This window comes from Physeter macrocephalus, chromosome 8, assembly GCF_002837175.3.
Source record: "Physeter macrocephalus isolate SW-GA chromosome 8, ASM283717v5, whole genome shotgun sequence".
NCBI classification, from domain to species: domain Eukaryota; kingdom Metazoa; phylum Chordata; class Mammalia; order Artiodactyla; family Physeteridae; genus Physeter; species Physeter macrocephalus.
In genome coordinates this window covers 15,889,433-15,957,151 of record NC_041221.1, presented here as the reverse complement: position 1 = coordinate 15,957,151, position 67,719 = coordinate 15,889,433, and the positions used below count along the sequence as shown (strand labels likewise).

The 67,719-nt window shown below is 62.0% G+C and overlaps 2 protein-coding genes across 7 annotated transcripts in view; one reads left to right on the top strand and one right to left on the bottom strand.

The window, feature by feature from the left end:
* Positions 1–18,645: 18,645 nt before the first annotated feature.
* On the top strand, positions 18,646–56,497 carry SLC9A3 (solute carrier family 9 member A3). 3 transcript variants are annotated; one of them, XM_055086499.1, is made up of 17 exons: positions 18,646–19,036; positions 43,873–44,175; positions 45,959–46,119; positions 47,492–47,570; positions 48,219–48,396; positions 49,044–49,264; positions 50,183–50,385; positions 50,837–50,926; positions 51,027–51,097; positions 52,033–52,162; positions 53,337–53,452; positions 53,952–54,081; positions 54,321–54,497; positions 54,629–54,701; positions 55,203–55,316; positions 55,622–55,862; positions 56,393–56,497. In XM_055086499.1, exons 1-17 carry the CDS (start codon positions 18,823–18,825, stop codon positions 56,394–56,396), a joined length of 2,505 nt encoding a protein of 834 aa, XP_054942474.1. In that variant the 5' UTR covers positions 18,646–18,822; the 3' UTR covers positions 56,397–56,497. The 3 variants fall into 3 exon arrangements, with proteins under 3 accessions (XP_054942474.1, XP_023979830.1, XP_023979833.1); XM_024124062.2 differs by lacking the exon at positions 56,393–56,497 and having other exon boundaries at positions 55,622–55,893; XM_024124065.2 differs by lacking the exon at positions 56,393–56,497 and having other exon boundaries at positions 18,823–19,036; positions 50,864–50,926; positions 55,622–55,893.
* A 3,831-nt stretch (positions 56,498–60,328) lies between these two features.
* The window catches only part of EXOC3 (exocyst complex component 3), a 25,585-nt gene continuing 18,194 nt past the window's right edge, over positions 60,329–67,719 (bottom strand). For 3 of the 4 annotated variants that reach the window (XM_024121078.1, XM_024121087.3, XM_007111369.4), the window contains exons 8-13: positions 66,235–66,345; positions 65,964–66,114; positions 64,501–64,623; positions 62,340–62,501; positions 61,916–62,043; positions 61,132–61,431 (exon numbers count right to left, since the gene is read on the bottom strand). In XM_024121078.1, the coding sequence (XP_023976846.1) occupies positions 61,260–61,431; positions 61,916–62,043; positions 62,340–62,501; positions 64,501–64,623; positions 65,964–66,114; positions 66,235–66,345 (847 nt within the window). In that variant the 3' untranslated portion in view covers positions 61,132–61,259. Of the gene's footprint in view, positions 60,937–61,131; positions 61,432–61,915; positions 62,044–62,339; positions 62,502–64,500; positions 64,624–65,963; positions 66,115–66,234; positions 66,346–67,719 lie in introns of those variants that run through there. The other variant, XM_055086498.1, reaches the window with a different exon arrangement.

The following is a 67,719-nucleotide window of genomic DNA, read 5'->3' as shown; positions in this document are numbered from 1 at the left end:
GCACCAGGGCACCAGCACTGACTCAGGCAGAGAAACCCTGGCGCCCAGCTCCGCGCCAGGGGAGACAGACGCTACAGAAGCAGAAGGGGTGCGCTGGGGATCGCTGTCTTCAAGGCTGGAGGTCGGGGGTGGGGGTGCCGCTCAGCACGGCGTGAGGACGGGCCTGCAGGGCGGCGGGCAGCACAGGCTTTGTGGGGAGGGCAGCTCTCACAGAGGCCGGAGGCGGGGGAGAGGTCAAGAAGAGGTGTGGGCGCAGGGGCCAGGTCTCAGGTGGGCTTTGATTTCTCCAGGGGGCATCTGCAGGAGGCTGACGGCCCACCCACCTTTTCAAAGGATGGCCTCACCTCCTACAGGTCAAGGGCCTGGACCAGACCAGGGAGCTGTCACCAGCCAGGTGTCACGACCCCGCACTGCCTGTGACCATCGCCACGTCCTGCTCATCCTTGGGAACTGACCAAACACACTGTCCTGTCCAGACACACTCTCTGTTATCTTTTCCTATTTTTCAAGACTTAATTTTTCTAGAGCAGTTTTAGGTTCCGAGCAAAACGGAATGGAAGGTACAGAGAGTTCCCACATACCCCCCCTCCCTGCCCCCTCCACAGCCTCCCCCACTATCGACGTCCCCACCAGAAGGTACATTCGTTACGACTGATGAACCTATATTGGCTCAGCCTCATCACCCAAAGTCCAGCTTACACTGGCGCTCGCTCTTGGTGCCGTACAGTCTCTGGGTCTGGACAAATGTATAATAGCGTGTGTCTACCATTACGGTGTCACACAGAGTAGTCTCCCTGCCCTAAAATCTCCCTGTGTGCCACCGTTCATGCCTCCCAGCAAACCCTGGCAACCACTGGTCCTTTTAACGCCTCCACAGTCTTGCCTTTTCCAGAATGTCCTAGAGTTGGAAACCTACAGGATACAGCCTTTTCAGATCAGCTTCTCTCACTCAGTCACATGCATCTAAGGTTCCTCCACGGCTTTTCATGATTTGATACCTCGTTTATTTTAAGAGCTGAAAAATATTCCAGGGTCTGGATGAACCACAGTGTATCCATTCACCTGCTGAAGGACACCTTGGCTGCTTCCAAGTTTTGGCAATGATGAATACAGCTGCTATAAACATCTGTGTGCAGGGTTTTGGGTGGACATAAGTTTTCTCCTCCTTTGGATAAATACCGAGTAGTGGCGTGATTATGGATCAGATGCTGAGAGAATGTTTAGTTTTGTAAGAAACCACCAAACCGTCTTCCAAAGTGGCTGCACCAGTTTGCATCCCACCAGCAACGAGTGGGAATTCCCGTCGCTCATGGCCCGTGTCCCAGATTGTGGCTATTCTGATTGGTGTGTAGTGGTCTCTCGTTGCTCTAATTTAGAGTTCCCTGATGACGTATGAGCCGGAGCGTCTTTACATAGGCTTACGTGCGGTGTGTTTATCTTCTTTAGTGAGAGGCCTAGTAGGGTCTTTGGTCCATTTTCTAATTGGGTTGTTTGTTTTCTAAATGTTGAGTTTTTAAGAACTCTTTGGATAATAGTCATAATAGTCCTTCCTTTATCAGATGTGGCTTTTTTTTTTTTTTTTTTTTTTTGGCTGCGTTGGGTCTTCGTCGCCGCGCGCGGGCTTTTCTCTAGTTGCGGCGGAGCGGGGGCTGCTCCTCGTTGTGGTCCCGGGCTTCTCGTTGCAGTGGTTTCTCTTGTTGCGAAGCACGGGCTCTAGGCTCTCAGGCTTCATAGTTGGGGTGCAAGGACTTAGTGGCTCCGCGGCATGTGGGAGCATCCGGGACCAGGGCTCGAACCCGTGTCCCCTGCATTGGCAGGTGGATCCTTAACCACTGTGCCACCAGAGAAGCCCTATCAGATGTGTCTTTTGCAAGCATTTTCTCCAGTCTGTGCCTTATCTTCTCATTTTCTTGAAACTACCTTTTGCACAGCAGAAGTTTTTAATTTTAATGAAGGCCAGCTTATCAATTATTTCTTTCATGGGTCATATCTCGTTGTTGCGTCTAAAAACTCATCTCCAAACCTGAGGTCATCTAGGTCTCTCCCGTCTTGTTTTCTGGGAGTTTCATAGTTTTGAGTTTTCCATTTAGATCCCTGATCCATTTTGAGTTGATTTTTGTGACGGGTGTGAGATCTGTGTCTCAATTCATCTCCTCTGTGGACATCTGTTTTCCGGCACCATCTGGCTGATGTAATGCCCCTGAGGCTGCCACCTCCCGGAGCCACTCTTCCTCAGAGTAGGAGCTGGAAAAATCGAATCTATCTGAATATTTCCTTGAGCAAAGCAGTGATTGGCAGGGATTTCTTAGGGAATGAATACAAATTTTGCTTTGAAGCCAAATATGACTGTTGGATTGTCTGCTGCCCCCAGGCCCCTTTTCCCTAGGGGGTTGCTGGCGAGCGTAGAAGCAGGTCTCAGGACTGGAGCCCAGGGCCACAGGGCACAGGTCCCGCTCCGAGGGGGTCTCTGCCTGGAACAAGCACCTGCCGCCACAGAGGCACCTCTGCGGCAGCATCGCAGGCCGTGCTTTGGGCTTAGCTGCTTCCTCCTCCTGCGCTGGGTCCTGGAGCGCCAGGCTGAGGAGCTGAATGTGGCTTCAGGGGTCTAGGCGCTGTTCCAACCTTAGGCCTGAGGGTCCGACAAAGTTTCTCATTTCCTTGTTGAAATTCTCCCCAGGGAAGACGAACCGGGTGACCTGGTGCAGCTCAAAACTCCAGCAGGACCCCGGTCAGGAACCCACAATGGCCTCGGTCCACCCGCAGGGCATTCCACGCCCCCCAGGAGCACCTGCGGCAGGTGGGCTCCCCGAGCAAGTGGGCGGGGGCTCCAGGAGGCAGGGCCCAAACTGTCCTTGGTGAGACTCGCGCTGGGCATTTCAGGAAGAGCTTCCGTGCTCGCGGTGAGAAAGCCACAGGGTTGCGGGTGCCGGCCTTACCTGCTGCACCGCCAGGTGGGACCTCCCTGGAGACACGGCCTGAGCACCCGGCCTGGCCACAGCGGGTGTGCACATCTGGAGCTCCCAGGCGCCACCTGAGCTAACAACTGCCTCCTCTTAGAAGGGGGCTCGGCCAGCTGGCACCCCCTGCAACCCAAAAGTGGGGAACGGGGCTAGCGCCCGGTCCTCTCCTGGGGCGTGGGGAGCCAGGGCGGTGTGATGGGCCCGGCACACTGCTTTTTCGCTTGAACCCCAAATAAGGCGTGGCGGCGACTCCACCAATGCAGTCAGATGGTAACGGCGCACCATGACCCCCCACAACTCGCCCACAGTTTCAGTCTGCCTACAGGCCGGAGGGATGGCCTTCGGGGAGACCGGCATCAGCTCGGCTCCGCCCCGTCCCGGTCCGCGCCCCAAAGCCCCGCCCCCTCCCGCGGCTCTAAGGGGGAGGGGCGCGGGGGGCGCGGGGGAGGGGGCTGAGAGCAGCCAGACCCGAGGACGAGGGGACAGAGGGTCAAACGGCCTGCACGCCTGCGCGGGGGGGCAGATTGCGGGCGCGGTGCAGCCCCGTGCCTGGCCTTGGCACTCAGGACGGCCTGCTTGTGACGGGGCTGGTCCGGATGCCGCCGCTGCCCCTGCTGCGGCCCCAGGCCCCGGGCTCTCGCTGAGCAGCTGACTCTGGGGCAGGGACGCGCCACCTCCGCGCCTCCGCTCGCCCAGCCCGCACGCCCCCAGCCCAGCCGGCCCTCCCTCCACTGCCGGGCGGCCGGGGCCCCGGGCAGACCCCCGGGCGGGGCGGGCCCACGCTGTCTGCCGCGGTGGCCACATTCAGGCTCGGGCCCAGAGCCCTCCTCGGGGCAGACCGTCTCCGGGCCTAAGGCCCGCGCGGGAGCCGCGCTCGTGGACCGTCGTTGTCGTCCCCGTGGATGAACCGCGTCTGGACTGGCTTCCGGACAGGCCGTGGGCCGGGCAGGGGGGACGTAACCCGAGCTGAGCCAGCTCTGGCCGAGGAGGAAACGGCCGGTGCGGAGGCCAAGGCTGGCCTCTGGAGGTCCCCGTGCGGAGGCCAAGGCTGGCCTCTGGAGGTCCCCGTGCGGAGGCCAAGGCTGGCCTCTGGAGGTCCCCGTGAGGAGGCCAAGGCTGGCCTCTGGAGGTCCCCGTGCGGAGGCCAAGGCTGGCCTCTGGAGGTCCCCGTGCGGAGGCCAAGGCTGGCCTCTGGAGGTCCCCGTGCGGAGGCCAAGGCTGGCGGCCTCTGGAGGTCCCCGTGCGGGGGCCAAGGCTGGCCTCTGGAGGTCCCCGTGAGGAGGCCAAGGCTGGCCTCTGGAGGTCCCTGTGCGGAGACACGAGGGAGGGGGCTGCGGCTGGCCTGGGCACCAGAGGGGAGGCCCCGAGGCAGGAAAGAAGGCTGCGGCGCGAGCGAGGACCCAGAGCCCAGGGGGAGCCTCAGAGACGGGCAGGGGCTGCTTCTCCAGCCACAGGGCAGAAGAGACAGGCCTGGGGGCTCCTGTTACTGTAGAGGCCCAGGGGTGGCCAGGACAGCTCCCTGCCTAGGGAGGGGGCTCTGATGGGGACTGGGGGGAGGGTCTGTGGCCTGAGGCTGGACCAGGGGCCACCTCTCCTTGGAAGCCGCTGTCCTGAGGCACCCTCTGCCGTCAATGTGAATTAGCACGAGTTAATATGTAATTCTGCAGCCCGTGGGTATCTTTCCAGAACCAGGCTATTGTCTGATAAGGATTGAATGAGAAGGAGGGAAAACACCTGATAAGAGCCTTCTCCCATTGTGAGCCGCACCAAGGTCAGGAGGGGGTCCCAGGGGAGGGCACAGACCTGCCCCTGCGCCACCCACGTGGGGCCGGACCATCCGGGACCCCTGATGCTGCACCAATGTCTGCACCGCCCTCGGAGGACTTTGGGGTGATCCCTCAGCACTGCTCTATGTTGAAAGTTCCGAGTTATTCTGTTCTCACTACTCTGTGCTAACGGCTACCCCGGGCCGCAGCGTTGATGAGGGGCTGGTCACTCAGGTCACCCTGGGAGCCCCAGCCTTTCCAGCTCCATGGGCTTTTCCCTCCCGGCTCACAGACAGCAGCCCTGAGAGGCAGGGTCAGGGCGAGTGGCTGTAAGGTCACTCATCCCGCGTACAGGCAGCTCCCTTCCTGCTGGCGGGTTCCAGTGGCAGGTCGGGCAGAGCACAAGCTCTTGGGGTTAAAGTAAGAACGTGGTGTGCCATAAACTGGGCTCACCTCCCGCCCGGCCCGAGCCCAGGGCCCTCGCACTGCCTGTTTATGGGCCCGGCTGCCCACGGAAGTAGGGCTGGTGACTAAGAGCCCGTGCCTGCTGCTTCCCAGAATGATTCTGCCAGGGTGGGGTGCCCGCCTCCGGGGCCCCTCCGACCCTGCTCCACGCCCCGTGCGCATGCCACCCCTCCACCCTCCTTCCTGGGCCGATGGCACCCTTGGGCGCGGCCCCCTCTCAGATGAGCAAACGTGGGAAGGAAAGCGGGGCACCCATGCGTGTCAGAGAAGAGCTCCCGCGGACTGTTAGTGGGAGGGCACCCCCTGCGCCCCCACAAGCTGCTCGGAGGTGTGGGTTCACAGGGCTCACCGTCCAGAGTCGCAGGACACACGCGCTCACACACGGCTTTGCCGTCGACGTCTGGGCCTGGTCCAGGACAGCCTTCCTGCCCTTGGTCTCCCGTGCTGCAAGCAGGTGGAGGGTGTCTGCCTGGGAGACACCATGGGGCCGGGCGCGGGATGCCGCTGCGGTGCTGGCCGCCTCGCGTCTGCCAGCTGATGGGGCCAGGCCCGTGGCTGGCAGAGCTGGGCCCCCCCGAGAAAGCCTGTGGGTGCGTGCAGCCTCCTCCAGCCACCTGCACCGTGACCGCCACACAGGCGACACAAGGTCCACGCTCTGCGGCTTTGTGGTGTTAATGAAAACACTGCTGTGTTGGTCAGCAAATGTCTGGTGGCCACCTGGCCAGCCCGCCGGAGACGCCATCTCCCCCAGCGAAGCCGTCCTCCTGCCCGAGCACACGTGTGCAGACACACTCTGGGGCGGCCGGCGGCCCCACTGTCCACAGGTGGACAAGGCTGAGCCGTGTTCCAGCCGAGGTTCTCGGCATGTCTCCCGAAACCTGCTGGTCAGGGACTCAGCAGGGATCCCGGTCGCCCCGGGCCAGCTGACCCCCACCGCCAGGCCCCCCCCTCGGCCCTCATGCTTCTCCCACCGCGGGCTCTGGGGCGACGGTGCTGTGAGGTGAGTGGAGAGGGGCTTCGGGCCGAGGTGTGTGGGCGCGCACCACGGAGGGGCGACCGCCACGGTCGGCGGCAGGCAGCCGCGGGCAGAGCGCCTGGACCCGGCGCCGTCCGGGCAAGTTCGTAAACCAGGCGCTGTGATCACCATCACCCTCCTTCAGGCGGGCCAGCCCGGCTCAGTGGGGCACGTTCACCGTGGCTAAGCTCTGTGCCGGCCCCATGCCCGGGCAGTGGCTTCCCTGGGACCATCACAAGGGGCCCGGGGCGCCTGCAGAGAGCACCTTCCTCCTGCACGGGTGGACAGTCGCCCACACCTCTCACTCACTGAGCCCAGACGCTGGACCCTGACGTGGAGCCCTCGGGCTGGGCGCTATTGCCATCGCCCCATCTGACAGAGGCGGGATGCGGGCACAGAGAGATTAAGTCACTCCCCACTCCCCAAAGGCAGCACAGCCAGCCAGAGCGGGGGCTGGATTCCCCCAGGCCCTGGGGCCGGCGCAGGCCCCCCCCTCCACACTGCTGCCCCTCGGGGAGAACGTCCACGGCCAGGGCAGCCGTGGGGGCTCCGGGGCCACGTGGCGCGCGTGGCGTTACGATGGGATTAGGAGGCGTGGACGGAGCTCGTGGGGCCCGCTGTGCGTGGGGTTCCCGTGGGTATCGAGTGAGATCAGGGCCGTAGTGGGGGTTAGCGGCTGCTTTTATTTCTCTGTGTATGTAACTCCCGGTCTCTAAACAGGGAAGTCCGAGGCAGAACAATGAGCATATTCATTTGCAGGCAAGCGCGAAGGCCCATCCGTGTCCTGAGCCAGGGGCCCAGGGAGCAGACAGCGGTGTGGCCGGGGAGCCGTGCGGCCGGCTCACGGACACGCACACGTGGGAGCGGGCCACGGATTCTTCCTGGTACGTTTTCTTAAACGCCCAAGGCGTGTTACATATAGGACACCAGGGCCCCAACCCAAAGGGAAACTCCGCACACTCAGGAATTCCCCGCGACGGTCCACGCCGTGAGCTGGTCGTGGGCAGACGATGTACATTCGATGAGGTGTCAGAGTCGCAGAATTACTGAGGAAATACTTTCACGTGAGGGAAGTGGTGAGCAAGCGTCCGCTTGCCTCTTTTGCTCTTAGGTCGGTTCCGGCCGACGGCGGCCAGGTGAGCCAGCCAGGAGGGGGCCCGGCCTGGCCGTTCTGCGGGAGGACCCCGAGCAAAGCATCCAAGAAAAACACCCTTGTTTCCACACGCTGAGATGCAGGAGCAGGAGAGATTGAGCTTTGCAAATATTATTCCTGAAATCTAAACCTGCCGCTGGTATTTCCCGGCAGCCCGGCTGTTTGGGCATCTCCGATTCGGGATGCCAGCGTTCACCCTGGGCTCGGCTGGAGCCGGCCGAGGAAGCACATCTGAACTGGGGAGGAAAAACCTGAATTTCCATATCGTCTCCCCTGCCTCGCCCCACATCTCTGCAGTGACCTTTGCACCCGGCTGGCCTGGCCGGGGGCGGCGGGAGGGGGGGGCTGCTGCAGGAGGGGTGGGGAGTGGCCCTTCCACGCCCTTTCTGGGGCCACTAAACGGTGACTCAGATGGTGCTGTTTTCCCAATTCTTCCTCAGAATTACACTCAATAAACCTGGCGACTCTATTTCTGGAAAGGAGTCCGGTTTATGTCCCACACGGCCGTGTCTCCTTTACAGCCCCCAATTGACCTCGGCCCGGCCAGGGCCAGCCCAGGACGGCCTGTCCCCACCAGTGCCTTCGCTGCCTGGCCCGGGCGGTGCTCGGGCCAGGCTCCGGCTCGGGAGTGGCGAGTGGGGATGGGGCACATCCAGGACGGGGCAGGACCCCCCGGCGGCGGGGCGGGAGTGGAGGCCAGAGGGGACGCGGCCGGACTCGGGAGGGGTCCCCTGGGCTGAGTCCGAGCCACCGGAAGCTGGTGGGGGCCAGAAGCTCCACGGCCCAACAGCCGCGCTGCGGATGGGAGGCCCGCTCGGGCCGCTCCTCAGGGTGACGGGCTCAGCGTCCCTTCCCTCCCCGGACTGGACCTTGGCCCGTGAGACTCAGCCCAGGGGTGTTGGCTCCTGCCCACGGGGTCCCCGCGGGCGGGCCACCCTCGCGCGCAGCCTGGGGCTGTCTCTCTGTGCGCGTTTCCCAGTCTCTCATCCTCCCTCGGTCTGCTTTCACCCTCATTTCACAGATGGGGAAACCAAGGCACAGAAAGGCCACGTACCCCATGGTGCTCCACTTTCCCCGTGAAAGCGCCAGTGTCCTGGGAGCCTGGTGTGCAGTGGCGCCTGGCAAACCTCGTGGCACGAGCGGGCTGCCGGCCACAGGCAGGGTGCACCGGGGACAGGGCAGCGACCTGCGGAACGCTTCCAACAGGCCTGTGACGACGTCCACTGGGGGACCGGGAGACCGACTCGCCCCCCTTGGGGACGAGAGCTGGTCTCGACAAAGCGTGGCTCAAGGCCCAGTGCTGGAGTCCCCGGCCGTGGGGCCGGCACGAGGCGTCCCTGGAGAGGCCCTGGCGGGGGTGCGGGAGTGGCAAGGGTCAGCGGGTCTCAGCCGTCTCAGGCCCCAACGCGTGGAGCAGGGAGGGCTCGGCCGACGCGGAGCGTCCCCGCGCGGCCCTCCCTCAGGACAGCCCTGTGGGAGGCGCGCTGAGGACAAAGGCAGGTTCGCTGAGCCTGGCTGGCCGCGGGGCCCGGCGGACTCCCATCGTGGCTTCTGCATCCCCTGGAATCCAGCACACACCCTGAGAGGGCAGGTCCCCGCTGGGGCCAAGGCCGGGGCATCTGGGAGCCTGCGGGCAAGCCTGTGGGGTCGCCCCGCCCTCTGGCTCCACCCCTTCACCAGGGAGGCCAGCCACTGCCGCTGCTGGCCCCGCGGCCCCTGTGCCCTACAGGGGAATGCCAGGGTATTCAGGGACCAGGCGGCCCTACCCTGGGTCCTCTTCCTCCAGTGCGGACGGGTTCCTCCAGAGCCCTTACTTCTGTTCGGGGGTGTTTCTCAGGGGAGTCTGAACAAACAGCTGTGCTCAGGCAAGCCTGGGTCAACAGGGGTGGCCCCCTCAACGGCATGCTGCACATGTCAGCAGGGCAGGCGGAAGGGACCCCCAGACCCTGGGACAGGTGACACGCTCGTGCCCTGCAGCACCCAGGCAGATGGCCTCGCACGGCTGGGAGGCCCGGGGAGCAACAGTGGAATGGCCCGGGTGCACAGCGGGTGCCTGGGCTGGGGTCGGCCTCCTGCCCGGACACAGATGGGCGCCCGGCGCCGAGCCGGCCCCACCTGCAGCCAGGGCCGAGGTCTCCGCGAGGGTCACTCGGGACGGTGCGGGGACAGTGTGTCTGGGACCCTCGCTGGCAGGGAGCCGGTGCCGCTTTCACAAAAGCACCAGCAGAGGCGTCAGGCCGGAGGGAGCAGGGCCTCCCTCTGCCCGGCCTCGCAGACAGAGCCCTCTGTCCTCCCGTGGTCCTTCTGACGAAGGCGGGCAGCTCTCGCCTGGGGGCCTCGAGGGAAGAGGCTGTTTGGGGCGGGCGGACCTTGGCTGTGCCCTGGACGCCGAGTCCCCCAGAAGGCGCCCTGTGCCAGGCCGTCTTGCATGAGTGGCGTTGCCATCTGAAAGGCTAATGTGTGCAAATGAGCGTCCTGCTCTCCGCAGCCCCGCCTAGGAACGTGCTTCCGCGCCGCACGTCGAGCACGCTCCTCCCGTGAAAACTTTCCATCGTCGGCGGCCCCCGCCGCGCTGTCCTCGGGGGAGCCTTCGGGTTCAGGCAACACCGGAGCTGGCCAGGGAGCCTGAAGGGAGGCTGGGGGCAGCTGCTCCCAGGCTCGGGGGGACGGGGGTCGGCGGCTGCACGCTCACCGTCGGTTGCTTTCAGGACTCAGACTCTGGTCATCGATTCCGCCTGTGAGTGCCCATGGGGACCCCGGCCCGAGCCAGTGTGAAGCCCCCCAGACAGGAGCCTGTGGCATTCGTGGTGCTTCCTAAATGGGGACAGTCCCGCTGGTGACAATGACAGGCCCCCAGAGCCAGCCAGAGCGCCAGCCCGAGTCACGACAGAGGCAGCCGGGGGTCCAGCCCTGCTCCCAGCCCCGCGGCCTCCCGCCACCCCAGGACCCCGCCTCTCCAGGTTCTGCAGCCCCCCAGGCCTCCCGGCCCCTCTAGGGTGTGTGAGCCCGGGGCCCACAGAAGGCTCCTGGCTCTCTGTGAGTCCGCAGCCAGCCAACCAGACACCGCTCACACTTAAGAATGAGGGTGAAAGGACAGATGCATGAATCTGCTCACGGCCAATTTTCATAGCATGTTAGTAGGAGTTCTAAAGTCACTCCTGGAGAAATCTCTCTGGATTCTTTGTGTTTTCTTTGTGGGGGGGGGGGGTGTGGTCGAGGGGAGCCGTGCTGCACGGCTTGCGGGATCTTAGTTCCCCGACCAGGGACTGAAGCCAGGCTGCCGCAGTGAAAGCGCCAAGTCCTAACCACTGGACCGCCAGGGAAGTCCCACTCTGGATTCTTTTTAAATAACTGCTATCAGGGGCGAATGTGTTAAAAAAGCTGGCGCGTCCCCGGCGAATGGGGCTCATCCCGGCGGACGGCGGTCCGTGCGGAAGCAGAGTGCTCGCTGGACGGCGCCCAGCTCCGGGGTCCAGAGCCTCCCAAGCCCTCCGCGCACACCGCGCCGGCCCCAGACAAAGCCCAGCTGCCCTGCTCTCCCTGCCTGGCTGTTGTCACCTGGCCTCCTAGGCGAGTGTTTGCTCTGGGCCTGGCCTGATACCATCGATCGCCAGGTGAGGTGGGGCTGCGGGCGAGGCGGGAGAGGTTTTCAGTCCCAAGGGGACCCGCCGTGGTGCACGTCGCGGGGTGCAGAAGAGGCCACCGGGCCGTCCACACCTGTGCTCCGCTGCGGGCGGCCACCCGGGGGACCACGGGCTCGTCAACGTAAAGGAGACCTTGCCCGAAGCAGGTGGGCGTCTGGGTGCAGGTGTGGGCCCCGCGGCTTCCCGTGTCAGCGGCTCCAGGCCCTTCTGGTTTCGGGGGAAGCGCGGAAAGTAAAGGCGTCAGGAGAGTCTGAACGCCCCCCTGGAGGGAGAGTGCGCGTGGGGAGAGCGTTAGGGCTGGGACACGGCTGCCCGACGAGGCAATTCCTTTCTTCTTCAGCGACGTCCAGGAGCCGGAGCGACGCGGCGCTGGAGGGCAGACCCGACGGCGACCGGGCCCCCAAGCCCGTTCTGAATGCCCCTTCACTCATGTGGGCCCAGCCCTGCGGCCCCAGGACTCAGCGCCCATCCTTCCCGGGCGGGCACTGGAGTCCCCAGCCAGCACGCAGCCTGGGCGTCTGGCTGCAAGGGCCGCAGCCTTGACTTTGGGGCTGAACGGGCCCTCCCAGAGGGTGGGCCTGGTAGGACTGGGCCGGGGCCAGGACAAATCCAGCGATGAGGCTGACCCAAAGGCTCAGCCCAGCAAGCCCACTGCATCTGGCCGAGTCCGCGGGGGCCACTGGGCCTGGGCGGAGGCCAGAGGACGCGGCCCGCGTGACCACTCACCTGTGAGAAGCCCCGGGAACTCCGACAACAGCCAAATTCTGTGTGAACGGTGACTGGGAACGCCGCAGGGCAGAGGCGAGTGACACGGGGCCACGGGAACTTGGGGTGTGGTGAAGGGATCCCCATGTGGCCGCTGCCACCCGGACCGGCCCTGCTCTGTGTCTCCAGGGCTCATTCGTGCTGTTCTGACATTTATGCACGAGGGTCCACTTCCCATGGGGTGGCTGGGCAGCCGGGGCGTCGCTGCTACATGCAGAGCCTAGTGGGTCAAGCAAATCTCTGCTGAAGGGAAGTCAATATAAAAGGACCTCCTGGGGAAATTAACGGGGCCCCAAAAGCAGAAGAAAACATTCGAGCACATGAAGACGTTTGAGCTAAGTCTGAGCAAGTGATAGAGCAGAGGGGAGCTGTGTCCCTGGCGGGGCGCCGTAGGTGACAGGAAAGGCAGACACGGCAAGAAGCCCACGGCAATGCCCAGGCCCTGAACCCGACGATCGCCCCGCGCACGTTACTAGTCACGAGCAGACGCGTGAACGTAAACCTTGTCAGACTTGATGGGAAAACAAAAAGTGCACTTTAAATATAAAGACGGATGGAAAGCAAAACAATGGACAATGATTCTCCATACACACATTAACCAAAAGAAAACTGGTGTGGCTACACGAGTATCAGAGGAGGCTTCAGGCAAGAAGTATTAGGTGAGAGAAAGAAGGACAGTCCATAATGACACAGAGCCAATTCAACCTGAAGACACAGCAATCCTCAAACACGACTTAAACCACGGAGAGCAAAAGCTAATAGAACTAAAACGACAGACAAAGCCACTGCCAGAGAGGAAAGTTTTAACGTATCTCTCTCAGTTTCTGAAATTAGTAACGATATAGATTTGAACAACACAATTAACCGATGTGACTAAACAGACTAATATCAATAATAGAACCCTACATCCTTCAACTGCAGAATGTACACTCTTATCAAGGGTGCATGGAATATTTACCAAAGTAGCCCAGATTCTAAATCACAAAGCAAGTTTTGACAAATGTAGAAGGATTGAAATCACACAGTGTACGTTCTCTGGTCATGGTGGAATTCTATTAGATCCCAGCTACAGAAAGATAACAGGAAACACACCCAAATATTTGGAAATTAAGCAACTGCCATAAGCGACACACTTCTAAGTAACTTATGTCAAAGAAGAAATTACAGCGGAAATCGGAAAATATTTTGAACTGATAAGAAAATGCAGCATATTAAATCCACCGGAATATGTCAAGGGAGCTTTATGGTTTTATTTTTATTGAAAAAGTCACACATTAGAAAAGGAGAGACACTGACAATCAAAGACCTAAGCTTCCAGTTCAAAAAGCTAGAAAAAGACTATCAAGTAAAAGCAAAGAAAGAAGGAAAGAGACAACGATGACTGTGAAACAGAAGACGGAACTACAACAAAGTCGGCAGGAACAGAATCCAGTTCCGTGAGAAGATTCATGATGTCCATAGACCTCCAGCAGGACTGATCCCTAACAAGAAAGAAAACACAAATGACCAACATGAGGAACGGAAAGCGAAACATCGCAGCAGAGTCTTACAGACACAAAACGGATCTTAAAACACCGTGATGAACTTTGTGTCAATAAACATGATATTTTTGATGAAAAGGGCAAAATCCTTGAAAATTCAATTTACCAAAATGGACACAAACAGAAGCCAAAAGTCTGAATAGTCTGAGATTTATTAAGGAAATTAAATCTATAACTTAAAGCTTTTCCACCTAGAAAAGTCCAGGCCCGGATGCTTCCCTGGAGAATTCTCCAACAGCATCTTGCACATCTCGTGATAGATTTTTTTCCCTAGGTATTTCGTATTTTTGATGCTGTGTAAATAATACTTTTAAATTAACTTTTGGACTTCCCTGGTGGTGCAGTGGTTAAGAATCTGCCTGCTAACCCAGGGGACAAGGGTTCGAGCCCTGGTCCGGGAGGATCCCACATGCCGTGGGGCAGCTAAGCCCGTGCGCCACAACTACTGAGCCTGCGCTCTAGAGCCTGAGAGCCACAGCTACTGAGCTTGTGCTCTAGAGTCCGTGATCCACAACAAGTGAAGCCACCGCAATGAGAAACCCGCGCACCGCAACGAAGAGCAGCCCCCGCTCGCCGCAACTAGAGAAAAGCCCACGCGCAGCAACAAAGACCCAATGCAGCCATAAATAAATAAATTTTTAAAAAAATAATAATAAAGCAACTTTCATTCTCTAAAGAGTTTGTTGGTGCGTGTAGAACCGGAGCTGGTTCTGCAGCCAGCAGCCTTGCTTGCACACTTCTCCTTAATGCTAATAATTTGCCCAAGTCCTTTTGGGCATTGCTACGAGTTCTCCTTCTTGTCTGTCTTGTCCTGAGTGGATTTTCAATTTCACCAAAGGCCCTTTCTGCCTCTGTCGATGGTCACCCAGTTTCTCCCCAGTCTGTCAAATGATGGTCACAGGCTGGTTCTGGGGGCCGAGGGCTTAGGAGGGTCCAGCTGCGTCCTGCGGGCAGGGTTTCCCAGCCGCTGGGCTGGCCTGGAGGCCGGGAGGGCAAGTCACCAGGCACGGGGTCCAAGCATGCCCCCACCCGAGGGGCTTTTGTGGGGTCTCGGCGCCAGGAGCGCGGTCTGCCGTTTGGGGTCCCGGGGTCATTTTCAGGGAGCGGGTGCCCGGTCCCTGAGGAGTCCCAGCCGGGGGAGGGCATGGGATGTCAGGGGCATCTGTGGTAGGGGTCCCTCCCACAATGGGGGTCTTGCTTCCAGAAAAGGGGGCGCTGAGACCCTGCAGGGAGGGGTCAGGCCCGGAGAGTGGGGGTCCCACCAAGAGTCCCCAGCGTCAGGGCTGCGAGGAGCAGCTGGGAGGGGAGTGGCCTCAGTGAGAGAGGGGGGTGGGGGTCTTTCAGGTCACTGGAGTCAGGGAGGGTCTCCGGTGTCCTCGAGGCTGGGGAGGGGAGGACGGGCGTGGCCCCTGGTCAGGGTCGGGGTCTGCAGCCGGCCCAGCCCCCAAAGTCCAGACTGTGCATCGCCCTGGGGGGCCCAAGGGGGCCGAGACCCCGTGGCGCAGCCCACAGTTCCCAGGACCTCGACCCCACCTTGGACCCTGGCCTGGCCATCCCGGCGGTGGGACAGTGCTGGGGGTGGGAGTCCAACGCCAAGGGGGGCGTCCTGGGGGCACTGGGGACAGGATAGCGCCTGCTTGAATGTCCAAAGACTCCTTCCCTGCAAGCTCGGCCTTGGGCCAAAGGCTCCAGGCTCACCCGAGGCCTCAAAGCCTGACAGGCAGACTACAGAGAAGCTGGACTCACAGTTTGTTCGAGAAATGAAATTTTATTCCAGCAATCAAACAAGAGAACATAAATATTCAATTACGGTGATTTTGGACAGCTCCCAGAGGGGCTGTCGCCTGGACAGTCCCTGGCACACAGTAGGTGCTTCAGCAGAGGGAATAAGGCAGCGCAGGAGTTCCTGGGCGATGAAACCTTCAGAGGAGCCGGAGTGACCACTGGGTATAGCGGTGATGAAGCCCTGTGTGCAGCCTCCCACGTAAAACATAAAAACGTGACCCTCATCCCTGTGTGTTGTCAGCAAAAGCAATAAGCCTCTGCCTCTTTACTCACAAGATGTTTTTCACCAACCACGTGAATGAAATTCATAACCAAAATTACCATGATGGACTAGATGCGACGTTTCTCGTTTCTATTTTCTTAATTTTGCAGTTCAGGGTTTGGACTGGTTACTTGCATTATCTTAACTTTTTAGGTTATGTTGTATGTTTGTGGCTTTTCCATGGGTGTTATGGACTGAACTGTGTCCCCCCTGAAATTCCTATGCTGAAGCCCTGACCGTCCACTGTGATGGTATTTGGAGACAACTAGGGTGAAATGAGGTCATAAGGGTGAGGCCATAATCCAATAGGATCAGAGGCCTTTTATAAGAAGAGAAGGAGAGAGAGCTCCCTCCCCGCCACCCGCCTGCACTCCGAGAAAAGGCCACAGAGGACACAGCAGCTGACAGCCAGGAAGGGGCTCTCACCAGAACCAGGACTCTGTCAAGCCTTGATCTTGGGCTTGCAGCCTGCAGTTCTGTGACAAAATAGATCTCTGTCGTTTAAGCTCCCCCGTCTGTGGTGCTTGTTCTGGCAGCACAAGCATCTGTGTGCAGGCAAACGCACAGTTGATCCAGGCCAAGGCGGAGGGGAGGGGAGTGGGGGCAGGGGGCAGAGAGGGGAGGCTCGTGGCTGCCTGATGGCCACTGTGAGTAGCGCAGTTATCAGGGTCCTGAGGACATTTCCCAACACGCACTGCCAACCCCCCTCCCCAGACGCACACTGCTCTCTGGGCACATTTCGCCTTGCAGGTGTGTCCTGGTGTGGATGGCAGCCTTGGAGTAGAGTCACTGCAGCCCTGCCTAAAAATCACACCCCAGTTAGCAGCAAGGAGGTCATGGAGGCTGCACACCCACCCACAGCCCCAGTCCACGGGGGTGACACTGTGGAGAAGTGGTCGAGGGGAGGTGCCAGCAGCTGGGCGTGGGTGTCAGAAGGGAAGGAACAGTGCACACTCTACGCCCCTATGCTGACTAGGCTCACAGGGCAGGCTGGCCTCCGCACCGTTCTTGACCATCGGCCCCGGAGATGCTTTCATCCTCCCACAGATCCAGCCAAACAGCCGCGCTTCTCACCCGAGCTCTGCTTCCCGCGTGAGGTGCTCCAGCAGCCCCACCTGTGCCTCTGCAGGGGCTTTGGGCTTCCCGTCCCCTTGTCCCTGGGCATCCTGTGGTCACCTCTGCAGCACCCCGTCCAACGGCCGACGACGGCATCACATTCCTTCTGAATCCGTGAGTCCACAGGGTAACGCTCTGCTCTGCTGCCCTTTGAACGGCTTCTTGGGTCTCAGAAGCCTTCCCACTCAGGAGAAATGCCATGAGTTCTCAGGACAGCCTCTTGGTGAAAACCCCAGAGGGTGACATGAGCGGAGGGTCACCGGGCAGGCAGCACAGCGCACACCGTTCTGGTGGGGATGTGGCTGTCCTGTGCGATGTGAGGGCGCTGTCTCCACAGAGGCCACTTTTCCGAAAGGCTTTGCTCAGGAGCCCTGACAAAGGGACAGGGGCGTGTGCTGGGCCAGAGGTACCCCAAGCTTGTCTGACGGCTCTGTCTCCGGGACAGGGGGCTGAGGATGGAGCTGCAGACAGAAACGTGGACACGGCTGAGCCCACCACAGCCCACTGCACCGGGCCACACCCCTGGTGCTGGGCGCCGTGTGCGCGACCCTGTGCCCAGCTCAGTCTAGCCCCCGACTGCAACCCTTGAGGCTGACCTTCCTCCCCCTCTTGAGGACCCCTGGGCTACCTCACGGCAGAAAGTCCTCGAAGGACACCCAGTGAGGACCGGACCCCTCGGCAGCCCCTGCCCCCCCACACTCAGAGCTCGGCCACCCAGCCAAGCCGCCCAGTGGAGCGGGACCTGAACCCGCCCTCTCTCCTCTACACCACTGGTGTGGGGGCCACTTCCCATCAGCAAGAAACCGGGGAGAAAACCCGAGGGACGCTATGCTGCTCAGGTCTCCTGGGACTGCGACACAGACTCAGGTACTAGAAGATGCACCCGCCCACGTCCCCACCCACCTGCCCACCCACCCATCTGCCGTCTGTCCATCCAACCAGTGTCTCCGGGGTGCTCTGTGGGTCAGGCAGTGGGTCAGGAACTGGGGAGGCAGCCAGGAGCCTCAGGGGCTTTGTGGAGCCCCTCATTCATGGAACGATCTTCCCACGGGGACCCCGCGTGTCACAACTGTGAGATGCGATCTGCTGCGGTGGGAGGAGAAGGCGACGCCTCCGGGAAGGAGACCCAGGAAGGGTCTCCAAGGAGCTCAGGGAGGGAGCCGAGAGCCCTTTCCTCTAAGTAGGAGGGCCCCCAGGCGGGCGACAGGGCAGGTGAGGGGGGCGGGAGGGAGGCCCTGAGCAGCTGCGCGGTGGGCACAGGTGCTGAGCAGAGGCCAGGTTTCGTGTGGGCTCTGAAGGTGCAGCGGACAGGTACGCCGGGGGATCGGAGCAGGGCGCCTGCCTCCTAGGTCTGGGGCAGAAACACTGGAAGCGGGTATGCCCGGTCGGTACTGAGGCTGCAGGGCGGCCTGGGAGGGAATGAGGGCTGGGCTGGCCTCCATCTAGCTGGCAGCACAAGCAAAAGGGCAGGTCGGGGCCTGGACGTGCAGCCGGGGCCAAGCCCTGGGGAGAAGGGGCCGGGAGTCCCCTTGCTGGAGGTCTTGGGGGGCGGGGGGCCGGTGCTGGGCTCCCAGGTCGGCGGGGAGGGGCCCCTCATGAAAGGACTTGGCTTCTCCCCCGCCAAGGCGCGGTGGGGAGGCCCTGGCTTCTGACAAGTTGTCGACCCTGTCGGGAGATGCAGGCTCCAGGCGGAGACACAGCAGGGGCCTCAAGGCCTGGCCCCTTCGGACCCGCAGGCGTCTAGTGGGTGCGGCGCAGCCCCAGGCCCCCGCCTTTCGGGACAAGGAGCGCCTCCGGCTGAGTGCGCCCACAGCGGCCCCCGGCAACTCAGGAGTGGAGCCAAGGGGCGCCCGAGGCACCGACGCCCACACCGGCAGTTGAGACCGCAGGGACCCCGGCGCTGCCCTCCGCCCCCACGGGAGGCGGTCGCCCGGGCCTGCGCCCTCCAGCCCGGGGCGCCAGAGAGGGCGGGCCGCAGAGCGCGCGGGGCGGGGAGGGGGCAGGCCGGCGTGGGTGCAAGATGAGGCTCCCGGGGCGCGGGGGTGGAGGCCAGGTCTGGCGGCCTGGCGGGCGTGCGCCGCACGCCAGCGGGCGGGCCGGGAGCAGGCGACTCGGCTGCGCTCTCGTGTGCGCGGCGCGGGCGGGAAGGCTCCGCCCCGGGGAGGGAGGGGGGCGCCGGATTAAAGGCCACCCTGGCGGGCGGGGACCGGGACAGCAGCCCTCACCCAGAGCGCACTCGGCTCCGCGCCGCCCAGCGCGAGTCCCGCCGGCCCCGGCGCGGCACGTCCCGCAGAGCGCAGCAGGGCTCTCGCGACCTGGCCATCCGGAAGGGCGCTGAGCGGTGGCGGCGATGTCAGGGCGCGGGGCCCCGGGCCCCGGCTGGGGGCTGCTGCTGGTGCTGCTGGCGCTGGGCGCGCTGCCGCGGGCGCAGGGCGTCGAGGAGGAGCCTGGCGGCGCGCACGGGGAGAGCCAGGGCTTCCAGGTGGTCACCTTCAAATGGCACCACGTCCAGGACCCGTACATCATCGCGCTCTGGATCCTCGTGGCCAGCTTGGCCAAGATCGGTAAGCCGGCCCGGGCTCCGTGGGCGCGGGTTCCCGGCCCCTCCGCGACTTCCCCTCCGCCCACCCGCTGCGTCTGCGGGTCCCTTCCTGCGCCCCCGGCGGACAGAGCCGGCTGCCTGCGCCGCCTTCTTCGCGGGCTCCGCCGGGTCCGCGGTCTTCCCTGTGGAAGGGGCGCGTCCAAGGTCGGTCGCGCGGAGGTCCCGTCGGGGAGCGCCGCGGCCGGCCCCGGGGATTCGGCCCTTGGGTCGCTCAGGGCGAGGCTCGGGGACTGCGAGCCCGGCCGGGCCCGGAGTGGCAGTGCTCGTGGCCGAGGGTTACCCGGTCCCGGCCGGGCGGGCGCAGCCTCCTGAGTCCCCGGGTCCCGGGTCTCCGCGTCTCCACGGTCGGGACCCCCTCTGCCCCATCCAGGCCGGCAGGCCTCGCGGACCGCTCCGCGCTGGGGCTCCCGCAGCCAGGTTTTCTGTCCGTCGGGCTTGTCGGGGCTGTTAGTGCAGGAGAGAGGGATGTCCTTGCCTTCAAGCGCTGGAGCACTCCGTCCCCAGTGCAGAAAGAAAAATGGTGTCACCAAGATGAAACCCAGTACAGTCCTATTTATAGGAGCAAGTTTTCCATTGACAGTGTTTCTCTTTTAAAAATCCTGGTCTGTCAGATTTCTCTTCTCCTGACTTGCTCCACTGAGCCAGCAAAGTGGGAATTGCAGGTAACTCCCGGGCAAGGTGACAGGAAGGTCAGCTTTCTTAAGAGCCTCTGAGGACCAAAGTTTGAACGTGTTGATCAACACCAGGGAGGGTCTTCCTTGAGGTGGCGGAGATGTGAGGGCAGGTGTAATTAGTAGGTGGAGCCGGGGAAACCCTGTGAGGGGGGTCTGAGGCCTCCCCCCTCACCACAGAACAGCCGAACAGGGATGGGTCAGCAGAGGTTTTGGAATGGGGAGGGGCCGGGGGGTGCTGAGCTCCTCAGCAGGACCAGGAGGGGCAGGCCCTGGGGAGAGTCGGCCAGAGGACTTTGGACCTGGCTTTGGGGGTTCCTGGTGTTCCTTGGCGGCTGGTTACAGCTTGTTTCTCCTTTGGCCCTGCCTGCCACGTGTCCTGCTGTGCCAGCGACCTCCCTTTAAGTCTCCCGTTTTGTTCTGTTTCTTTAAAAGCCCTCCGGCCCCTCTGCCTCCCCCTTTTCCCTCCGGTGTCTGTTTAGTTCCTTGGCCCTGCCTGCCCGGTCCCTGTGCACTGGCTGCCCTCCACTGCTTGGCTTTTTTGTGGGGGTTGTGATGTCAGGAGTGAAATGTCGGCACCGAGATGGGGTCCCGTGTGCTGTGTCTCCTCTGGACGTCTCTGCCGCAGCGGAGTTCCCGACCCTGGCCACTTTCTACTGGTCACTTACGGGGCAGGTCCAGCCTCACCCTGGGGCTCTAGGAGCAGCTCCCCGTCCTGAGGCTCCCCCGGGAGCTGACCAGTTTCTGGGGCAGAGCGGGGGGTCTCCTCCTCAGCCCCCTTCTCTCTTCTGTGAAACCACGGTAAGGATATGTGCAGGGTGGACCCGTGACACTCCGGGGGTCCCCACCTGGGACCTGGAGCCCCCCTGTCGTGTACGGCGAACGTGTCCTTTCTGGGCAAGCCCAGCCCCAGGTCCTGCACCTGGAGGTCCAGTGTCTGTTATTCACCCAGGAAGGGCCTGCCTCGAGGTCTCCTGAGCGCTCAGCTCCTCCAGAGGGGACCTTCTACGGGGGTGGGGGGGGGCTGCTTCCACCAGCTCCGCCTCTCGAGGGCAGGGCGGGCCCAGGATGTGTGTGCCTGCGGCCACTTCCGTAGCTCCGCCTCCCCTGGGGCTGCTGGCCCCCTCCGAGGGGGAAGGGGGGGCCAGCTTGGGTAGAGGCTCGGTGGGGGGCTGTAAGGGACCATGAAGAGGACCCCGGAGAGAAGACCCATGGGGCCGGCCTAGCTGGCCTGGGAGCGCCCTCCTACCCTGGGCCAGGCCTGGCCCCGACGCCGCCCACGCTGTCCTACATTTGGAGGCTCCTGCTGTGACGGCAGAGGGTCTCGCCCGTGAACAGGCTGCACGGCAGAGGGACCCCGTTCTCCCATCGTAGAAAGTAAGCTGGGACCCTCCCCAGGCCCAGCCCCTCCCAGGCAGGCCCCTGTCCTCTGGAACCCACTGCACTGACCCTGCCCAGGTCCCCAAGGCTCCCCGAGTGGCTCAGCACGGGCTTCACGTGAGCCCGCCTCTTTGCCCTTCCCTCCGGCGTCCGCGCATCCCCTTCTGCCCTGTCCTGTCCCTGTTGCCCCCGGATGCCCCGTCACCATCCACCTCGGGGCCCCACCCTAGGCCTCCCCACCGCAGCCCAGCACCTCCAAGTATCAGTCTGGGGCTGAGCCCCGCCTCTAGCCCACCAGGTGTCTCTGCATAGACATCTCCCCGCACCTCAGACAGAGATGAGGAGAAGGGGTGGCTGCTGAGCCCGCAGACCCCCGAGACCCCAGGTCCCTATTCGTGGATGCATTGGGGCCTGGCCGGGTCCCTGCCTGCTGTTGCATCTTTAAGAAATGCAGAAGGGGATGAAGCCAGGGAGGGAGCTGGTCCTGCAGGGCCGAGGCTGAGGGCTCTCCTGCACCGGGCCGGCGTCTGCCCCTGGGGGCGGGGGAAGCCCGGGGCCGCGGGTGGGGCGTGCGCTCCCCAGCGGGCCTCGAGCCCGCAGCCACTCACACCACGATCGGCCTGGGCCTTGGACCACGTTGGACTCCCTCTCCCTCATCGTGTCCCATCTCCCGTGGCCTCCTCTGGGGCCAGTGCCTAGTGGGCGCAGTGGGCGCACTTCGGCCGCCGGGCGGGATCCGAAGCCGTGGGAGCACTGGGTGGGGCCCACCTGAGGGTGGAGATCCAGGCGGCTTCTGGAGACAGAGCCTGGAGGTGGCGGGTGACCGGGGTAGGCGCTCCTGGAGGCCGCGAGGGAGACGCCGTTTGTCGTGCTCTGGCGCCGAGCCGGTGGGTCGAGGGCACGGCTGACTTCTGGCCGGAGCTGCTGGGAGTGGTGACTCGGCTTCTGGGCTGCGGAGCCAGAGGGGCTGGCGGACCTCGCCGCCGTCTCTGCTGTCTCTCCTCTCCCTCTCTGTCTCCCCTCTCTCTGAGGGCGGCCCCCCAGATGCCACCCCCAAGGAGGCAGGGGGCTGCCCCCACAGCCCGGCAGGAGCACTTCGGGAAGAACCCGGAGCCCGTGGGTCCCCCCGGATCCAGAGAAGGCAGCGGCTGGGGTGGGTGGCGCTGGCCAGGGCGCCCAGCAGCCGTGGTCCTCTGAGACCCTCGGGCCCGCCCCCATGGCCCCTGGGGTTTTGCCAGCGCTCCTGCGCAGTGCTTGGCCACCCCCTCCCTCTTCAGCCAGTCTGGGAGGAAGGGACGCCGGCGGGGGGCGGGGGGTCTTTCCTAAGCAGCAGAAGCCGGACGCGGTCCCCCGGGCACCCTGGGGAGCAGCCAGGGCCTTGAGGGTCACGCGCGCGACCCTACCTGCACGCCTGGCCCTGCCCCGGGGACTGCGGCACCTCGGCTCCTGGAGGCGCACTGTCCCTTTTCCCACCCGTGCTCCAGCTGGAGCTCAGCCTCGGGCTCACGCTCCGTTCTGCCGGCGTGTCGGCAGCTGCCTTATCGGGTCAGACTCTGCTCTCCAGGCCCCTAGACCCCGATTCCTGTCACTTGCAAAGCGCTTTCACTGGGGCTTCTCCTCTGGTCCGGCCCCAGCCCTTGCCGGGTTTGGGGGGGCCACAGCCCCTGGGGGCTGGGACACCCATGGCTTCTGTCCAGAGCGCCTGCCACGTCGGTGGATTTCTCTGAAGTTCAGCCTTCGGGCGCTGGGTGTCTGCCCTGGGTTGTGCTCCCAGGCTGTCGGGGCGGGGCGGGCAATATTTACCTCCTTGGGCTGACACCAGAAGCTTGTGGTTTTCGCTCCGTGTGCTCTGGTCCTAAGACCAGCACCCGCATCGCTGCACCCAACCCCGTTCCTCTTTCCTGTGGGCTCCCCGGCCCCTCCACCGCGCTCTTCGCCCCGTTCCCACCACATTTCCCTCACACCGCTCGAAGGAATGCAGGAGAGGATCTGGAGAACAAGGATGACCTAAAAGGCAGGGTGAGTAGCCGGAGTCCTCAGTGGACCCCATCGTCCCAGGAGTAGACGAATCAGTGGGCCCTAGTGGACCCCAAGCCTGGCAGGACAGATGGAGTCAAGGCCCGTCATCCAAGGTCTTGGAACCAAGGCCTCTCCCAAGAGTCTCTATGGGAGGGACATTCTGTGCTGAAAGTGTAAAGTCTCATTTGTCGGGAACTGCCCGTGGGAGAATTGGCCACGGGCTGTAAAACAATCCACTGCATCTGGAGCTGAGGTGTCTCTCTGGAGTGTCCTGAGGAAGAAGGGCAAAGGTTGGGGGGTGCTGACAGCCCCAGTCCTGCCTGCTTGGCAGAAGGAACCCTGCAGGGGGTTTTCCGTCCAGCCGACCCCGCGAGAGGGTCCAAGAGAGTCACAGTCGTGTTCCGCAGACCGCAGGCCCCAGAGGTCCCTGACACCTGCCGCTGGGCTCTCCCAGCCCAGTGCCTGGTCGGCCTCACGTTTCTTTCTTCCCAGCGTCTGAGTCCCTTTGGACAGCAGGTTTTACCAGGAGCGCGGGGCAGAGTCGGGCAGGGGGCTCAGTGAGCAGTGGACCCGGGCAGGGGGCTCAGTGAGCAGTGGACCCGGGCAGGGGGCTCAGTGAGCAGTGGACCGGGTCAGGGCCGGTGGTCCTGGGCTCCCTCCAGTCCTCCTGCCTTCCCTCTGAGAAGGGACTCCTCCAGCCCTCTCTGCGCTGGAGCCCAGAGTGGGTGGTGACCTCCCTGGGCTGAGGTGGGCACAGCCGGGGCCCCGTCCCCTGCACCAGGAAACCTTGGAGGCGCCTGGGTGCTTTCCTGGCGTGAGGTCTGCTTCACTGGGGTGGCTTTCCGCCCACCCCACGCCTGCACCTTTGCTCCCAGCCACCCCACGCCTGCACCTTTGCTCCCAGCCAGCCCCCGCCCTCCTTCCTGACCTTGCTCAGTGTCTCCTGCCCCTTCTCCATCCCTTCTTCATCCTGTGAAGTCTGTCTCCTCTGTCTGCCCAGGGCACGGGAAGAGGGGTGCTGGCGGAACCCAGGTGCCTGCAGAGGCCCTCCCCACCCAGCCCTGCCCACAGAGCCCATCAGACTGGGGGAGTTGAGCTCCAGGGGCCTGTGGGCCGGGTGGGGATGGCGGAGGCACACTGTTAGTGGGGGGCATGGGCTGGGGGGGTGGCAGAGGCCCAAGGAGCGCCGGGCACGGGCGCGGCAAGTCCCCGTGGCTGCGAGGCTGTGGCCCTGCCGGCTTCCCTGGGCTCTAGCTGCAGCCCAGCGCTACCCCCGGTCCTCCTGCGGCCAGGCTAGGAGCCCCATCCACCAGCATCTCTCCCCGCTCCTCTTCTGAGCTCAGAACCCTCCAGCCCTCTGGGGTCTTGAGGTCACCCCCTCAACACTGGGGTCTGGGTTCAGCCAGGTCAGCTCTGCAGAGGCGGGGGCTGCGTCTGTTCGTTCCTGCGTGTCCCCAGCGCCTGGAGGCCGGCCTGCCCCAGCAGCGCTCCCGCAGGTGTGTGTGCAGACGTGTGTGCTCGGCCAGACGCGCCGCTGGACGGGTGGCTGGACAGGCGCGTGAGTGGGTGAAGGAATGAACGCTCCACGACGGTGTGAGCTTCGTCCAGACCCTCGAGATGCTAAGCTCCTCAGCCAGTTCTCCAGCGGAATTGCCACACAAGCATACCCGGTGACCGCCCCAGGCCGAGGGCAAGGCCGCATCAGCTTGGAGCACCATGGGCTGTAGGTCTGAGGTGGGGAGAGCTCGCCCGCGCGATGCCTGGCCTGAAGCAGCTCCCTGACGAGCTGATTCGGTCAGTTCACGCCCAGTCCTGCCTTCTGGAGCAAAGACAGGGCAGAACAGGTCCGCGGGTCCTCACTCGCAGGCCGCAGACAGGAGCCCGCGCGCCCTCTGGGCGGGGCCTGGACGCGGGCCCCAGCCGCGCAGTGTCCCCGGCACAGTAGGACATCTGGGCTCGAACGTTTGATTTATTCTATCAGTGCAGCCAAAATGCTTGAATTTCAGCAGCCACAGCTCTGAGCGCTAGTTTAACATTCATCTTGCAAACATTACTGCTGCCACGCGCCTGGCACTGCTGCAGGCCACGAGGACACGGCTTCCAATGAAACAGACCCAGACCTCCCTCGGGGTGTGTCACGCCCCCGGAGCAGGCGAGTTCAGCCGCTGGCGGAACAGGGAAAGGAGGAATAGCACAGGTGGGAGGGGTGAGCTCTGAGGGTTGGGGGCCATTGCCAGGCTCCAGACGGCCCTGCAGAGGCCCTGAGGTGGCCGTGTGGGGGCATGTCTCCGGGGCAGCTGAGGAGGCCACCCAGGAGAGGGGTGGCAGGTGAGGGCCCAGCGGGTCCACCAGCCACACGCGTCCCAGCGACGTGGGGCCTCGGAGGCTTCTGGGCCGAGCACCCTTGACCCCTCCGGGAGGGACAGGAGCCCAAGCGAGAGATGAGGGTGGGTGACCCGTCACCCCCTGAGCTGAGCTGCCCCGTGGCGGTGTGTAAGGTTTGCAAAATCCCTCTGATTTTGTAAGATTCTTCCCATAAGCGTGTTCAGAACAGACAAGCGGGAAAAATGGCGCGTACCTGCCCGAGGATCGGAAGGGAGACCCAGGTCTGCCTTCCGGAGACTCTGAACGAGGTGTCTGCGCGCTGAGGGCCCAGCCAGGCAGGGCTGCACCGGCCCCTGCGCCTCCAGCGTCCCAGGACGGGGTGGGGCCTGGTGCTGCCCGCCTCTGCCGGGACCCCGGCTCTGCCAGGCCTGACCCGCCTGTAGGGCCAGGCCTGAGGTCCCACTGCAAGGCCCCGGGCGGCACCTTGAGGTCGTGGGGTCTTTCCTTGGAGCTGGCTGCATCTCAGGTCCACACCTGTGAGCTGAGCGTTCACTCATCGGTGCTAGAATGAATGGAGAGGCCCCAGGGTTTGCTGGACACCGGGGTTCAGAGTCCAGGCTGAGGGCTCAGGTGGTGGCCAGGGTGCGGGCTTCCCCTCTGGGGGGCAGTCGAGATGGGCCGCAAAGGGAGGGGCCGGCAGAGCAAGAGGGGCTGGGAGCCTGGACCTCCAGCCTCCAGGGCCAGGGGCAGACCAGGGTCCTCTAGGGCCCACCCGGTGCTCGCGGAGGAGGCCGCGGGCTGGAGGGGGAGGGCCAGGCTCCGTTTCCTCCTGGGTATATCAGGAAGCCTCCGATGAGTTCACCACCTGCGGAGCTCTCTTGCCAAAGTCCAACTGGTTTTGAGTTCTCAGCTGGGAAAGGCCGAACGTGAAAGCTGGGAACGGCTGCTTCTCACAGCTCTTGGAACCACACAGAGGGTGGAAACCGCCAGCTCAGGGGGCTCTGTTTCTGCTCAGGTTTAGCGGGCCCTAGACGTTGGGGCACAGAGAACACGGGCCTGCAGCCTCCCAGCCTGCTTTGCTTGGAACGTGGCCCTCACGTGCTGGGTGCTTGTGCGGTGCATCCCTGCCAGCTGCTCGGTGTGGACCCATCGAGGCAGGGCCGCCCGGGAGGCCCTCGCGCCTGCATGTGTGTGCCGGCGCCCGTGGGTTGAGGGTTTCACCTGTGGCACTAAGACCTAGTCCCCAAGTGGCCGTGGATGCTGGGGACCTGAGGCCCCCTCATGTGCCTCTGGGCCACACCCTCCCTAGCAGGGTCTGCGAGGAGTGGGTGAGACAGGCCTGCGGCTCTGGTCGTGCTCACGTTGTCCTCACCCCGCAGAGTCAGCGGGGGCACACGGGGCCGAGGAGGCCGGGGCCCCACTCCGGCAGGAGAAGCCGGGCTCCCGGGGGCACGGCTGGGAAGAGCCTGCAGGTGGGGGAGGAGGCTTGGCCCCCGAGAGCTGCACCCTGGGGTCACAGAGGCCTTTCTGCTGGAGAAGCCGCCAGGCGCCCCCAGGGCAGGGCCCCAGAGCAAGCCTGGGAACAGGCTTGCTCCTCAGCACTGCCTGGGGGCGGGGGTGGGAGGGCACCAGCCTCCCTCCTGCTACTTTGCACAGGTCAGTTCGGAGGCCAGGCTCTCCGGAAGGCAGTGTCACCCCCATGCAGCCCCAGCAGTAACTCAGTAACCGAGCAGCACGTGCCAGAGCACCTCCACGTGTGGCTGCTAAGCCTAAACCCAACCCTTCCACATCCTGAGGCAGCAAAACCTTCATTCTCCTCCTTCAGCTGACAATCCGGACGGAGACCGGCTGCCTTGTAGCCTGGGGTGGGCGTGTCGCCGGCCTCAGACTCTCATCAGCTTCTGGGAAGCCTGGCGAGACCCCCGGTTCTCAGTCCGGTTCAGTCCCCTGGGGGTCGTCGGCCCCAACATCTCGAATCAGAGCTGCTGGGGTGAGGCAGGGGCCAGGCCCAAGCTTGTGGGTCTCCAGGGCGGGCAGCAGGCGGAAGCAGACGGTCGCTGTCCTGAGCAGGCACCACCCGGCTGGGCTCCTTGAGGCTGCCTGCAACCTCACAGAATTTGAGGACTCCCCAGGGCCCCCCCCCAACCCTGGCACCTGCCTGGTCTGCCACTGCATCTGAGAGGACTTGTGATGGCCTTGCTGTGGGCAAGCTGCTGTCCCCTCTGACACCTCAGCCTCCTCAGCGGGGACACGGCCAGGTTCAGCATCTCCCTCAGGTACAGACTTAAACAGGTGCTTAGAAGGTGCCTGGTGGACATTCTGTGAACACTGTAGTTACCCTGCACAGCACCCGGCCTTAATAAGAGGTCAACGAACGATAGTTAAATGAAAACGAAAATGCCAAGACAGTCACACAATAACTACAGACACTGAGCCTGAGGTGGACGGTGGGAGCCAGGACCTCGTGGCCCCAGCAAGGGCGGGGGCCAGTGACCTTTAATGCTGGGTAAGGAGGGGACTGGGCAGTTCTGCACCCCCCCCCCACCTGCTGCCTGCAGCCTCCCAGTTCCCACGTGTCCTGGGGTGGGAATGATTTTGTGGACTCAGCAAGGTGCTGGCTTTTAGCCAGTGAGTTCCCAGCTGGAGAGGGTGTCGCATGGAGCCGGCCAGGAGAGTGAGGAGTGACCTCTCTGTGACCTGGTGTTGGCCCCAGGCAGGTGCACCTCAAACCCCGGCTGTTAGGTGACCCTTTCGGTGCTGGCGTCTCCAGTACAGTGTCGCTAGGATTTGGGAGGGGGATCATGTGACCGCCATTTAGCAATATCATCAGCGAACACAGCAGGGCTCGGGTGAGTGTGTGAGGTGGGGCCTGGGCGCACACACCCACGTGCAGGCTGTGAGGGTCCAGCCCTCTCCCCCTCACTCTCCCCAACCCATACAGCCTACCTTCCGGGGGACAGACTACAAAAGGAGGGCAGTTTTAAGCTTCTGAGAAGGCCCTGGATGGAGAACGCGGCGTCTGTTGTCAAAATCCTTTACTCATTAACTTGCTCGAACCAAGAACGTTCCGATGGCAAGGGCACCCTCAGCCCCAAGCCCTGCGCACAGCCTGCCCCGGGGGTCTGAGGGGAGCACATCCTGGCCCGGCATCCCCTCTGCCTTCCGCCGGGGCACCCCAGGGAGGCACTGGCAGATGCAGGGTGGGCACGCGGGGCCGGCCGCCCATGGGCAAGGACAGGCTCCTTTCGCCAGACCAGGGGAGACTGCAGCCTCCAGGGCCGGGGGACTTAGCTGTTCTCAGTGCAACCCGACTGCCCCCCGGGCCCAGTGCTCTGGGACCCTCTTCCCAACACGCCCGTCCCCCGGCCTCTTCCAGCTGGTACCGGGCGCAGAGACCAGGGGAATTTGTCTCTGCAGCCCCCACAGACCCCCACCTGGCCCTCAAGGGCACCCAGGGAACTGGCACGCGAGCAGCAGCTCCGGCGGGCTTTCCATTTACAATCCTGGTTTTCTCACGATCTGGAGATTCCTTTCAGTGTTAATGAGCTGAACCCGTGCGGAAGGCAGATGGAGCGAGCGCCCTCCCGAGCCGCAGGCTGCAGTCCTTGCCGTCCTGAGCCGTGCTCCTGGCCCGTGGCCAGGGACGTCGGGGGAGGGGGCCCGAGGCGGCCAGGAGAGGAGCGGGAAGGAGGCCGGCTGCCCGGACGGCCTGTCCTCAGAGGGGGCCTGGCCCCGACCCCGTGCCCGCGGTGGCCGCCTCTGAGGACAGGCCGCCCGGAGCGCGTGGGACCACCGCACCCGCGCCCACCCCCCGCCTGCAGGAGCGCCGGGGCCGCGCTTCGCCGCTCTCAGCCTAATCCACGCAGGCCCCACGGCCTGACCGTGGGAAGTTAAAGTTAAACGAGACAAATCGGCCGCTGTCCGGGAGCAAGGTCCTCCGCTCCGCAGCCGCGCACGCGTCTGCACCTCTTCCCCGCAGCCTGGCCCGGGCCCGCCCATCGGGGGCCCACGGGGCGGGTCGCAGGGCTCGCCTCCCGGGGAGCCCCCGGGCTCCGAGGACCCTGCGTCGGGTGGTCGTCGGGGCCCCTCCTTCGGAGCAGGGAGAGGCCCGCAGGGGTGAGGAGCGGACGCTGGTCGGTCCGGGCCGCGAGGCCGCTGCGCCCCGGGCGGGACTTTCTCCCCGGGGAGGCCCTCTCGCCCCGAGGCCCGCGTGAACGGAGCTCCCGGTCCCGGCGAGGCGCCTCGTGCCGCAGACTCGGAGGTCTGAGACTGCCGCGCGCCCGGGCCTGAGCGGCGCTGGACCGCGGGGCCGGCACGTCGCCGGCCTGGCGTCGTCGCCGGGGCGCCCGAGCTGGTGTCTGAAGATGGGGCCGCCCCTGCTCGCGCCCCCCGCGCCCGCGCCCCCCCACGCTCGCCCACCCCCAGCAGGCGGGCCCCCTCCCGGGCCGGCGTCCTGGGTCCCGGACCTCACCCTGCTGGCCCGTGGGACCCCTCCCTGGGGGTGGCAACAACACCCTTTGCCGTAAAAAGTGGGGCTTTTGTTTGTAAAAATTCTGGGGGAACCTCCCCGCGGTGTTGGCGCAGTAGAATCAGGACGGATGGTTGACTCTGGCGGGAAGTTGCAGGCGGACGGCACCGGGTTCTCCCTCTGGGTGACAAGCAGGCGTGTTTCCCAGCCCGGCCTCTCGTACTCAGTGTGTCACCTCCGTCCCCGGCCTGGCCTCCTGAGGCCACATCCCAGCGCGAGGCCCACCCTGCAGAGGGGCACTCACCATGGCTGCGGAGATGCTGGCTTTTAAAAATTAGTAGACTGAATATTTTTAGTTGTAAATTTACAGGAGCGTTGAGCAGAGTGCTGAGAGTTCCCTGTACTCCCCTACCCGCCCCCCCCACAGTGTTTCCCTATTGTCAACATTTTGCACTGGCACGGATCATTGGTTACAATAGACGAACCAGTATCCATACGTTATTATTAACTGAAGTCCAAGGTTTACGTTAAATTTCCATCAGTGTCATACAATCTATGAGTGCGGACAAATGTCTAATGACATGTATCTACTTTTTAAATTTATTTATTTATTGTGGAATCTTAGTTCCCCAGCCAGGGATCAAACCCGTGCCCCTTGCATTGGAAGCACGGAGTCTTAACCACCTGACTGCCAGGGAAGTCCCGACCACTGATGCTTTTACTGTCTCCACGGTCTTGCCTCTTCCAGAATATCGTAGAGTTGGAATCCTACGGGATGCAGCCTTTCAGATCGGCTTCCTTCACTTAGTCACACGCATCTGAAGTTCCTGCACGTCTTTTCATGGCTTGATGGCTCACTTCTTTTTAGTGCAGAATATTCCACTGTCTGGATGGACCACAGTTTATCCATTTACCTGCTGAAGGACACCTTAGCTGCTTCCAAGTTTTGACAATGATGAATGCAGTTGCTATAATCATCTGTGTGCAGGGTTTTGTGTGGACATAAGGTTTTAACTCAATTGTGTACATACCAAGGAGCATGATTGCTGGATCACATGCTAAGAGTGTGTTGAGTTTGTCAGAAACTATTAGACTGTCCTCCAGAGCAGCGACGCCCTTCTGCATTCCCACTGGGGTTCCTGGAGCTCCACGTCCTCACCAGCAACTCGTGTGGTCAGTGCCTGGACTTAATGATTCTGGAGGATGAGCAGTGGTGCTGTTTCCATTTGTGTTTCCAACAGCGCACGGTGTGAGTGTCTCTTCGTGTCCTAACTTCCATCTGCACTTCTTCTTTAGTGAGGTATCTGTTTAGATTTGGGGCCCATTTTTCCGTTGGGTTGTTTGTTTTCTGATTGAGTTTTAAGAGTTGTTTGTATATTTTGGATACAAATCCTTTATCAGATGTGTGTTTTGCAAATATTTTATGCCTGTCTATGACTTTTTTCATTCTCTTAGCTTTCACAGACACTTCATTAATTTTAAGGAACCCCAACTTATCAATTCTTTCTTTCATAGATCATACTTCTGGTGCTGTGTCTAAAAACTCATCTCCAAACCTGAGGTCATCTAGATTTCTCCTGTTTTATCCTCTGGGAGTTTCATAGTTTTTCAGGTCCCTGATCCATTTTGAGTTGATTTTTGTGAAGGGTGTGAGGTCTCGATTCATCTTCTGTGAGGACGTCAGTTGTTCCAGCACCATTTGTCAAAGAGACTGTCTCTGCTCCGTTGCGTTGTCTTTGCTCCTTTGTCAAAGATCAGTGACCACATTTATAGGGTCTGTTTCTGGGCTATGTTCTGTCTGTTGACCTATATGTCTCTTCTGTCCCCGACACCGCACTGTCTCGGTTACTATAGCTTCACAGTAAGTCCTGGAGTCGGGTGGTGTCCGTCCTCCAACTCGGTCCTTCTCCTTCAGTGTTGCCTTGGCTGTTCTGGGTCTTTTACCTCCTCTCCATGTAAATTTGAGAATCAATTTCTTGATATTCATTTAAACTAACTTGCTGGGATTTTTTTTATTGGGGTTGCATTGTATCTGTGGATTATGTTGGGAACTGACATCTTGACCATATTGAGTCTTCTTCTCCATGAATGTAGACTCTCTCTCCATTTATTTAAACCTTCTTCAGTTTCTTTCATCCAAGTTTAGAAGTTCTCCTCATACAGGCCCAGCACATATTTTGTTAGATTTATGCCTAAGCGTGGGTTCTTTTGGTGCTGATGTAAATGGTAATGTGTATTGAATTTCAGATTCCCTACATTCATTGCTAGTTTATAGGAAGCAATTGACAACCTCTATCCTTCAGCCTTGCTATCATCACTTACTAGTTCCAGGAGTTTTCTGTTGGTCCTTTGGGGTTTTCTACTCAGATGATCGTGTCACCTGGGAACACAGCATCTGCGCCGTGGCCCCGGCCCCAGCAAGGCCAGCGCGCTCGCCCCGTGCCTCCCGGCTTTGCTGCCATGTGTTGGGCGTTTCAAGCTATCTTGGCCGGGACCCGACATGAGGTGGGGGAGGCGGGAAGGAGCTGTGATGTGAGCTTCCCAGATGTGGGGCACCTGCCCCCACCCACGTGCTCGCTCCCTGAATTCTGACGTTCCCACCAAGGTTTCAGTGCCATACACTGTTATGACGACACGAAACGTAGCCTGGAATGGCACAGATCACTGTTCCATTTCCTGCACAACCGTTCGTTTTACCTAAAGTTAATGATTGTCTGGGGTCGGTGGTGCCATTTTCTATGTACTGAAATGACTCCCTGCCCCACACCCCTGCAGGCCGCTGTGCTGCGCAGCACTCCCGCCCCCGAGTTGGCGGCTTTTGTCCCGAGACGCCAGGCCCCTGAGCTTCCTTCTGCCAAGCACAGCACCGGCCCTCCCGGCCCTCTGCCCTCCACGGGGCACCCCGCCTGGCACCCCATGCCTGCTGTCTGGGGGGGCCCCGCTTTGGTGGACTCATTCTCCATCAAATGTGACTTCCCCCCCTTCCTCTGGGGACCCCCTCCCCCTCCCCTCCCTCTCCCCCGCCCCCGTCCTCTCCCCAGTAATGACGTGCTTTGAGGCAGATCTCTTTTCATCTGTTGAGCTTGGTCCCTGGAAGCACAAGCCTTTCATCCGGAGACGTTTGTGTCTGCTTCGTCCGTGTCTCTCTCTGTCCCTCTTCTAGCTCCTTCTGAGAGAACCTGTGTCGTCCTTTCTACTCTTGAATTTCCTCTCCTGCATTGGTGTCTCTGTCTTTTTCCTCTGTCTTCTGAGAGAGCCTTTAACTTCATCTTCCAACACCTCCGTTGAGTTTTGTTGGGTTTTTTTAATTTTTTTTTTTTCTTGGCTGCGTCAGGTCTGAGTTGCGGCTCGCGGGATCTTCGTTGCGCCATGCAGGCTCTTTGTTGCAGCCCGCAGGCTTCTCTCTAGTTGTGACGCGCGGGCTCCAGAGTGCGTGGGCTCCGTAGTTGGCAGCACGTGGGCTCTCTAGTTGAGGCGCGCAGGCTCGGTAGTTGTGGCTCACGGGCTTACTTGCCCCGCGGCATGTGGGATCTCAGTTCCTCGACCAGGGATAGAACTCGCGTCCCCTGCCTTGGAAGGCGGATTCTTTACCACTGGTCCACCAGGGAGGTCCCTCCATCGAGTTTTTAGTTTCTGCTCCCGTATTTTCTCATATAAACAAGAGTTTGTAAATCGCTGAATGCACTCTTTTGTCTAGGATGCAGCTCCTTTTCCCAGTGTGGACCTGCCTCTCCCTGCAGTGTTTCCTCACTTGCTCTGCTTGTGCTTTACGTGACTCGGCCACGGGTTTTCAAGCCCAAGACGTCCCACGCCGCACCCCCAGGGTGGCTGATCAGGCTGGGTCCGCGCATATGGGGGCCGCCCTCACGGTGCCCAGCAGGGAGTGCGGGGGCTGCAGGGAGGCCAGGATGCCAGCGTCTTCAGACGCCCCCTTCCCGCTGGCCTGGCCAGAAATCTAAAAATAAAGAAAATGAACGACACCATTGCCCTTTTGTTTTCACCGGGCTTGGGAAGGAAACACTTAATCCACCTTCCTTGCAGGAATCTGATTTTCATCTTTACGACAGCCCAGAAAGGTCTAGACTGTCATCTTACGATAAGGAAACCAAGTCTAAAAGGAATAAAATAATAACTTGCTAGTGACCGCCAACACAGGTCCCTCGGAACAGAAAGCCCTCGAATGTGCAGAAAGCCTGTCTCTTGACCCCTCTGACAGGTGCCGTCCCTCTGGGTGGCCCCAGCATGGGGTGGGGGGCAGCTTCTGCCCTTGGTCCTGGGCCCCCTGCACGCATTTGGGCCAAACGATGGGAACCTGGGGGTGTAAAGCAGTCCCAGTGAGGGTGTTGGCTGTGCCGTTCGCCCCCAGGGACAGTTTACATAGCTCGGTCCAGCTTTTCTCAAGACCCGGTGCCCGTGCAGGGCCCTCTGATGGTCTCCCCGCCTTGGGAGCCCTTTGCCCCCTGCAGCACGGTGTCCGTATCAGGAATCAATAGTCCCATCGCTTCCTGCTGCCCTGGGTCTGGGCAGTGGCCTGTGACAAAGTCCTGGCTTCGGGGCCAGTGCGGGGAGCGCCCTGATAGCAGGGGCTGCGGTGACCCGGCAGCCACGTGAATGGCAGACGTGGTTTATGACACCTTGGGACATTGCCCACGCACCTTATCTGCACAAAAGACATCCTCAGAGAAAATGGCCTTGCTGAAATTTTTCACATGAAGGTATAAAGGTCAGCGAGATGTAACGTTGCTCCTCTACAGGAGATCTGTTTCCAGATTCCCCGAAGCCACGCCAGAGTGGAGCATCCTGCCTCCTGGCTCTGGTGGACTTCACAGTGAATTTGATCATTGCAGTCAGTCTCCAAACCTCCAGCCAACCAGCAGCTCCACTGAGGTCAAGACTTTTCTCCCCCCACGAGGGCTCCCTGGGACGTAACTAACTTTATGTTCTTAAATCTTAGAACTTTGAAGAATGCCTTTTCTGGTTTGTTTAGCCTCCAGGGCCACCAGCCTCCAGCTTCCTCACCCTGTAAAAGCAGAGGCACCGAGAGCACATGCCATTCTGGGGCCCTTTTTACACCTCACGCAGAGAAAGGGAGTTTGTGTGGTGCCGGCGCTGGGATCTGTGTGATTCTGATTTGGAAACCTTACCTCCACCTGCCTTTGCTGTTTTTGCTGCTGTGCCTGTCACAGCTCAAGTTCAATGAATTCTTTTGTGAAGTAAGGTCTCAGTGACCTGATTACCAGCTACCTTCAGCAGTCACGCCCCGTGTGTCATTAAACTGACACCGTCAGCGTGAACCATCTGTGCCTTGGCTCTGCCGTGGTGCTCTGCTTGGGCCCAGGCCGCGGAGCAGCCCCTCCGCCCTCCTCTTCCGAGGGCCTGGCCCCAGACCCCGCCCAGCTCACCCCGAAGTCCAGGCGCCCACTTCACCTCTGACCTGCAGCTTTTAGGCCCTTCCCGCACCCAAACTTACCTGCCCTGGACCTTCAGCTTCACTTGAAGACAGAGCAATAGAAATCGTCTAATCTGAAGTAGGTCTCAAGTCTATAAATTGATACCTTTCATCAAATTGGGGACATTTTTGGTCATTACTTCTTCAGATTGTTTTCTACTCCATTGCCCTCTCCTCTCCTTCTAGGACTCCAATTTCTCCTGATATTGTCCCACAGGCCACCGAGGCTCTGTTTACTTTTTATCTTTCTTTTTTCTTTGTTCTTCAGATTGGATCATTTCTACTGTCATCTCTATCTGCTGTTAAGCCTATCCACTGACTTTTTTATTTTGGTTATTGAATTCTTCAGTTCTAGAATTCCAACTTGGTTCTTTTAGATGTCTTCTATTTCAAGGGCCAGCAGACTATGCCCATGGGCTGGCTGCCAGTTTTTGTAAATAAACTTTTACTGGAACACAGGGGTGTTCATCTGTTTATGTATGTTATGACTGTTTTGTGCTATAGTGGCAGAGCTGAGTAACTGAAAAACAGAATGTGTAGCCCACAAGCCTAAACAATTTACTAGCTGGCTCTTTTAGAAAAAAATTGCCAAATCCTGTTGTATTCCACTGCTGAGATTTACTATTGTTAATTCATTACAAGCATATTTTCCTTTACATTCGTGAGCATGGTTATAACAGCGGTTTTCAAGTCCTTGTCTGCTAATTCCAACATCTGGGTCATCTTGAGGTCTCCACTGATTTATGGATCCCATTTTCCTGTTTCTTCATACGTCTAGTAATTTTGGTTTGTTTCCAGGACACTATGACTGATACATTGTAGAGACTCTGTATTCTGTTATGTTCCTCTGGAGAGCATTGATTTTTGTGGTGGGTGTGGTTGCTGCATTGTGGTTTTGCCAGGACTGGACCGAAACTCCAGATGTGTCTCCCTGTGGTGACAGCAGCTGAAACCTCTGAATTTTTAGCTTCTGCTGGCAGCTCAGGACCTGCCTCTCTTGTGTGTAATTCAAGGATCAGCCAGAGATTTCAAGAGTTCATGCACAGAATTTGGGGTTTGGCCTCTCAGGCTCTTTCCTTTCTGGGATTTTCCCCCTCTCTTTTCAGCTCCTGTGGTTGCCCTGATCTCTAGCCTCTGATTTTTCAATCCAGTCAGACTGTAGGTTTCTATCTGAGTTTTAGCTGCTCTGCATGGCCCCACCTGGGACCTGCCCTCTGAAAAAAAGCCATAAGAAAACAAGGACATCGGCTGGCGCTGGTCCCTTCCTCAAAGTGTAGAGCCCATCTGGTGTCTGCCTTCGTTTACTCTCTCTTCAGTGTTGTGTTTGTTGTGGGTATTTTTTCCAGAGCTCATGGTCATTACCCAGAGGACGGTTGGCTGGACATCTATTGACAGAGGGTCCACTGCCGGGACAGTGGGAGCTACTCCGCTGGTGCCCATCTATGAGGTGTGACTGTCATGAATTCTTCTCCCAAGTCTTTAAGTCAGAGCCAATCATGAAATCATAAGAAAGCAAAGCTTAAAATGTGTGCTTCTTTGTATGTGGAGCACTTAGGAGCAGGCTGACACGGAAGAAGGATGGAGAAGCCTCTTGGGGAGAAGGGCACTGCGTGTGGAGTGGGGCTGGCGGCTGCAGACCCAGCTGGCGCTGGGGCCAGGCCACTCACTCATGGCTTCACTTGACAACACTTGTTAATTATCATTAATGTATATAATTATATGTGACATCACCAGTCACACCTGCTGTGTGGTTGCTGCCTGCCCTGCAGGGGACGGCATCTGGGTGGACGCCTCTGAGCACAGGACGAGGGTCCTCGGGCCCGTGCCTGTCCTGGGAGGGGCTGCGGGGACCCCACGGCGTGACTGTAGAGAGTGCTGGAGAGTCAGCGCTGGGAACTGCGTGTGTGTCTGTGTGTCTGTGTCTGTGTGTCTCTATGTGTCTGTGTGTCCCTGTGTGTGTCTGTGTGTCACTGTATGTGTGTCTGTGTGTGTGTCTGTGTGTGTCTCTATGTGTCTGTGTGTCCCTGTGTGTCACTGTATGTGTCCCTGTGTGTGTCTGTGTGTGACCGTGTGCGTCCGTGTGTGTCTGTGTGTGTCTCTGTGTCCCTGTGTGTCACTGTATGTGTCTGTGTGTCTGTGTGTCCCTGTGTGTGTCACTGTGTGTCTGTGTGTGTCTGTGTGTGTCACTGTATGTGTGTCTATGTGTCCCTGTGTGTGTCTGTGTGTGTCACTGTATGTGTATCTGTGTCTCTCTATGTGTCTGTGTGTCCCTGTGTGCGTCTGTGTGTCCCTGCGTGTGTGTCCCTGTGTGTCTGTGTCCCCGTGTGTGTCACCGCGTGGGTGTGTCTGTGTGTCTTTGCCCCTGAGTGTGGGACGTTTCAGGCCCCACCCGGCCCGCTCGTCCTCCCGAGCAGGGGGGTCCCCTGTGCGCCCCGTGACTCCCCACGCTTCTGCTGGAAGGGTTTCGCCGCTCACCTGGTTACTTGGAGGCAGAGCTGGATTTACCAAGGCTCGTATGTGTTAAAGTAAAACCAAGGGATTTAGTGTACCGCCGCATCGCGTGGACCCGGCTGAACCCCGCTGAGAGGTCCCTGGGGGCGGCGGCCACAGAGGGCCTGACCCCGGGCCCCGGCCGTGCTCGGAGCGGGCGCGAGGACCGTCGGCAGTGACCTTCCGGAAGCCCGCCCTGCCCGGGCCCCTCCAGGGCGGCCGGTCGCGGGCGCCTCCCGACCTTCAACGTCAGTCCGAGGGTTTGTAATTAGAAGGAAACACACGTGTCTCTGCTGTGACCGTCCTGCAGCCGGGCTTCATTAGCTGTGACTCCCCAGGCCTTGGCGATCAGAGACCCGTGGGCTCGCAAGTCCCTGTGGGGAGGCCCTGCCGACGCGGCGCCCCTGGATCTGTGCTCCACAGGGACGGTGTCCTGTCTCCTGCGGCCGTTAGCGCTCTGCCGGGTCCCTGGTGTGTGTCACGTGCTCTCCCTGCATCAGCACCTGTAACACTTGTGGGGTCCCAGTCGCCCGCGAAGCTGCTGCCTGTGGGTCTCGGCCTGGCTCTGGCCCCGCGGCGGACGTGCACCTGGGCCCCGCGTGCGCCCTTTACGCATAGGGCGCGGGAGTCCCTCGGGGCCTCAGGCGGCCTCCACCCCCCCAGCCCAAGGGTTGGCTTCCCAGCAAATGCGGGCCCGATGGGGAGGCCTGCCCCCCCACTCGCTTCCCAGGGGCGCGGCCCCGGGACACAGGCCCTCGATGTCCGTGGCCCAGACTCCGGGTTGGCCGGACGTGGAGGCCCCGGAGCTGCAGGGCCCAAGGTACCGAGGTGGCTGCTCCGAATTGCTTGGCGGCCCTTCTGTCTTTGGAGGTAAAGGAGGCGAAGGTTGGAGGGGGATCAGGGCCCGCACGCTGCTGCTGGGGTCTCGGCGAGCAGGCCCCCGGCAGGTGCCCCCAGCAAGGACCGGGGTGCCGAGGGGTGGCGGCGACGGGCCCCTCCACTGTCCTCGCAGCTTCCCCAGAAGACCCGGCCGTCCGGGGCCGCGGATGCTGGAAGGAGGGGCCCAGCACGTGCTCTGGCCGCCGTCCCCACCCCGTCATCCCCGCCGTCTCGCAGAAGCCGCGACGTGAGTGACTGTCTGTCCTCACAACGCACGGTCCGCGGCCGAAGGAGGGGTCCGGCCTGCAGGGACCTGCCCCACCGGCTGGTGGACAGCGTCCTCGGGCAGACGCGGACGCCCGGGCACCTGGAGCTTGGCCCACCAACTCCTAAAACGCCCATTATGGGCTTAATGGCTGAGCCACTAACAAATTGCCATTTACAACCAATCCAGTCTTCAGTTTAATTAGCTCATTACGATGCGGACTGCTGTCTGATGGTGGTCACAGGAGAGCCGCCCGCGGGCCTGACCGGGCCCAGCTGGCGGGACGGCTCGTGAAGAATTCCCATCAGGCAGAGACCCCGGAGCTCGGGGCGAAGGCGGAGAATGGGGCCCCCTGCAGACTGCTCTTCCCCCTCCCCCCAGACCAGAAAGACAAACCAGGAGCCGGGGGCCAACCTGATGCCAGAGATCTCGGACCGCAGGGGAGGGACAGCGCCGTCTGCCCGGATCGCTCGCTCCAGGGAAGGCACGTGGACCCCACAGGCAGCAAGTGCGTGTCAGGCCGTTCCCCCCGCACCTGAGAGGCAGAGGATGCGGACAGAGCTGCGTGACACGGGGCGGCGGGGACTGCCGCTGAAGCAGGAGGGGACGGAGCAAGGGAGGGAGGAGCCCCCGGAATAAACCGTCACCCAGGAAACAGAAGGAAAGGCTCCGTGGAGCTTTACATCACAGACAAGGGTCAGAGTACAAATTCAGTAAGACAGGAGCTCCAACTGAGACAATAAAGTGGTGCTGAAAATATCAAGAGGATTTTCCTAGCTAAGAAAACTGGAAAAGAACTAACACAGTGAGATCTGAGAAATAAGCTCGGAACAGCAGGAGCCAGACGGAAGTCTCGGAGGCAAACCACCGGCCGGACAAAAGGCCGGAGAGCCTGTGGGTGGCCGGCGGGCGGGCGGGAGGCAGCCCGGCGGCCCCTCCTCCCCGCGCACTTGCCGGACTCGGCGGGACCCCGCGGCGCGCCCGGAGCCGCCCGAGAGCCGTGAGCGTGCGGCACACGCGTGGCTAGCGCGACGCCCTCGAGGAGCCGGCCTGGCCGCCGCGGGGGGGGCGGGGATGCCTCCTTGAGATGCAGGCCGAGCCGCCGTCCCCAGAGTCAGAGGAAGAAGGAGAATCAGCGCGAAGATACACCTTGCTCCAAGGACGCTCTCAAAGACAAAACATCTTCTGACAGCCAGACAGAAAAAGCAAGCGAACGGGCGACCACGCGGGAGAAGTGAAGTAAAAACCGGGCCGGGCCGGCCCGTCCCCCGGGTCTGCGGGAGGCCAGGGGCCCAGCCGGGCAGACACCCGCGGACGCGAGAAGGTGGTGCCGACCTCTGGCCCCCAAGGGAGACGGCTGCCGAGACCGTCCGGGCGAGGGCCTTGCGGCGGAGGGAACGGTGGGGTCCTGACACCCGCAGGGGCTGCAGGGGCCACGCTCGCTCGCGGGGTTTGGGGAGCCTTTCTCTCCGGAGTTGGGCAGGTCCTTCCGTTGCAGGACTATTTTTAAATATTTTCTTTGTGAAATTCAAGTAAAGTTAAATTGAACATCAAACCTTCAGTAGAAAACATAGGAGGAAGGATGGCTTTTCAAAGCATAACACAAAACTCAGAAGCCCTGGGGCAGCAGACCAACAGGCTGACCTCAACAGGAGACGTCTGCACATAGCGAGACACGAACAAGAGGCTAAGCGACCGTACCTCTGAAAGTGAAAATACACCGGCGCCGGCGCGTGAAGAGCTGCCCGTCGGTGAGAAAAGGCTGATAACCCAGCGACGCGGCAGCAAAGGCCACGAATACATGGTTCACCGAAAAGGAAGAAATGTCTCCCAAATGGGACGAGACGCTCAAAGCTCACTCAGGATGAGAAAGGTTAAGTCTCCCAGGAGATGCCGTCTCCCGCCTGCCTGGGATGAGGGACAGGTGACCACCGCCCCCGGGCCCCCCGTGGGCAGGTGAGACGGGCGTCTGTGCAGGACACAGGTGAGCGCTCAGTAGGCCCCGCCGTGCACAGAGGTGTGTGTCCAACACCGCCAGACACAGAGGTTGCGACGGCACGCCCGTCCGTCCACACTGTGTATGTATTTCTTTCTCAATGGGTAAAAAGTTCAAGTCACTTTTTCTCTGGGTTTTCAGGGCTTCCTTCCGAGCAAGAGCATCTGGTGTGAAGCCAGCCTGTGTCTCATCCGCCCGTTTTCCAAATTAATAAGACTTTCTGGTAACCGGCCGCTGTACAGGCATGTGGCACAGGGTTAGGGCTCCGAGTCCCCAGGGGCCGAGTTTTGCTGCTGTTGTTAAGGACCACCTGGTTCCCCGGCACCTTCCTGCCCCGCTGGCCCCGCAGTTGTCAGAGGAGATGGAGATCCGAGGTCCACTCGGAATGTCTAATCTGGGGAGGCGATCGGCTAAAGACTGAACATGAGCCCCAGGACCTGAAGCCAGCCCTGGGCCGCCCCTCTCTGCCGCCTTGGCAGGGGGGTCGCTAGGGGTCAGCGCTCACTCGTGCTGCACACCTGGCCGTGGGCCCAACGACCCGCTGTGCTGGCCTCAGCTTCGGGGGGCGCCCAGACCAGCGGACACCGCGGGGGTGAAGGAGGGGCCGTCCCAGGTGTGACCTCCGCTGGAGCCTGGCCAGGACGGGAGGACAGCAGGAGACGCACATTTCGTGGGGAACGGCAGCTCCGGTGAATGGGGTGGGGTCCGGGGGGCGGCCCTCCGTGCAGTTCGCTCGGGGCTCGCTGGGAGTTTGGGGGGCAGGAGCGGACGCCGCCCGCGCCCCAGAGAAAGGCGCAGCCTCGCAACTGCCCAGTAGGTAGGGGACTCGGGACGCGCCTGCGGCTCTGGGTGGCTTTTCTAAACTCGGCTCCTGGACGCCGAGCCCATCGGGCAGGAGACGAGAGGACGAGCCCGCCGTCTGTGGACTTCAGGGAATCCCTGGGAGGTGCAGAGGAGGGGCGAGAGCCGCAGGCCTCTCTATCACGGCACAACTCCTGAGCGGCCGCCAGAGCCCAGGGCCGACTCCTGGGCCCAGGGCCTGCTGATCCTGGTGTCCGGGGAGGGGGGCCTGGGACCTGCAGGGTTTCTTGCGCTGCCCTGTGCACTTGGCCGTCGGGGGCCAGGAGCCACGGGGCGGAGGGGGCGTGGGCACGGCCTCCCAGGTCTCCTCCCAAAGCCTAGGGCGGCCCGACCGACCGTCACTCAGCCCAGGGTGCGGAAGTGTGCCGTCAAGGGAAGACGCATCTCTCCGTGTCCTCGCCGGACGGCCGGGGGCGGGGGAGCAGGTGCCGCCAGAGTGGGGCTCTGGGGCGCCGGCCCGTCTTCCCCACGTCAGGGCCCCTCCGACGACGCTGGGCTCAGAGAGCCCCTCCTGGGGGACGTGAGCCTGCCAACCCCCGATGCCCCGCGCTCACGGGCAGGGCAGGGCTGGAGGACTTCCAGGGAGCTGGGGCTCGTGCTGAGACACGGCCTCCCTTGCAGTACCTGCGGCCACCGAGGCCTGGTAACTGCGTCACGTGGAAAAGTTGAGGCATCAGCCTCCCGGCATTTGAGTCTCCCCACGAAGGCGGGACCGCTCTGCTGGCTCCTGGGCGCCTCTACTTGGGGAAGCAGCTGCCCTCACCCCCCCACCTGCCACATGTGAGAATTTTCAGAGGAAGAAGCTGGCTCCCAAATCAAAATGTGCAGCTGGTGCCGGGGCGCCAGCGGGTCCTCGGGTCCCGGAAGCAGTGCCCGTTCTAACTCCACCGGCTGAAACCTGACCCTCCCTGGGCCGCAGAGCAGGGCCCGCGCCTGTCATGCTGCATCTGAACCAGACTCAGAGAGGTCCGTCCTGGGGGACGAGGCACAGTGACACGGGCTCTCCTTCCTCGGGGAGCCCCCTTGAGAGCCAGCATCTAACCCCCAGATGTCCTCTGGCTACCAGCGAGGACACAGGCCAGGGACAGGGTGCAGGGCTCCTGGATCGGAACCCGTGGGACCCAGCCCAAGAAGTCTTCCCTGAGACAGCTGGGACGGGTCAGCCTCTGCCACTGGATGCCCCGCCCCCTGCTGCTCTGGGGTCCTTGCATCTCAGGAGACAACTCTCCTTAGAATACAAAAGAAGACCTCTCAATAAACAGAACCTGCGTGAGTGAAGAGAGAACTATCGCAAACTCTGCTGAAGCTGAAGAGTCCACCTCTCCTGCCAACATTCCAACTATTTTGAAATCAGACTTAACACAGGATCCTTATCGCTTTTTTCCCTGAGTCTTAAAAGAGAACAAAGGAGAAACGGCCCCAACTGTTGGAGTGCACGCCTCCCTCGAGGTCCTGGCGGGGCTGACAGGTGAGGGGCCGTCGCTGGGGAGACCTCTGCGGCCCCGCTGTCCCCCGAGCGCGTGACTGGCGGTGGGGCTGACTGCTGCTGGGGAGCCCCGGCGCCCTGGCCTTACAAGGCTCTCGTCCTGGGCGCTCTGAGCCCAGGAGAGCCAGGCAGAGGGGAGGCCGGCATGGCGTTCCTCCACGGAAGCTCAAAACACAGCTGGGCGTCAGGCAGGGTGGGGGCCCGGTCACCAGGTACGGCACGAGGGATGATGCCCGAGGGGGCCTGCGGGCCTGCACTCTGCCAGCAGCCTGGGCCTCCGTCCCCGAGCCACCGTGCAGCCCCTCTGGCCTATCACGGGGGGCTCCCTGTGGAGGGGGCCGTTCTCTGAGCAGGAGGCAGGGGGACATCTGAGGAGGGTGCCCTTGGGGCCAGGGGGACTGGCAGGGCCTCCTCTGTGGCCACAGGCCCGGACGTTGGGCCTTGTTTCCCGAGTTCATACCTGTCCTGTGGTGCCAGGCCGGCCCCCTGACCCCTCCCCTCCCCCGCAGGCTTCCACCTGTCCCACAGGGTCACCAGCGTCGTCCCCGAGAGCGCGCTGCTCATCGTGCTGGGCCTGGCGCTGGGCGGCATCGTCTTGGCGGCCGACCACATCGCCTCCTTCTCGCTCACACCCACGGTCTTCTTCTTCTACCTGCTCCCTCCCATCGTGCTGGACGCCGGCTACTTCATGCCCAACCGGCTCTTCTTCGGCAACCTGGGCACCATCCTGCTGTACGCCGTCGTCGGCACCGTGTGGAACGCGGCCACCACCGGCCTGTCCCTCTACGGTGTCTTCTGCAGCGGCCTGATGGGTGAGTGGGCACTGCGCCCCACCCGGGGGCTCACGGAGGGTCCCGGGGGGGTCCTCGGCGCGGGCTCCGGGCAGCCTCATTTGGGAAAGCTCAGGACGAAGAACACAGGCCTTAGAGGGGGGAGGGGGGTGAGCTTAGGGGTCATCAAGAGATGGCACCAGTGGCCACTTAGCCCTGCTGGCTGGTAAGTCATCACTAGGCAGCCCACGCCCGGCCCCAGGCCGACGCGCGTGTCCCGCTTGGGAATAAAGTCTGGTCCGACCAGGCCAGGCAGTGGGTGAGGCGGTAGGAACGACCCAGCCGCTGTCCCTCCCCCTTGGCAGGGAGGTGGGGTCCAGCCTCAGTCCCCCACCTCCAAGAGGCCAGGCAAAGAGGAGGAGGCCCCCCGGGCAGAGGCCGGCACCCAAGTCCCACGATCGTGGAGCCCAGGTCAACCCGCACCTGAGCAGGAGGTGTGGGTGTCATTTCTACGCAAACCGGCAGGGAAAGGCCACGCCAGCTTCTCCTCTGTCACCGTGGCATCTGCGTCTGCTGCCCCCTCCCCTGCCGGTGTTTCCTGCCGTTCTGGTTACTAACCTCGGCCCTGGCATACCTCCCAGGTGCACCCCACCCACCTGGGAGCTGGCCATTATCCACCGGGGAAACCGGAGCAGGTGGGGCCTGGGCTCACCTGAGGCCTCGCACAACGTGCCCGATTGCACAGCCCTAAACGCAGCCCGTCCCGGGGTGGCTACAGCTGCCCCTGTTTGCCTCCGGGGTCTGCGGGTGGAGCTCCTGGCATCGGGGACCACTGGGGGTGGGTGTCGGCACCCCGGGCACCAGTCCACGCTCAGCCTTGGCCTCAGACGCTTCCGCCAGCTGAACCAGACCCAGGGCCAGGCCCTCTGACTGAAGGAAGAGCATGGCACCCCCCGAGCCCCACGGTGGGGCTCACGACCTACCTTGAAATCGCAGCGACAAGACTATTAAGAAACGGGCCAAAGGTCCCCTGTCTGGAGGAGTCACCTTGGGACTTGGTCCTCACCCCGTGGGGAGTGTGCACTTCCGCGAGCCCCCGCTGCCGGCCGGCACCACCCCCAGGCCCGGCCGGGAAGCCCACGAAGGCTGGCGTGAGGCCACACGCGCCTGGCCAGGCCTCCCGGACGCCTGAGCCGCAGGGGCCGTGTGGGTGCGATTAGACTCCTTTCATCGGCGGTGCCTTTAGGTAGTTGGGACGATCTAAGGCCCTCGGGCCACCTCCAGCTACGGGGCCCAAGGGTAGGTCTCGGGGTTCGGGGCGGGCACTCCTGCTCCTCGAGGGGCCACAGCTGTCTGAGGCCTGTGCTCAGCCCTTGGGACGTAGCTGGTCAAGGCTGGGTGTCAGCCGAGGCCATGGAGCAGAGCAGCGGCCAGGGGACATCCAGAGCTGGGGCCCTGCAGCCCGGAGGACAGCGATGGGTCTCTGCTGGCCGGCGGCCGGGCTGCAGGCTCTGAGGTGCGGCCCAAGGCCAGGGTGCGCCTCCGAGGGAGGGGCACCTGGGGCGGCGTCTGGGCACAGCGGCCCAGCACCCGGGAGCTCTGGGCCATAGAGAGGCCCTGCAGGTGGGCAAGGCCGTGGCAGAAACGGGGTACTGGAACACACAGCCTGGCGGCCGTGAGCCCACAGTGCGGTCCCGGGACCTTCCTGGCAGGGCTGGCGGGTGGAGGCCTGACCCGCCAGCGAGGAGGGCAGGCTGCCCGCCCCCGGCTCTCCTGCCTGGGCGGCCGGCCCCAGGGCTCTCCCCGTGGCGCGCTCCTCTTGCAGGAGACCTGAACGTCGGGCTGCTGGACTTCCTCCTGTTCGGCAGCCTGATCGCCGCCGTGGACCCCGTGGCTGTCCTGGCGGTGTTTGAGGAGGTGCACGTCAACGAGGTGCTGTTCATCATCGTCTTCGGGGAGTCGCTGCTCAACGACGCCGTCACCGTGGTGCGTGCGAGGGGAAGGCGGCGCCTCCGCCGGGCTGTCCTGCTCCGGGGCCTCCTAGCTCAGAACGACCGGCGGCGTTAGTCGGAGTGTCACGGTTCTTAGAGCCCACTTCACACCTTCGCGGTTAGCGGCCCCACTGCTGAACTCCCACGAGCGCTGGTCCCAGCTTTGGGTCCCGGCTGGGGCCCCCATTCCTGACTGTGGACTCGGTGGACGATCACAGTCTCACGGGAACCACGGAGGGGAATCAGCTGCGCTGCCGGGTGCCCGCGACCCTGGCGGCCGGCAGGGGCCCGCGTCAGCTCCGTGCGGGGTGGGCAGAAGGTGCAGGCAACGGGAGGTGGCCGTGACTGGACGTCGGCGTCCTCCGCGACACCGGGCCGCGGGCCCCGGGGCAGTGAGGTCCCGGGCGGGGGCAGCGCGGAGCCGCCTTCCTGCCCCGCATCAGCCGGCGGCGCGTCTGAGCCTGCCCACCGGCACCCGGCCGGGCCCGCGCGTTCGCAGGCCCAGCAGACGTGCAGTCTCCTCTTTGCTCTAAAAGCCCCATGCTTTCGTGTCTCGTAGAAGCGGGAACTTCTGCCCGAGCCAGGGAGCTCTTCGCTCGACCCCTCCGTGAGGTTCATCTCCCCAGGACCCCCGTTCCCGTAAAGAAGCGGGTCGGCTGTGCTCTGGTCCCGTGACCCTCACGGCTGCGCCGCGCCCCCCAGTCCCTGTGTCAGCACTGCGTGGGTTTCCTCCTGTTAGCGCAGCTTTGCGACCCGCCCCTTGAGGGCCTCTCCCCCGCTGGAGAGCGCAGACTTGGGAGCACAGAGACAGGTTTCTTCCCTAGGGGCCTGCAGCCCACCCCGGGCCGCCCCTTGGGCCCCTGCCCCGGACGCAGAGCCACTGCATCGTTTAGGAGCTCAGAGAGCACAGCAGCGCCCACTCCCGAGGCCTAGGGCGAGGTGTTGGGCGTTCATCTCAACGTCTTGGCGGGATAAGGTTTAAAAGTCAACGGGCAAAGGTGCCCCAGGTGCCACCCCACAGTCAGGGCCCAACGTAGCAGCAGAGTCGCTGAAGACGAAGCTCTGGGTTTGTCCTGGGAAATGCGATTCGAGGATGGTCACTGGGCTGGCTTCGTGGTCGCCCTGCTCGGCCGACGGTGGGAAAGGCCAGGTCTTCTCTGAAGGTTCTCCTCCTTCCAGGCTGCTCTCCTGCCCCCACACCCCACACCGCGGCCGGGACGATTTCCTCCGGGGCTTTTCGGTTTCCGTTCACACGGCGGCCGCGGTCTCCTGACTCAGCTCAAGGTCCACGGGGCCCGGGGCCCGAGGCAGGGAGGGCTCGGCGCTGACCGAGGGCTGATGGTGTCCTGTCTACCTCTGTCCCCCAGGTCCTGTACAACGTATTTGAATCTTTCGTGACGCTGGGTGGTGACAAGGTGACTGGCGTGGACTGTGCGAAAGGAATAGGTGGGTGACTGGCGGGGCCGTGCATCAGGGGCGAGCTGGGGCCGGTCTCTTCTCCAGAACATGGGCCCCTCGGGGCGGTGTCTGTGACGGCCTGGGACCCACAGCCCGGGGAGGAAAAGGCGTTTCCACTTCCAAGTCTCGGCCACAGGTCCTTCCCTCCCCCACGTGTTTCACTGGCACGATTTGATCAGGCCCCAGGCACCCTGGGCGTCAAGGGTCATCGCCCCATCAGGCCCACGAGGAGGACGTGGATCCCGTATCCCGGGGGTCCCGCGCATTTCTCTGGGCAGGGACGGTGACAGCTGGCTGTCCCTGGGGGCCCAGGACCCAGTCCTTGCTGCCAGTGCTCCCCCCAAGGGCTGCTGGTCTCAGCGCTGCCTCCACGGGGTGGGGGGGGCAGGGCAGCCGGGCCTCCCTCGGGCGCAGGGCTGTCCCCTCCCCAGCTGTCCCTGTGGAGGCTGGAGCCGACACCCGGCCTGTCTCTGTCCTCCGAGAGAATCAGCCTCTTGTTCGCTGAGCTGCCGGTGGCTCGGGGGGTCAGCGGGAGACCTCGACGAGGAACGGGCTGGAAGGCGGGCGGCCAGCTCGCCTACGCCGCGGCCACAAAGGGCCATTCAGGGGCCAGCGCCAGCGTCCTTGCCCTTGCAGTGTCCTTCTTCGTGGTGAGCCTGGGGGGCACGCTGGTGGGGGTCGTCTTCGCCTTCCTGCTCTCGCTGGTGACACGCTTCACCAAGCACGTTCGCATCATCGAGCCCGGCTTCGTGTTCGTCCTCTCCTACCTGTCCTACCTCACGTCAGAGATGCTGTCCCTGTCGGCCATCCTGGCGTGAGTCCTCCCTTGCTGGTGGGCCACAGCCTCGGGGTCCTGGGCCCTGGCGGGTGGGGTGACTGCAGGCCGGTCACCCCACCTGGCCCCCACGCGCCAGGCGGACCCGCCCAGGGGAGGGGTGGCCCGTCCCCCGCCCGGTCTGCCTGGCCCGCCTCCCCACGCTGAGTGGGAACTCACCGTGGGCGCAAAGAATTCCATCTATTTAGTCTTTCCGATACGGAGTTGGCGTTTCCACAGAACTGTCAGGGGCTGCAGCGCGCCCGCTCTGAGCGGAGGGCCCACACGCAGCCCCTCCCGGGGGCTCTGAGTCTCAGAGCCGCCGCGCTTTGGGGCGTGGACGGAAACTGAGGCAGCCCAGCGGCCCGCAGTGCGGGGCCCGGGCCTCCAGAGGCCGTAAACGGTGTCGGGCGCGGGGCTGGCGCGCCCAGCGCGGGGCGCCGAGCCCTTAGGAGGAGCTCTGTGCTCACGAAGAGGAGGGCTGCCCGGTGGGGCGGACGTTTACCTGGGACGCAGAGGCCCTGAGGTGCCGCCTGCGCGGAGGCGGGCAGGTACCAGGCCTTGCAGACGGGCCCTTAGCCCCCCGGGGGTCCGGTGGGAGCTGAGCCTCGGCCCGAGAGCTCACGGTGGGCCGCCCCGTCCCTCAGCATCACCTTCTGCGGCATCTGCTGTCAGAAGTACGTGAAGGCCAACATCTCGGAGCAGTCCGCCACCACGGTGCGCTACACCATGAAGATGCTGGCCAGCGGCGCCGAGACCATCATCTTCATGTTCCTGGGCATCTCGGCCGTGGACCCTCTCATCTGGAAGTGGAACACAGCCTTCGTGTTCCTGACGCTGGTCTTCATCTCCGTGTACCGGGCCATTGGTGAGGCGGGGGCGCGGGGGGGCGGTGGAGGGAAGATGGGGACCCTGGGTGGGGATGGGGGATTGGGCGATGATGGGGGCTGGTGGGGAGGATGGCAGGCTGAGGGGACACAGTCGGGCGACAGCAGGGATTGGTTGCAGGGAGTCCTTGGAACCAGGGACACGCGTTTGCCCCCAGCCCCCCAGCCCAGTGAATGGCAGGTTCAAGAGCCCCTGGGGAGCCTCAGGCTGGCCTGGCCACTGGTCCTCCTCAGCGAAGGGGCAGGCCTTCTCACAACCTGGGAGCCTCACGGCTGAACTAGGACAACCTAGAGGTCAGAGTGGAAGGTTCCAGAACCCAGGGGAACCCACGTGGCTTCCCACTGACTCACTCTGGATGTGGCCACTGGGGGACAGCATCCCTCACCATGGCACGTGAGAGGCAGGAGCCCCTGCTGCCCGCACCCAGCCCAGGTCCCTGGTCCCTGGTGTGTGGCGCTGACCCAGGGCCAGGGAAGGAGGAGACGAGAGGCAGTCCAGGCGGCCCCACCCACTCGGCCCGCAGTCACTGAACTGAGGGCTCCGGGGAGCAGATGCTCCGCGGGCAGGTGGCGTCTGGTCCTGGAGCTGCTGGGCAGTTACACCCGTGGTCCCAGTGAGACCGGAGAACTTCCAGAGATGCTGGGAGCAGAGCTGCGGGGTGTGCGGAGGTTGGCTGGTGGCCCAGAGGGCAGGGGCCTGGGTCCAAAGTGGACAAAGGGACTTGGCGGGCGGGGGCTACAGGGTGGAGTCTCCTGGTCCCACGTGCAGAATGCGGCTGTTGGAGGAGGGGGTTCCCGCCGTGACCCCTCCTGCACTGCGGCTGCAAGGCGGGCCTGGGCAGGGATGGAAGGGCTGCGTCCCCCTCCCAGAAGTGCTGAGCGCACACTGGACCCTGCAGGTGTCGTCCTGCAGACCTGGATTCTGAACCGGTACCGGATGGTGCAGCTGGAGATCATAGACCAGGTGGTCATGTCCTACGGTGGCCTTCGCGGGGCCGTGGCTTATGCCCTGGTGGTCCTTCTGGACGAGAACAAGGTCAAGGAGAAGAACCTGTTCGTCAGCACCACCATCATCGTCATCTTTTTCACTGTCATCTTCCAGGTACTGTGCCCTCCCCTCCCACAGTGGGCAGGACCCACTCTCACAGGCTCCAGGCCCAGTTGGGCTTGATAATTTTAGTAACTAGGAGCAGTTTTGCAGGTTTTCATGTGGCCCCACTGGGGATGCAGCGCAACTTGGCCTAAAAACGTCCTTCCTCGGTCGTTGCTGGTTAACGAAACCCCAGTTAATATTTCATTGACCAGACACGCCCGGGAAGGGCCCCACTTCGCCTTGCTTTTGGCTAATCTAAGGAGCCGGCCAGGGGCCTCCGAGGGTGTCCGGTGACCCGCAGGTGGCAGGGGCTCCTTCCCGCCGGGAGGTGGGCACAGACCACCTGGAGCCTGGCTAAGGGGCGGCTCCTTCCTCCCCATGCAGGTGTGGGTGGGTGCTGGCTTGGCGGGCCACAGTGGGGCCTGCCCCAGCCTCAGGGTCCGGGCGTCCTGTCTTCTAGGGCCTGACCATCAAGCCCCTGGTGCAGTGGCTGAAGGTGAAGAGAAGTGAACAGCGAGACCCCAAGCTCAACGAGAAGCTGCACGGCCGGGTAGGGGGAGTGGGGAGAGGAGAGAAGAGGAGGAGGGAGGGGGAGGGGGAGGGACGGGTCTGTCCAGGTGATGCTGACCCACTTGCCTTTCCTCCCAAAGGCTTTTGACCACATCCTCTCAGCCATCGAGGACATATCAGGGCAAATTGGACACAATTATCTCAGAGATAAGTAAGTGGCTGGAGTGGCCCCTGACTCAACTGAAACAGGAAAATTCAGAGGCACGTTTGTCTCGGCTGTTAGCCCCCTCCTCCTCTAACTGCTGACTGCGGGACCCCCAGGCTATAGAAGGGATCTCTGGCGTCACCACAAACCTAACCCCGCCAAGCCCTAGTGACCTAAGACTACTGCCCTCCAAGGAGCCAGAAGCCACTTGCCCACTTGTCTGGGTCCCCGCTCCTCCCCCAAAGCCCACTTCTCCTCCTAGAATCCCTCTCCTTCTTTTCCTGGGAACCCCCGTCCCCCTTTAGATCCCCTCGTCCCCCTGGGCACCCCTGTCCCCCCATGTCCACTGTGCCCATTCAAGTCTGGCCCAGCCACCTCCTCTTCTGACCCAAATATTCTATTTGTGTTGGAGTTAAAGCCTCCTTCTGGGCAGGCTAGTTCTCTAAGTGTGAGAGCTCAGGGGGCTTCTCCCAGCCTACCACTGGTGCAGGTAAAATGCAACCGGTCACTGTAGCCAGAGCCCCGGGCCCCGCCGCTGCCGGCCCACCGCGCCCTCCACCCATCTCTCTGGAGGGTTAGGCAGTCACGGGGAAAACTGCTTGCCACATCGCATTAGAGGAGAAGGTGTAATCCCACTTTTACGCACAACCCGCTAACGACCACTGCCGTGATAGGAAGGTAGGAGCGAGGCACACGACTGGAGGCGGGTGTTAGGTGGCAGCATGGAGGCTTGCGTCTTTTCTTCCAGAGCTCACCTGTGTGGTTGTCACAGGAAATGGAAATCAAGGTGTCCTGTCCCAGCAGCCAAACACTGTGTCCATCCAGAGTCTGGATGGTGGGAGGGGGACCCCTGCTCCCCACAAACGCCACCAGCCTTCCTCTGTCCTGGGGCCTCAGCCAGGCCCTGCCGAGCGCTGACAGCTATTGGTTTGACCCCCCAGGTGGTCCAATTTTGATAGGAAATTCCTCAGCAAAATCCTGATGAGAAGGTCAGCTCAAAAGTCACGAGATCGGATCCTGAATGTCTTCCACGAGCTCAACTTGAAGGATGCCATCAGCTACGTGGCCGAGGTAACAGACGTCTCGTCTGCTCTTTTCGTTGGAGTCGGGGTTGAAGCAAGACACACACAGATGTGGACAGCTGCCGGGGTCCGCGCAGTGGGCCTCAGGGCCCTGCAGTCCAAGGCCGCGGGGTGGGGGCGGGGGCAGCTGGCGGGCGACACACGGTCTTCTCGATGCCTTGGCCACGAGTTCACCTGAGCTCCCAGGTCCTCAGGCACTCCCAAGGATGGGTTATGTCACAGCCCCCAGTCTGTGGCGCTGGCGGGTCTGAGATCGCAAACCGCAACGTGCACAAGCTCCAGGCTCCAGCAGGGGCGAGGCCAGGGGATGGAAGCTACTGGAAGGACTGTCGTCTGCACCTCCGACCCTGGCTGAGAAAGTGCAGCACACGAATCCCAGCCCCTGTGACTGCGATGCCTCCGAGGCCTTGCAGCCTGAACAGGGCTGGGACGGTGGGAGGTGTTCTCCTGGTGGCGTCCCCCTGCTGGCCGCACCCTCTCTCCTGGGGACCCTCCGCGGCCCTCAGTCCCCAGGAGGTAACACAGGCTCCCAGCAGGGCGCCAGCCTCCCTTCCACCCGCTGCTGCCACGTTGGTGCCTGTGACCCAGGCCTGTGGGCGCCAGACGGGGTGGCATGTCCCCCCGGGCTGTGCCTATGAGCTGCAGCCTCTGGCAGGCCCGCCCGCAGCATCCGCTCTGCCGTGGCAGGTTGGCCTCCCCCCACCCCCGGCCACCCTTCCCAGCTCCACCCCCCTCTCCTAGGGCACCCCAGCACAGGGTGCTGCATCCTGCTCGGCGGTGTGACTTCTGTTCCCCCAGGGATCTGCTCTGTGTGGTTTTAATCTGATTCTGGAGGCCTGGGGGTTCCCTTCTGGGGTAAACGAGGGCAGCTGGTCTGGAGCCCCCAGTGGGGACAGGGCCACCTTCCCAATCTCGTGGGGATTCGTAGTGTCTTCCCGACACTCCCCGAGGTGCACCAAGGTGCCGTGTCCTTCGCACAATTGTCTGCGAGCCGTCCAGCTCCAGCACGGCCTCCACCCTGGCTTCCAGGGTCTCGGCTCTCCCGTGGCTGCAAGGTGCCTGGGTGCCAGCGCACAGCACCTCGCGGCGGCTGGGGCCCTCTGGCCCCACCTGGCTCTCTGCAGCCAGGCTGCGGGTGCTGATGAGGCTGCCACCTCTCGCAGGGAGAGCGCCGCGGGTCCCTGGCCTTCATCCGCTCCCCCAGCACGGACAACATTGTCAACGTGGACTTCAGCACCCCGCGCCCCTCGACCGTGGAGGCCTCCGTCTCCTACCTGCTGTACGTGCCCCAGGGCTGCCACAGGCCAGGCTCTCCCCGGGACCCCCGACCAAGCCGCAGGCACCAGCAGTGGGCACGCTGGGGCTCCCGCCACGGAGCGGAGGGGGCGTGGGAACGGGGCCAGAGCCCCCGCACCAGATTCCCCCGTGGTGTCAGTCGGTGCTGGCGTTGGCACTGATGCAGAGGCAGCAAGGCAGAGCCGGGGGGCAGATTTAAGGCCAGAGGCCTCATTGGGAGTGCCCCTTCCCCCCGCCATGAAAGACAGGGTCGCTGGTCCTGGATTTCAGGCCTCCGGCCTCTGCTCGGCCGGGTTGCTTGACTGGGGCTTGTGGCCAGCTCAGGGCTATTCTGGACATCACCCGCCGGCAGCCATGTGCCGGGGAGAAGCCCGGGGCTTTGGAGGGGCGGGTGCGCTGCTAGGAGGCCGAGAAGCCCTTGCGGGGACGGCCCCCAGGCCCCAGGGTGCGTCGCAGCGTGCGCTCACCGAGGCCCCGCACAGGAGGGAGAACGCCAGCGCCGTGCGCCTGGACATGCAGTCCCTGGAGCAGAGGCGACAGAGCATCCGCGACACGGAGGACATAATCACTCACCACACGCTGCAGCAGTACCTGTACAAGCCCCGGCAGGAGGTGGGCATGCCCGGACCCCTCCCGCCAGAGCCTGGGGCGGGGCAGCGTTCTCGCCACCTCCCCCCGCCCCCCGCGCCCCGCCCCGGACAAGGCGGGTCCTTACTTAGCGCAGGAAGGCTCCAGCCGGCCGGGAGGGGGCGGGGGAGGGTCGGGGCTCGGTCCCCAGGCTCACGTCCGGGGGCAGCCCTGGCTCTGCGGACACCACCAGCTGGGACTGTCCGGCCCCCCTCCTCCCCCAGTACAAACACCTCTACAGTCGACACGAGCTAACTGCGGACGAGGACGAGAAGCAGGACAAGGAGGTCTTCCACCGGACCATGCGGAGGCGCCTGGACTCCTTCAAGTCGGCCAAGCTGGGGCTCAGCCCGCACAAGAAGGCCGCGAAGCTGCTCAGGAGGGAGCGTGTCCAGAAGCGGGTGAGGGGCCACGCTTGGGCTGAGCCTCACCGAGGGGGGTGCCCCGGCGGCAGGGCCGGGGGTCTCCCGGGGGGTGGACAGGCGGACCGGGCACGACCCAGAGCTGTGAGCAGTTTCCTTCTGTTTCTCAGAGAAACAGCAGCATTCCCAACGGGAAACTGCCGATGGTGAGCCCCCTGCACGATTTCACCATTAAGGAGAAAGGTACGGCTGGGCCGTGGCGGAAACGCTGCTCGGGGAGAACTCAGGAACGCGCGAGGGGCAGGCGGGCGCAGAGGGCTGTCCTTCCAGGGAGACCCCTCCCCTCGGCACCCAGGACCCTCCTGCACAGGCTGCTGCCCCGCTTTTCCCGCTGCAGCCGCTCTGGTGGGCAGTGCCCTGGAGCTGGGCCCCGCATCCCCTTCCCCTGTGGCCACGTGGTCCCAGCCCCTCCCTTCCAGCTTGCCCCCCTCCCCAGAAAGGCCAGGTGTGGCCGGGGAGGGGAGCAGCGCGAACCCCCGGTGTGGTTCTCTTTGCCCGGCCCCGTGCTGGTGCGACCGTGAGGGCACCGCCATCCGTGAGCTGCCCAGAGGCTGCTGGGTGAGGTGGAGGCAACGACAGCACTCGGGCACGGCAGGCCGGTCCAGGGCGCTGGTCAAGAGCGTGGGACGAGGTCGTCTGCGCCTCCAACCTGTTCCCCTCATGCTGCCCCTTCCCTGCCGCCAGATTTGGAACTTTCAGACCCTGAGGAAGCCCCCAGCTACGATGCCGAGGAGATGAGTCGGGGGATCGAGTTCCTGGCGAGCATCACGCAGGACACAGCGACAGACTCCCCCTCAGGTGAGGGGGACGGCCCTCTGCTACCCCAGAAACGATCACTGGCGGGAGGACCGGGCAGTCGAGCGCTGGGTTCACGTGGCTGCACAGTTGTGGGCAGCAGGCCGAGGCCTCTGCTCTGAACGAAGGGAGAGCGAGAGCCGGTGGAGGGCCTGAGACCCCAAAGGCCCGTGACCCTGACCTTCCAGGTGACCTTCCAGGTTGTGGCCGCCCGCCGGACGAGCTGGTGTCTGACGCCAGGGCAGCTCGCTCCCTCTCTGCCCTTGGGTGTGCCTGGGGAGCTGATGAGCCGCTGCCCTTTCTCCTAGGGATTGACAACCCCGTGTTCTCCCCGGACGAGGACCCCGGCATCCTCTCTGCGGTGCCACCCTGGCTGTCTCCTGGGGAGACGGTGGTGCCCTCCCAGAGGGCCCGCGTGCAGATCCCCCACTCTCCCAGCAACTTCCACCGCCTGGCACCCTTCCGCCTCAGCGGCAAGTCCGTGGACTCCTTCCTGCTGGCCGACGGCCCCGAGGAGCAGCCCCACGCCCCGCCCGAGTCCACACACATGTAACTGGTCCCTCTAACCCCGCCTCTCTCTGCTCCTCTCGCAGCGCCCGCCTCCTCCCGCCTGGACCTGAGCTTCTGCACACTTTCTCCGGCAGCTGCCTGCCTCCCTCTAAGCCTCTTCTCACAAGCCTCTTGTTCCAGCGCACGTTTCTTAAAAGACCCATCTGACTTCCTGCTTCTCCAACCGAGCGGGGTGGGGGATCACTGCTGTCGAAGGATGTGACTGTTTTAGGCGGTCGGTTAGGAGAACGTGAGCTCAGAGGGGGCGGGGCACAGGGAAGGGGAAGGTGCTTTTCTCCCTGAAGGCCCGCGGCCCTGGAAAGCCCACTGACAGAAGTGAGTCCAGGAGAGACCCTCACACCGAGGGCAGTGCAGGGGGGCTCCCCGAGGGCCGGCGCCTCTGCGGCAGTCTTCTTCCCGCGGCTTCGCCTCCGGGCCTCGCACCCTCCTCGGACCTAGGGTGTGGTCCCCGGTCCCGCCTGGGCTGGGGGCGCCGCGCTGCCGCGCGCTCACGCCGGCTTCTCCCGCAGGTGACACCGGCTCCGACGCGCCGCTGACCGGACGCTCGTCCGCGCGCGAGGCCCCGCCCGCCGCCGAGAAGCCCCTGCGCGTGCGCGCCCCGAGCCCGGCCCCGCCCAGCCCCGTGCACGCCCCGCCCACTTCGCCGCCCGACCCCGATACGGGAGCCGGGCCTGCTCCGGGGGCGGGGCCGGAGCGCCGCGGGCTACCTGGCGCGCACGCGCGGTCGGCGGCGGCGCGCCGCGTGCATAGCCGGCGCTCTTTCCAGCGGCCCCGCGCGCGCCGCCGCCCCGCGTTGCTCAAGCTGTCTTCGCTGCAGCCGTCGTGCCACGCGCCGCCGCACGCGCTGGAGCAGGAGGAGACGCCGCTGTGATGGCCGCCCCCCTTGGGGTCTCCACCCCCGCCCCCCATGGCCGCGCCCCTCGGGGGGTCTCCGCCCCCATCACGGCGGCTCTCCCGGGATCTGCACCCATTACCTCGCCCCAGGCGATAACCTCGACCCTCACGACATCGCCTTCCAGGGGTCTCTACCCCCGCCACAGCCGCCCATCCGGGGGTCTGCTCCCATGGCCGTGCTCACCTGAGGTCGTGCCCTCCATGGCCTCACTCCCAAGTGGTCTTCCGGTCACCTGGAGTAGCCCTGGACACTCACCCATCCACTTGGGTGCTGGGGTGGACAGGAGCTGGACTCCCCGGGGACCAGATGTGCAGCAAGGCCTGACTCTCGGCATTGCATGGGGTTCCTGCGGAGAGGCCGCTGTGGGCCAGGAAGTGGGCTGTGAGCCTCCTCCACCTTCTGGGAGGCCTGGGCAGGTGCCCTTGGCGGGAGACTCCACCGTGGGCCCTCTGTCCCCTGTCCTGGATTTGAACTGAGCCGGCACTTGTGTGTTACTGTTTCCACAGTCACCCCTGACTCAGGGACAGTCTGTGCTTGAGTTCTTGCCACCGGTGTCCCTTCTCGTCACTGCTGGGGAAACTAAGACCCAAGCCAGATGAGATTTGCCCACTGTGATACCCACCCAGGGACTCCGGGCCAGGCTGGCCTCTCCCAAAGCCCCCAGGCTTCTCACCTTGGGGCAGCCCCGACTCCAGGGTGGGATGCGGGATAGCTTCGTGTCCACTCACCAGGTCTTTGAACCACCTGTCACCTTAGGGACTGTAGGTACAACCGCAGAAACATTCTTCGTTTGCTCATCCTGTTTGTGCTGAGATTCCCAGAGCCCAGCCCTCGCCCCGCAGACACCCCAGTCTCAGTACGGTGGCTTCTGGGTCTGTAGGCTGATGGGCGGATCTGCTCACCACGTGAGCCGCTCTCTCAGCCGTCACCAGGAGTGACACACGGTTTGCAGTACTTGTCCCCACACTCGCAGCCACTTTGGCCCACTCTGTGAGCACAAAAGCCAGCCATTGTCTGACCCACAGACCAAGGCACATGCTCCGTCCACTCGCTGCAGGAGTGGTTCATCCAGAGCAGGCTGGCCGGTCCAGACTCCAGAGCCCGGCCAGCCCGGCATCTCCAGCTGCCTTAACAACTCCCCTGGAGCGCTGGACCCAGATCTGATTCCCGGCTGCAGGGCCAGAGGCTGAGCCGGGGAGAGCAGCTCTGGACGGCCACTCGACCCAGTAGACGGTAAACCTGCAGGTGGCCAACCTCTCCTGGGCCGGCTCCGCAGCCGGTGTTTTCTGGGATTGGGAGGCAGGCTCTCTGTGACTGGCACAAGCTGAGCACAGCACCGTGGAGTGAAGGTTCCAGGCCGGACATTTCAACCTGAAAGACTGTTTGGTCTGTGACCCGGTGTCGTAAGCCCTAGTACTGTGGATACATTTCATAAATGAGAACCCCGGCTGTTCGTGTCACTGTAAAACAGAATGTAAAGTCTTATGAATGTATTTCCTTAGGAAAAAACTTGTAAAATTTTTTATTAGGGAAGAATTCTTATTTATTTAATACCGAGCTTTGGCCTACTTTGTGGTAGACCATAAAGTACACAAATTTAGGGGTCACTCTCACTTCTGTATTTTCTTGAAAATAATTTTGTTACCGTGCTCACATACTGTGTACTATTGATCTCTATTGTTAAAGGAGATTTAATGGAGAAATTTCACTGAAACTGGAATTGGAATGCATTTTAAGCTATGAGTGGTGGAGCCTGTGAATGCTAATTTTGTGAATGTAGTCTAGTCAAGCTTTGTGTGACCCGAATCACAATCCACGTGCCTTATCACAGTCCTGCCCCACGTGCTGTCGGCAGCGTCTGGGCAGCGCCCACCACAGACCCTACAACAACTGCTTGATCAAGTCCATTAAAAATGTTTCAAGGCGTTTGGGAGAAAACTTTGTTGACAAGTGAGAGTTCCTATCAAGGAGGCTTTAAGGAGCTGTCTGCGGCAGGCAGACTGTATTTTGGCCCTGAAATTAACGCGGGCGCGCCCGTGCCTGTGTGTACGCGTGTGCCCGCGTGCGCGTTAGGGTCAGGGGTAATGCAGAGGCTGCGGCACGGCCTGGGCCCTGGGAGCCAGTCCCTCCTCAGCAGAGACTGGACATGCACCACTCTGGCTTCTGGGGCAGGGGCAGACCACCCGGCCAGACTGGGAGGACCAAGCACCTGTCCCAGGCGTGGGCCTGGGGCTGAAAAGAGGGGGGTGGGGACAGCCGGGTCCAGAGCCTGGGGGGCAAGAAGGCAGCTCTGCAGGATTGAGACGAGGCTGGTGGGAGAGGCAGCAAAGTGGGCGGACCCGCCCCTACATGTCCTGGGGGGTCCCCTTCCCCCAGGTGGAGCCGCCCGGGGCTGTGGGTCATCTCCTGCGGGTCACCCTTGGGGCCTCCCTGCCAGAGACAGCCTTTGATTTTAATAGTTAAAATTTTTAGTCTTACTATAAAAAGAACAGCAAGTCCAAGTGGAGTCCACAGACACTGTTTTCAAGAGGAGCCTACCCAGTAAATGTACAGCCCTTTCCATGTTGGCGGAAAGCACAGACTCCAGCAAGGAGGGGGCTCTTTCCTGCGGCTCCCCTCCCTCCCTGGGATAAGACAGGATCACAAAGCAGGTGGCTTCGAACAACACTTACCGCAGGGAGTCGGCATCAGGTGAGGGCAGAGCCACGCCGCCTCGGGCCACTTCAGCCTCCGGTGCTCCTAGGCGGGCAGCAGCTTCACCACAACCCCGTCTCCCCGTGGCGTTGCCTCGCTGGCACGGTCACGTCTGCTTAGGGCCCCCACCTCCGCTCTTCCACGTCGGCTGCCCACGCAGGAGGGTGCATGGGGCAGCCACTGGAAGCCCCCGTGTTGCCCCCCCGCCCCGACTGACTTCCTCGGGAAAGGAAGAAACCCCCTGCTTCTGGGCTCCGTCGTGGGGTGTCCTTGTTACGGCAGCATGGACTGTACGTGGGCAGGTGCAGGGGGAGAGCACGCCAGGCAGTGCGACAGACACACAGGGTCAGGCGCCCCTCTCCCCTTTTTGGAAACCTGCTGAGTAAAACTGAGAGTTGGAAACTTCCTGACTTGAAAGACGCTTTTCGACTGAATGGCAGTGCTTATAGGGAGAACCGCCCCAAGACCCGGTGAGTCTGCCACGGCCTGACAAAGTGACGCTGCCTTCCGGCGGGGGCCACAGGCTGGCCGTCCTGGTACACCCACCTCCCCCACCGGGCACGTGGCAGCCTGATCAAGAGGCAGGCACTGGCCTTCGATGTGGGTGCCTGCTAGCCTTTTGCCCGGTGATCTGGAGGTGACCCTCCCCTGGGTGCCGGTGCGGACGCCGCCGCCCACCCCCCGGGACGTGGCCCTCCGCCGTGGCCCTCATCACACCTCCCAGCACATCCTGGCCCCGCTGGAACATGGTGGCATCTGGCATTCAGCTTGGGGCCCACCATCACACAGGTGTCCCCGGCGACCGAGGGCCCTGCCTGCCCTGTGGTGACCACTGTGTAATCAGAGCAAGGACAGCACGGGTTACTCGGGTCTGCTGTTGTGAAGAGTCACCCCGGATATTTATTCGAGAAGTAACTCAGAGTGAAAATTCTCTCAGCCAGTGGAAAAATAAATGTATCTTCATTAACATGAGGGGCAATGACTAACGACTGTTAACACTCGACTTTATTAACTCAAAAACTGTACTGAGCAGTGCTACCTACTAGACACCAAGTCTCGTCATGCAGGGAAGCGGATTAACGTGTATATTAACAGACAGCACACTGGCAGGAAACCTCGAGGAAGATCACGTCTCTTCTGAGCAACACTTGTAAGAACACCCTAGTGTCTCCATTTAGGTTTTGATTCTTCCAAGAAAAAAGTCCCACCCCTCGTGAGAAGGAAATAGAGCACAGCATCCACTCTTCTGTCCTGAAAGCCTGTGAGGAAGGAACTGGGACCCTCAGAGCAGCCCAGCACCGCACAGGCCACATCCTGCACGGGAGGAGGAACGGGGCGAACGCTGAAGCCATCCCCACGGTCCCCTCGGAGCTCAGCTGCCGAGAAGCCTGTCCAGCGGGGCGGCGGCGGGGGTAGGGACCACACGGGGCTCACCGTTCACTCAGGGTGCGACTCTGCAATTCGCTTGGTGGAAAAGAAAGATGGATTTGCAGGCGGCGGGGATTCACGTGCCACACCCGCCCGGTGGCAGGTGTGCCCCCGTGGGAGGGGGGAGGGAGGGGGGAGGGAGGAGGGAGGGAGCAGCGCGCCCACCAGACCCCAGCGGGCTGGCTCATCACCAGGACGAGGCCCTCACGGCGGGAAGCCCTCATTTCCCACCACAAGTCCAGACCCTACTGGGCAGCAGTTTCAGAAGTGTGTACACAGCGCAGAGGCGAGGGGGAGCTTTCCCGAGACAAGGCCGCCCCCAGACACGCGGCTAACGCCCTGCGGGGGAGCCCCACCAGCTACTTGAGGAGCTTGGCCACGTTCAGGCTGGGAACCGCGATATCCTTGAAGATGGGCACGTAATCTGGACTCGCCTGGGCCGGGCCCTGTTCCAGCGTCTCGATGATGGTCTGCTTCATGTCCCGGCTGGCGTCCCCCCGCACGGCCAGCAGCGCGCCGATGTGGTCATCCCTGGTGGGGGGAGGGGGCGTCAGGGTGCAGCCGTGGCCACTCAGCCTCCGAAAGCGACTCAAGCCCCGCCGACCCCCGACCGGGCAGCACGGTTCCTGGAGGTTCACAAAGGCTGGCGGGGAGCCAGCGCCGGGAGCCGCTCCCCTCCCTTCCTTCCCCCACACGCAGGAGGGGCCCGGCTCCGTTCCCCGGTTCCAACTCCACGCGGCACAGGATCAGCCTCCAGAAACCAGTCTGCTCGGCCACCTTCCCATCGGCGCCCCAAGCGCCAAGTGTGGCCTGGTGACGCCCGGGAACCGTGACCCGCGGTGGGGCTGGCGGGCACCGCTGTCGTCTCTGAAACCCACTCTGCCCGCATCGCCGTCCGCATGGCATCTGGGGTCCTTGCGGGGGCCCGGACCTGCCACACTCACCAGGGAGGCTCCCACCTAATGCCCGGGACCCTCCCTCTCCCCAGAGACCTCAGGAATGACCCTGCCGCTACCTGATGTCTGGGTATTTGCTGACCAGAGTCGAGACCTCCAGGTAGAGCAGAGAAGGGTCCGTGAGCTTAATGACTTCGGCAACGGCGATGATGGCGTCACAGTGCCCGTCCATCTCCTCACCAAACCCCTGCAGGACAGAGCACGGGAGCTGAGCGGACCGCTCACCGGGCTCTCCGGCGGAGGCCACCAGGCCGGCAAAGCCCTCAGGACTCCCTCCCGGTGGGGAGCAGCCAAGCCTGCCGGCAGCCCGGCCCCTCTCTGAGGGACAGGGACACCAAGCGCTGGGGCTAGGGCCGCTGCCGCCCCCACCCCAAGGCCAGGCCGGTCTACACGGAGACCGGCTCTCGGAGGGGGACACCCAGCGGGGCACTCGGCTCCCGACGCGACTGGTCCCGGGGACCCGGCCCGGCCAGGCGCACTCACGGAAGCCAGCTTGCGGAAGAGGAAGCGCAGCTGCTCGGCCTCCCGCCCCATCCGCTCGGCACCCTCCTTGCGCTCCTCGGCGCTCCGGAACGAGATGCGCTTCTGCATGACGGCCCGCAGGTACTCCTGCACCGTGCGCCGGTGCGCCTCGGCCATCATCCGCTACGGGGCACACGGAGAACCGGGTCAGCCTGGCACGCGGGCCCCAAGGCGAGTCCAGGCCCACCGTGCACGGGCCAGCGCGCTCCTTCCCGTTTCTCATCGACACAAATTTTAGAGTCAACACAGCAAGCACACCTGAGTCTATTACAAAGGCTATTTTAGAAAATTGTAGCAAGCAGGTTCACCGTGTTTCACGTCTGGGACACGGGCAGACGCACCGGCCACACGGCAGCAGCCAGAAGCCGGGACTGCCTGGACACCTCGGATGCTCGTGTCCATTCTAGAAAGCCCACAGGATAAAGTACGCCGCGGGGACGCGCGCCTGCAGCCCCGCCAGACACGTCGTCCTGGGCGCGGACCCGCTGCAGAGCAGCTTCCCGTCGGGGGCGAAGGGGCAGGTGCCAGCGCGGCACCCACTTTACTGAGACCCGTCCGGTGGCTCACGGGCCCCCCCTGGGGAATCCGGGTCTCTTTTCCTCGCCCTGCCCATCCTGCACGCGTCTCTCAGCTTCTCAGCCCAGGAGTGTGGGGTGTGGGCTCAGCGGGAGGACTGGGGACCCTGGGCCAGGCCCCTGTTCTGCCCCTGCTCTGCCCCTCACAGGAGGAAGGGCTCCACACATATCGCACCTCGTGCCCAGAAGGCTAGTCAACGACCAGTCTCTGGAGATGGTGTGACGAGCTTCTGGGAAAAGAGGAGCCCCGAGTCCACACGTTTGGGGAAGTTTTGGAGAAGGCCGTGGTTTTCTCCGGAGCCCACCCTCAGGTAGATGGACACCTGGCAGTCACCCACGAACACGCGAGCACGACTCTTGCTGACAAAAGGCGCAGCCTCAGAGTCCCAAGAACAGACATCAGGGAGGCCGGGCAGTGATGGGGACCCCAAGGGCCCCAAACAAGACAAAGCGAGATGACACCCGGCAGCCGCAGGGACCCAGGCGGAGGCCAGGCTCCTGGCAGAGCAGGTGAGACTGCGGGCTCCCGGCCACTCCAGGAGGCGAGCCACCTGGACCAGGAGTGGCTGAGACACAAGCCCCGAGGACTTCACACACCCACTATCAGCTCAAAGGACAGAATGCTGAGAAACATAAAAGGTGGAACCAAAAACCGTACAAGCAACAAGAAATTCAAAATTGAACAGAGCTGGTCCCTCCGACCTCTAACCACCAGAGGCCCCTGAGAGCTGTGAAGCGAGCAACCAGGTCGATTTAAAACACCCGGGTCTCCTCGCAAGCATCACTTTTAAGGGCAGAGTTAGGAGAATTTAAACTTACGAATGAGACAAAGACGCCCCCGTGCTGGGGGGTTCCCAGCCAGGGCAGCGAGACCAAGAGAAGACATGAAGGTATAAGAACCAGAAATGAAATGACACAGTGACGCTACTCACAAATGAGACAAGTGTCTACAGGGATGCCCGGAGGACCTGGAGACACGTCCTGAAGTGTCTGCACCCGAGCTCTGTGTGTCAAACCACTCACGCGAAATAAACCAGAAACAGAAAGGCTGATTTTAAAGCAACAACAGCAAAAACCACCCAAGGCCCTGAGAATTCCCCCGCGGAAAGCGGCCTGAGCCCCAGATGGGAACGGGCATTTCCCGGGGCCTGGAGGGGACCCCGACGGCCGGGGACCCTGGAGTCTCCCGTGGGCCCTGTGCTGAGAGCCGCCCGCTGGCCCCCAAGCGTGGACGTGAAGAGGGACCTGCCGTTCCTGTCCAGCCTCTCAGCAGAGCCATGGCCACAGCCCCACCCGCCCTTTGAGGGGTCCCTGCTGAGGAAGTCCCCACCACCCACGGGGTTCTGGGTCTGCGGCCGTGTCAGCGTGGCCTTGGACAGCAAGGTGCATGCCCCATCACCTCCACCTCCGCCACCTTCAGACAGCAACGTCTCCGACCTGCTTGGGTTCACAAAACCACCCGTGAACCTCCACCCAAGAACTGATGACACCAAATTCTACACAAGATGCCAGGGGACTCAGGCCACATGTGTGCCCCCCACTCTTACCTTTCTATATGGCTTTTTAATTTTGGCAAAATCATTAAAATAGTCTTCCACGGTGACACAGATGATGTCTACAGCGTTTGATCCTAACAGCCACTTCTTTGTCATCAGCTCATTGAGATGTTGCTGAAAGCACAGACCACAGAAAACACCCTCACGACGGCCTGTCATCAGGATGGGGGCACTTGGAGCCACCTTCCCAGGCCCGCCTGATGTTCTGACCACAATAGCGACACTCAGGCAGAAACTCTGCAAATGTGTACTTTAACCGTAAAGACTTACACCAGACGCAAGGGAGGTATCTGTGCGTACACATCTTACCTTAATTGACTACACCTATTTATCGTGTGGACGCTCTGTAATTTGTGTACCCAATTCTTCTTTTTTTTTTTTTTTTTTTAGTTTTTTTTTTTTTTTAACTTCTTTATCGGAGTATAACTGTTTTACGATAGTGTGTCAGTTTCTCCTTTACAACAAAGTGAATCAGTTATACATATACATATGTTCCCATATCTCTTCCCTCTTGTGTCTCCCTCCCTCCCACCCTCCCTATCCCACCCCTCTCATGGTCACAAAGCACAGAGGTGATTGTGTGCCCAATTCTGAGGAACATTTAAAATGTCTCATTTTGCAATTATAAAGAATGCTGAAGTGAATCTGTACATTTTTGCAGCTGAAAGTCCTAAAACTAAAAGTTATTAATCAGAAAGTACGCAAACTACAACCTTGACGACTGTTGCCCTCCAAAACTTGTGCCAACTGCCCTCCCGTAACTGTACCGATTCACGGTTCTGCACAGAATACAGGGGTCTCGTGCCCTCAACATCACGTGGTAGCAGTGTTCTTAATCCTTACCGTCCCGGTAAGCAACAAAAATATTCAGTTTTAATTTGCTTTTCTCTGAAGAGCAGTTAAGACTGGGCACTCTGTTTCCTACTTAGGACACATGCCTCCTTTTTCTGTGAAAGAGTTATTCATGTCCTTTGTCTATTTCTCTATTATGTTGTCTTTTTAAATACACTTTGTTTTCTAAACCATTTCTGAGAAAATTACAGATGTCATGAAATGACACCACCCATCACCCCAGGAGCTCCTTCCCTGCAGGACCCAAGATGATCGTGATTCTATTTTTTAAATACACGCTGGTTTCTGCCAATTCTATACGACGCTGAGCCATTTCCAAACCTTCTGAAATACCCTACTTGCTCATCACGCGCCACGCCTTGGAGGCGGTCTGAACGCGCTGTTTGTGGCTGCGCTCTGCGCCTCCGCTCAAGCCCCAGCCGCCGCGTGACGGGCGTGCAGGCCTGCTCGTGCCCTCAAGCAGGAATCCGCTAACGACCATAACCAGTCTCCTCTCCAACGCCAGCTTCTACCCTGTAACCTGCTGAGCGCGCTGGTCTCTAACGCTCCTGGAAGGGTCTCTCCTCGACGCCACACCAGGGGACCCGGCCCGCGGCACCCACCTCCAGGTCCAGGAAGACCTCCTCCAGCAGGCTGCCGCAGCCCTCCTCCGCAATGGCGTCCAGAAGCCCATCCATGCTCGGCTGGCTCAGAGACACGCCTTCTTCCACGTCTTGTGGCAAATACTTTCTTTTTAAACTGACTATGGACTCTCTGCGGGGAGACAGAGGAGGGGACAGGGGCCCGGTGAGGCAGCCGAGCACCCCCTGCCCGCGGCCCCAGGGCCCCCGCCCCGCCCCCGCCCCGCGGCCCCAGGGCCCCCGCCCCGCTCACTTGAGGGCCTGGCAGTTGTTGACGAGGGCGACCAGGTACTGTACGTAGCAGCGTGGGTACTGCCGCTTCCGCAGGTGCTCCTCCTTGTACAGCCGCGCCTCCTCTTTGTACCTGGGGACACACGGCCATGTCACAGCGGCCTCACGGCACGGCGCCACGCACAGCCTCACAAATCACATTCTGCATCGCCAGCGCTGGGCCAGACAGGTCTTCAAAAATAAAGGATTCTGGGGGGGGCGGTGACCTATGCTAACAGAAGCTGATCATCTAAAAAAGGTTATTAAACATTAATTTCGTTATCAGGCTTTGAAAGACGGCTCACTGTTCTGATCTTACAAATATCCTGAAACATCTGTAACTGGGGAAGTATTATTTCGTCTGACATATGATTCACCTAGAAACTCCTACAATAGTGTTCGGAACACAATCAAATGTTAGATAAAATGTCCTCTTCTGAGACTTTCCCCGAAAAAATCAAACTAAAAATAAATTAGACTCTTTAAGATGTCAAGAAAACAACTGAGATGGCTACATACTTCCCTTTTTAATTTATCATGGCGATTCTCAATCATCTATGGGAGTACAAGAAAAGCACGACACACCGTATAAATTCGTATGCGTTTTCAATAGATGTTAAGGAAGGAGCAGACTGAGAACTGGCAAGTAAAGGGAGGCGATCAAGCATTTATTCCGCCTTCTGTCCAAAGCATGATGCAGGTGGCCACGCAGCGGAGGCTGCCGAGGAAAACACCCACTTCACAGACAATACCAACGGGATGCCTGACTCAGGCCATGACCCACGGGTGGACAGCTGACGGGGATTCTAAGCAGGGGCCTGGCTGTCGGCACCCGAGCCACAGGAGCAGGGGTGTGGAGCACACGGCCCGTGCCAGCTTACGGGCAAACAGTAAGGAAACACGGAGGAGCCCCACGGCCTTCAGAGCCAACCCGTGGTTCGTGGGCAGACGGCAGCCTGAGGCCAGGCAGGAGGACACTGGACAGGAGGGTCTGTGCGTCTCCACCAGCCAGCGGCTCAGAGCGGGAGGGGCTGCCCTCCAGCGCCACACAGTGCAGGCCTTCTGCCGACCTGGTCTGAACACACAACTATAAACAGGTGGGTCTGAGACCCACACACAACCCTGGTGTCAGGCGGCCCCACGGAACGCTCCTGACGGTCTCGGTGGGTTGACGGCCCCGCAGGTAGGGTAGGCAATGCAGGGGATGAAATGCCGCGACGTCCGGGATTTGCTGTAAAGCACAGCTGACCCCTGAACAACGTGGGTCTGCAGTGTGCAGGTTCACTTACACGTCAATTTTTTCAGTCAACACGCACTGCGGCGCAACACGAGCCGAGGCTGGCTGATCTGTGGATGCGCGACCACGGCAGAGCGCCTACTGCGAGCTTACGTGTGGATTTTCAGCCGCACCAGGGGGTCGTCCCCTCCAACCCCCACGTTGTTCAAGGGTCAAGTGTACTTCAGCAGA

What these genes read in the sequence shown, in the direction of transcription:
- SLC9A3 (XM_055086499.1), top strand. Translation starts at nt 18,823, where the DNA reads ATGTCAGGGCGCGGGGCCCCGGGCCCCGGCTGGGGGCTGCTGCTGGTG. An exon ending in ACGAGAAGCTGCACGGCCGG is followed by an intron (nt 50,927 to 51,026) that starts GTAGGGGGAGTG and finishes TTCCTCCCAAAG; the next exon opens with GCTTTTGACCACATCCTCTC. An exon ending in TTTCACCATTAAGGAGAAAG is followed by an intron (nt 54,702 to 55,202) that starts GTACGGCTGGGC and finishes CCCTGCCGCCAG; the next exon opens with ATTTGGAACTTTCAGACCCT.